Raw genomic sequence first — 54,259 nt, 5'->3', positions numbered from 1 at the left:
CCAGAGAGAAACAATTTCTCCTTCTCTTTATCTGCTTAGATAACCGTTATCACACCGAGTATATCTCGAGCCCTGAAGGCACTCTGCAAAATGCGTAATTCTGCCAATCTACGGAGGTGGCCAAGAGAAAGTAGAAGGGCATTTGATAGGAGCCAACTTTCCTGCGGCAGCCTGGCCACCCAGTCCTTATCAGCACTGCTTATAAAGAACTGTATCTGCTGCGGGTTAATAGCCGTGGGCAGGGGCTTTCACTGGTCTAGGAAGTAATCTCGTTGACCTTCAGCAGAGCAGAAGGTATAAAAACCAAAGGAGTTCCCTTGGGCAACTGTTTGGGCACCCCTTGTGTTTCTCAGCTTCTGAGGAGGACGTGTTTGGGGGAAATTCGGTGACAAAATGGCAACTTTAAATGAAAAGAAGACCTGCAGCGAACGGATGGAGAATTTCCGTCGTTTTGTCTGGAATCCCGAAACGAAGCTGTTCATGGGAAGGACCTTGATTAACTGGGGTACGTTCCCACGCACAGGGGTCTCCTCTTCCTTCGGTACCCTTAGAAACCTTGCAGGGGGAGGGAGCGTTGTCCTGATGAATGGGATATAATGTGCTGATGGATAGATTTTTTTCCTAATCGTTGCAAACATCAGTTCTCGTATATGCTTGGGCTGGCTGGTGCTAACGCCATGGCAGCAGCTTCTTCTCCAGACCTAGCTGGGGAACTGTGAGAAAATGTTTTTTGTCCAGTTCTCTGGAAATGCATTTTGTTATTCTGAATTTCCCTTCTAAATTGTTGTCTGTTTAGCAAATCTCCTCTGCTATCATAGTGGGCTAATGCATATTTCAGCTGAGTCTCCCTCTCCACAGCCAAACTTGTGTCCGCAACAATGATGTGTTTTATGAGCTATGTTTTGAGAAGTGCAGCTCTGAACACTTCAAAGAGGGTCCCTGCTCTTCCCACAGACCCTAAGGGTAGCTGCAAGCTCCCAGAAGGTTTTTATTATTTTTTTTTTTTTTTCTGGTGGGAAACTTGTGAGTGCAGCTTATGGGCCATTCTTGAAAACAAAAATCAGACCAAAAGGTGAACCTTTCCCATTTGTGTCTACATTGTGCTCACAGATACAGAAACAGAGCATTATTTTAAATTTCATGCTGTAATGAAATGGCAAGGCGCTGCGTTTTGCAGAAGGTGGTTTGGGATGTCAGAGGCAATACAGGTCTCAAATCAACACACCTGAAATACTGCACTCCCTGATCCAAACAGCACAAGCAGCAGCTTGTCTTTGTTGATGAAATACGTCGGCTTTTTCGCTTAGTCTGTGCGTTATAAGGAGCTGAATGCTCTACAGGGAGAATTTCACCTCCTTTTTCCCCCAGTGTGGATCAGCCTCTACTACCTGGCCTTCTACGTGGTGATGACCGGGCTGTTTGCGCTCTCCATATACTCCTTAATGAGAACGGTGAACCCGTACGAGCCGGATTATCAAGACCAGCTGAAGTCCCCAGGTACAGCTGCTGCCCAAACCATCCCTGCAAAACTTAGCCTCATCCTGAAAACACTTTACCAACTTAAAGCCCCAAGCACTGGGAGGGTCTGGGGGTGTCCTGAGAGATAGGGAGGCCGGGCACGAAGGCTGTTGTCAATTTAAGCAAACTAACGGGTGCCCGGCACCTCTGCTGCTTTGCCTTCCCTTACGAAGGTGTGACGTTACGCCCGGACGTGTATGGGGACAGAGGACTACAGATCTACTACAACACATCGGAAAACAAAACCTGGGAGCGACTGGTGACGACCCTTCAAACCTTTCTGACAGGTAAAAGAAGTGGTGAGGTTTCCTGCCTCACGTTGAAGAAACGTGCTGTCACATCTCCCTTATCACACCCCAGTGCCTGTATCTCCCTCACCAGATCCCTTCTCCCTGTAGAAGCTGCAGCCTGATTTTGGGCTGTGTAACTTCTTCAGGGAGGAATGTTTCTTTCTTCTTTCACGAATCTAGCCTATACCCCTGCTGCTCAGCATCTGAACATCAACTGCACAGGTGACAAGTACTTCATCCAGGACACCTTTGATGGGCCAAATAACACAAAGCTGTCCTGCAAATTTACATCAGATATGCTTCAGAACTGCTCTGGCATCGCAGATCCTACTTTTGGATTTCCAGAAGGCAAACCCTGCTTTATTATAAAAATGAACAGGGTAAGTACAGCCTCGGACTGCAGAGAAGAAACAATTGAGAGTCACCAGGTCTCATGATTCTCCGCTGGGGAGCTGCTCTATAGCCTGCTGCCCCAGTGGTTCTCTCCTGCAATACACAGATCCCGTGGCTTCAGTTACAGAGTGAAGATGGAGCCGTAAATAAAGTGATTTCAGAGATGTGCTTCTTGCACACCTTATTTCTCCAACCTGCAAGGAAAATCTTTTTCCCCAAGGAAAGTTTTTGCTTGCTGCATGCCAGCCAGGGCAGGAGAAATACATGTTTGCAGTGCTCAAGGGACTTTACTTCCTTTTGCTCATGCTGCCACAGGGCACGACCCTACTACTGACAGGATCAAATGGACTTGAGTTTCTGCTCAAGCCAAGGCTTCCTAGCAAGAGAGATAATGACAGGCACAGCTTCTTTGTAATTTTCACCCAACTACCTGCTTTAAGGGACACCCGACTGCCTGGATTTCGGAAAGAGCAACCCTTGCATGCAGGGGATGAGCTGGACTTGCCAGGAGGTGCAGCACTACGCAACCTGGGTGTGTTAAAGCACTGACCAGCCCGGGATGCACTGTCCTGACTCCTAAATATCAACCCAGGAAGTTTTTTCCACGCCGGGTACCTCAAATGAGCTGATCAGTTTGTCAGTGCCTTGTGCAGAAACACATTAAGCAGCACCTGAAGCTCAGTTAACCATTTGTTCACTTTTCCCTCTCGAAACAAATTCCAAGATGACCAAATGTGTGCTTTCTGTTCCAGATTATCAAATTTTACCCCGGCAACGGCACTGCGCCAAGAGTGGACTGCACATACGTGGTAAGTGCGTAAGGCCTGGGCTCAAAGGTTTCGAGCACTGCAGGTCTGAGGGCAAGCTGTGACAGAAAGGTCACACCTCTGGAAATCGGGTCATTCTGGCAAAGCGCAGCAGGAATGTTCTTAGTGCTGGGCAATTTCTGGCACCAGCAGGCATCCTAAGAACAGAAAAAAAGAGAAAAAAAAAAAGAAAATACAAAGAAAAAAAGAGAAAAAAAATGTTCTTTTAAACCACCTAAAATTGTTTTTCCATGCTGCAGGAAAACACAGAAACGTTTGCTATTTGGTTTCCTCTCCCAGTAGTGAAGCTTATGAATCAGAGCAACTCCTGCAGGCTTTCTGCAAATTTCAGCAGATCCTAATTCATTGAGTTCCCACCTGCTACAAAAGACCACTTGGCTGTTTCTCTTGGCAATAGTAACAGCAGGAGATTTCCACTTTTATTTGAAAAATAAAATTGGCACTAAACAGACTGCTGAACTCGCGCTTTAATACACACTCTGCAGCGTTTAACAGCAATAAAACATTTGCACAGGGCTGGCCAACAAATCCCCTCTCTTGCTTTCACAGGGTGATGAGTCTCGCCCGCTGGAGGTGGACTACTACCCAGCGAACGGCACCTTCAACCTGCACTACTTCCCTTACTACGGAAAAAAGGCACAGGTGGGTGCTCATTTACGTCAGCTTGGGTTTTCTTCATCTGTGAATCAGATGAAATGCCCGTCTGATCGTTTCTGTGATCTTACGTGAACTGGAGAGAAGGTTCATTTCGAGAGTTTATTTTGAAACCAATAACATAAAATTGAAGTACCCATTGTTGTGTTTTTTTGTGTTTTTTTTTTTTTTTCTCCTAGCCTACTTACAGCAATCCTCTGGTAGCTGTGAAATTTCTCAACCTTACAAGGAACGTAGAACTCAAAATAGTGTGCAAAATCATTGGAGCTGGGATTACCTTTGATAACGTTCATGACCCCTACGAAGGAAAAGTGGAATTTAAATTGAAAATAGAAGACTAAGCAGCAGCAGCAGAGACACTTCGGAAAGACATCTGTAAAGAGTGACTTACCTGTTACTGCATTCACTCGTATTTATTTTCTATGATTTCCAGATAAATTGACTCAAATTGCAGTGAAAATGGACATTTTCTACTGAAAGGCAACCCATGTAACTAAAAATCAAGATACCACTTTCCGTGTGCGAAGGAGATAGGGATCACCCCGCATGTACATAGCTTGCTTGTGCCTCCGTGCAAATACTTGTGCAAAACAAGTTTCCTCTAAACCCAGCAGGTGTGTCCTCAAAGAAAATAAGCACAGGATCAAAACACCATTTTCATTTACGTTTCAAACCGTAATAAATAATTGATGTAAATACTAAATATTGTAGAAATAATTAGGACAGCTAGAAAAAAAGTTTGAAATAGCACAATGTAATACAATTCTCAATCTGTCTTGTACAAGATGTTTAAATTATAAAGGGGTAAGTAGCAAAATTATCTGTATCCCCATACATTTTTATTTTTTTGTACTAGTCAGCTAAGCCAGATTTTTTTTTAGTTGACAAATCAATGTCAACAAAGCAAAAGAAGTAAACTTGAAACCGGCCTCCAGGCTACAGCTTCTATTGTACCTACCACTTGTCATTTTTGTCCAACAATAAAAACGCTCGGTAAGACTGCAACACCCGGTTACGTCCAGGAGAACTGTGTTCATTTAGCTGTTAGGGGCTGTTGGTTTTGTTTGCTTCCCCTCTCCAACCCTCCCAGTAAAATAGCTTTATAGGGCTTGCTGGGTTACCTGGAATAATCTGGAAAAATGAAAATGTTAAAATTAAATCTTTAAATGAATCTAAAACTTTAGAGGTCTAGCCCTAACAAACAATACAAAGACACAGGGCTGCTGTGTCTGTAGAGTGTATTTAACTTAGATGAAGCCCAGGTTGCTTCAGCCGAAGAACAAACATTACACAGAAAAGAAATCCGACAGAAGAAATCCTTCATTGCCTGGGCACGTTAGAAAGATGGGAAAGGTAAAACCTCACCATTACAACAGTGACATTCTGACACCCAGCTCGCAGAAAGAATCCGGTTGAAGGGGAGTATTTGAACTTCAAAACTAGAAGGGTATTTGAGCCTATTCTTAAAAAAAAAAAAAAAAAAAAAAAAAAGCATTCTGCATTTCAGAAACAATAAGAAAATGCATCCTCATATAGGATTTTTTTCCCCTGTCCTTCTATATTTCAATTTTTACCAGGTCTTTGCCTCTCTTTTAAGAAACTGAATGAAAACCAATTTTGTATCCTTGCTGGAACACAGGTCTCCTCCTCCTGCACATCTTTCCAAAATAATACAGAGAACCATGAAGCAATAAAATATTTTTGATAACCAAAATAGTAATTCGTGCTCAAAAGTAATTCGAGGTTGTCTGCAAGCAGAATGTTTAAATATTATTGTAAATATATCACAGAGAACTGTCCCCCTGCTGTCTCTAACATGGGCAGGTTCTCTGCTTGACCGTATTTGATTCAGCTTCTACAACCTGCACGCTGGAATCAGGCGATGCAGTATTAGAAGCTCACATTTTAGTGCACTACAGCACAGCACAGGAAGAGGCTGAACAGATTTCCCACCTACCAGTATCTGTACAGCCACAGCTTCAGAATTACAACCTACAACCTTACAGAAAGGCCTTTGATGGGACAAACGTAAGGAGAAGACAAGCCTGTCCCCGTGTTGAACTGAAGGTGATGCATTCTGCAGTCAGAAACTCTGTACGCAGGTCCTCCAGGTCCAGTTCTTTAAGAACAATGATTTTCACCCTGAAGTTGGATTTAACTTACAGTCGTCTGAGAGGATTCTTTCTTTACTGGAATTACAGGAAATAACAACGCAGAGCAAGGTTTGTTGCCAGTGTAGTCGAAGTGGACATCTGTGAATTGATCTGGGTATAATTAATATGAGGCTTGCCTAGAACCCAAATCTAAGCATACTTAAACAGCAGAACCGAGAGCATGCAGGTATTTTGTAATACTGCAATAGCACAGCCCAGCAGAATGCGCAAGCATTTCATGTAGCGAGCAATGTAGCCATCAAAGCAGCAAAGAAAAACTTGTACAGTTGTGCTTTGGAGACATCCAAGCGACAGAATTGATGAGACCAAAATGAGGACAGGAAGGAAAAAGGGCCGGACGTCCTGCCCCGGGCACAGGAGGGTGACCAGCAAAACCAGAAGCATGTTGAGGAACAGGGAGGAGCTGAAACCCTGCTTTCTGCAGGTGGGGTAAGCACCAGCAGGGAACGGGGAAAGATGCAGACAGACAGACTGTCCACCTGGTTCTGGGTGCTCTGGGGAAGGAGCTCCCTGATCACCTTAAGGACTAGAGAGAACTCAGCACCAGCTGTACAGTAGCAGCTACTGCACAGCCACAGCTAACACAGCGTCCAGTTGTCATATGCTGAAAGCTTTATGGAAGTAGCAGTTATGATTAATTATAAGCAAGAACTAGCCATTAGCACAATGTGTATTGCTATTGAATGAATTCAGTCGTTTTGAAGTTTAAAACTAGCCCCATTTATCAGTCTTTTAAGCACTCCCACTGCAAGTCTCTAATTCCTTGAAATATATACATGTGCACACAGAAGTACATATATATATGTAATATACCTGCATTCAGCTACAGCATTAGAGATACTTGATTATTGATACTTTTAACCAATACAAATGGGGAAAAAAAAAGCTGTCAGGCTATACAACTCTTTCTTTGATTAGACACTGAAGCAGTGGATTTCAGAACTAAATACATATTTTAAAAATATATATAAACTCCTGAGTTTAACTGGATGTTGATCAACGAGAGACCCTAGGAGCAAAGGCAGTTAGTTTGTGCTCATGGCACAGAGAGAGGGGCAGGCAGTGGTGACAGAGAGGATGGCTGTCAGTGATGGGCTGCCAGTTGCAGCTGTGCAACAGAGATGGGATCCGCTGGGGGAAAAGACATAGGGAAGATAGCACCATTGGCATAAACACCAGTCTCTGTTCTTTATTCTCTACCACACAGAAAGGTTTGGGTTGGAAGGGACCTTAAAACCCATCCAGTTCCAACCCCCTGGCATGGGCAGGGACACCTCCCACCAGCCCAGGCTGCCCAAAGCCCCATCCAAGCCTGGCCTTGAGCACTTGCAGGGATGGGGCACACCTGACAAGGGATTTCTGGGCATTCTGTCTTTATCACAGCAAATACGTAATCAACAATCTTGATTTTCTCTGGCTAATGTTTTGCTCATTGGTGTTGGCACACTTTCTCCAACCTGTAGCAAGAGGCAGGCATGGCCAGGTGAGCACCACGGTAATGCCAGGTGAGCTACTGGTTAAAAAAAAAAAAAAAAAAGCTGTTAGAAGTAGGAAAAGCCTGTGCATATCTATTGCCCTCCTCCAGCTTCACCTGCATTTCTGCTTGGAAGCCTCATCCTAAGGCAGGTGGTCTTCACTTCCACCTGCTCAGCTAACTACCTTTCTTATCATAGGAGCTTGGTAACTTCTGATGGTTTCTGAAGATCAGCCAAGCTTCCATTCATCTTTTGCTGAGTCTTCAGTATGCAGGCAAGCCAGATGAGCCATTTGTAGGACTGCTCACGAGACTGGTATATGTGATTTTCTAGCTTCTTTTTTTTCTAACACTCCTTTTTTTTTTTTTCCTAACACTCTCAATATGGTAACTCAGGCTGGAAGGGACTAGAGCACTCCCGATGTGCAATCCCTACTCAGCTGTAAGGTCAGAGTCTAGCTTGCTTCATGCTTCTATCCTGTCCCACCTTTGAAAACCCTAAGGGTGGGAGTCAGCACTCTCTCCAGGCAACTTTACTTACTCACCCAGCATCCCTGTACAGTACTGCCTTCCTCTTTTCATGTAAATCTTGAATCATGCCTCGGAGTCTTAGAATATAAGGAAAAACTGGAATAATCCTCTTGGACTGTCAAAAGGTGCTTGACAACTATCGCTGGGCTCTGCAGATAAAAATCGCCATTCACTGCCAAAAAGAATTTGAAGCAGCTGACCCACCTGCTACAAGAACATGGCTTCTAGCATCAGCACTGCAAGGAATGACACATCTTTAGTTAGAAGCAAAACATTCAATTAGCCTTCCCCTAAAAAGAATTTTCCAGGCCTGGAAAATTAAGTAATTTTCTTGGTTCTCTTATATTACTATAGGGTTTGATACAATTACGAAGTGTTCACTGCGTTATCAACTGATCTGTAGCAAGCACCAACATCCTTTTTACCACAGAACATGTGTCAGGGCATAATCCCTCAGAGAGAAAAAACATAATATTCCTCATATTTAGCCCAGGGTTTAAGCACATGGAGGAGCCCCTACCACAGACCCTAACTTGTTACTCTGATTTGTCTTTGCAGCAGCTCCCTTTGCGGAAGCATTTAAGCCTGACTCTGGCAGTGGCCTGAGAGAGCAACGTTTCAGTAACCTGTGCTTTGAAGTGAGAGCAGAGAGTGATGTACCAGAAAGGTATATGGAAAATATATGAAGAGAACACGGGAATGTACAACAGAAAGCGAGGACAGAGGAATATGGGATGAAAAGTTAAGACAGCAAGCGTGGGGTTTTAAATAGAACAGCTGGATTAGAGTATGGCCTGACATTCTGAGGAGCAACGGGATTGAAGTAAGGAGACATGAAAGAAGAGAGTACACAGTGTATGATAGTGCTCTTTGCATCGTAAGATATCAAGACCTACAAGGACAAATTGCTAAACTACAGCAAAAAGGCAGGAGGCCCTATGTAGTGCAGAAGCAGTATCCTGAGACAGTTAATTCTAGGTCTTGTGGCGAGAGGAAGTGAAATGTTCTAAAATTACCCTAAAATTAGAAAAACCACAGAGCTTGTTAAAAATGCCCATGCGCGTTTTATTAATAAAAACTAACAGTGCCAAGGTTAAACAAGTCAAACAATTATAGTCTCTTTATATTCCATAAAATATTACAGAAAAGTTTATTTGTGTTTCAATAAAAAGACTACTGTCTTAGAATAGGCAGCTGACAGTATTTGTGCAGTTAATTGTTTGTGAATAGATTTAAAAAGACTACCACCTGCCCTGAAATTCCTTTTATAAAAATGAACTATTAAAAATGATTGACAAATTTTGAGTTAAAAAACTTAAAACATTCTCTATATTTAATTTCAACTTTATAATAGATTACAGGAAGATGCTTATGAAACAAATACAAACATTTGTTTCAGTACATGTCTTTATATGATAGACTTATAAGTATGTAAACAACTATATAATAAAAAGTTTCCAAAGTCTGCCTGTAAGAAATCAGGCAAATTTTACCATAAGCAATAAATCATTCCAAACCTTCAAGACATTTTATATAGCTGCACCAACTGGCAGTAAACATTTGCCAAAAACTCTGTAATTCATGTCCCAACATACAGTGACAAGTATATAAACTTGATGGAATCATAATGTTAGATATAATTTAAGGGAAAATAAGTTCACAACAACATTTCTGGAATTTAACATGTAAAAAAGTAGGACGTATCTTTCTTGTTTGGTTCTTTGGACACTGCATGGTTAACAAAAAAAACACTACTACATTAGCTCACTATCCCTCAAAAAGTGGTATAATCAAAATACACTCCAAATAAATTGCCATTCAGTGTATTCATTTTCCACAGAAGGATAGCATTTTATTTCTCAATGATGTGTCTACAATTTCTTTAGCAAACTTAGCAAGAACATTTGGGGCAAAATCCATTTTCCTTCAAGTAAAAAAAAAATAAAAACAAAAATAAACCAAAACCCCCTAAAACGAGTAAATAAAGGCTCTGCATTAACACACTGGTATCAAAAACACACATCCACACCACATTTAAAAATATCCTACATAAAACAATCCTTGTTTGCTTATCAGAGGTGCAATTTCTAAACTCAGAACTGCTTACCAACATTTTTCTTGAGGGACGGGGCAAAGTAATTTGAGACTTCTCTCCCTAGAACAATTTATTCCTGAAGCTTGCTGAATTTTAACAAAAAATAGTCTACAAGCAAAGGGCATCAGTCGTCATCATCGTTTTCATTAAAATCATCGTCGTCGTCATCGTCATCCCCTACGTAAGAAACTGGTGTTTCAACTCTGGAGCCACTGTACTGAGATCCATTGGAACTCGTAGCCAACATCCCATCTCCACCATTGGAAAAGTCACTGGAAAAAGAAAAAACAGTTGGCATTGCTTAACGATTCTTCCCAGTTTGCTGTGCTTTTAACCATTATCACTGATCTGCTCCATTCCTGTAACAGATCTGCCACTTCTACTTTGTAAATTGTCTTTAACATAGGTCTAAGTTGCTTCTCAAAAGCTCTAACAGTAATTTAGTAACATTTGATTCTAACAGTTGAAGTAATTTTGAAATGTTTCTTACTATGTTTGTTATATTAAACTCCATGGAACAATGAAATCCTTTCACAAGTGCTTTACAAGCATGTTTTTCAGATTTCATTCAAGGTATATTTACTTTTAAGAGTAAGCAGCTATCTAAGGCCCAAAACATTTTTATGTAGCGCCAGACAGTTGCATCACAAGTGAATCGTGTCATCCAGAAGCACTAATCTTGATTTGGAAAGTAAAGAATTCATAGTTTCTCCTCGTTAATTCCTTGTTGTTATATGGCCAACTACCATGCTGTATTATTAAACTGGGTATTTTTATCCTCACTGTGCTTTTCTAGTTTTAAGAAAAACTCTTTAGCATCTTCAATTTTTATCCCCTGTAAGAGTACTATAAGTTTGCCTCTTAGAATAGCAAGTACATTTAGAACATTCACCTTCTTAAATACATTATTTTTCCCCCCATAATACACACACATTGTAGATATGGTCTGATATTTCTTGGTCCTAGAGAAATTAACTGTATTCAGAAGAATTTTATTTCTAATAGTCAGTACGTTTCTGCCTCCATCATTAGTTGCTATTTTGCTAGTCTTTTTATTACCAAGTTTCACATTCTTAGTTAAGATCAGTGAAAAATCCTTTTACTGAAAATCACTGAAATGGCATTTCTAACTTGACAGATACTCATATTTTTTTCAAAAACACATTTTAGTGGTTTTTAATCCAGTTAACACGTATCATCAGCCATGCAGTCTTCTTGTGTTGAACTAACTCAAAGGTTTGGACATCTATCTTTACACAAATTCAAAGTACTTTCAGTAAAATTATATTCCTGTTCTTTAATCTTGAATAAATTAATCCTGTGCTTTGTTTTGAATTATTTGATTTGAAATTGGTGGCAAACTAGCTAACAGTAATTAACCAAGCACATCCCACCTCCTCTCTTTCCACTACTGGCAGAATAACAAGCACCCCAGTTTTTGAAGTACTTCTCTGAAGAAGACAGTACCTTCTCTCTTCTGCTTTTCTAAACATATTTTGTCACAATTCTCACTGAGCTTCATTTCCCTAACATAGAACAGGCTGTGTTGGGCTATGCTCCCCTCACGTTCTTTTGGGCAGCTGTATAAGCTGCCCTCCCCATTGCTGGTAGTCCTGTGCATCCCTTAGCTTAACTGTTTCCATTTTTTCCCAACTTTCCAGAACACAAAGAAAACAATAAGATCATACACAAAATGTTGCATTTTTTTCCCAAATATGTTTAAATGGCTAATACAATTACACTTTCAAAGTACGCTAGATACTGTATCTTTATAGAAGGGCCTTCTTCCAACTTTGAGGGAAGACAAACAGGTGAGAAAAAGCTGCCAGAAGATCACACCTTCAGAGAAACAGAATAAACCCTTATACTGATGGGATATTTTTAGATAAAGATTTAAGAGTTTTGCCTTTTAATACAAATGCCTTAAGGAATATCCCCCAAACTAGGCCTTCCTTAAGAAGTTCAATACAGCAATTTCCCAAATAATTGATGAGGCAGAGACATTGACAATGGCTCTGACACTTAAGTCAGTGTTATAGAAAAAGCCTACATAATCTAGAATTTACTCTTTTCTTCTCATGGCACATGCTCACACAAAGTTAAACAAAGCCACGGGCTTATTGTTCCACCAGCATCTGATGCTGTTTAAAGTCCAAAGACCAGGATTCCGTTTTACACTAGACACCAATGACCAAGGGAGAATCTTGACCAGATAGTGTCTTTAGACAAGTATCTGTTTTCTTGTCACAAATCAGAACTAAACAAAAAACACCTTCAAGATTAACAGCAGCCTGATCGATTTGTTTTCCAATACCTTGAGGAAGATTTCTTTAATGACACTGGGAAGAAGCACCTCTAGTCAAGTTAAAGCCGTGTCTGAGAATAAACTCAAACACATATCCACACCACATTTAATCAAAATACAACCAATTTCACAAAGCATTTCATCTGAAATTAATTTTATTTCATGCTTACTGGTTTTCAAAACGAATTGATAATTCCAACTCACCTGGCTGAAAATCTTGTGCCATTTGATGCAGAACCTGATGAAGATGTGACATATACACTGCTGATTGATCCCTGAGCCATTTCTGTAAAAACAAACAAGTATTATTGCAACAATATTTCAACTCTTCCTATTCAGTGAAAATGCTTAATCTTTTTAGAGCCCAGAAAATAAGTCTTACAACCAAGCAACATATTAATGCTCTACACCCAAAATTTCGTAATTAAAATAAGTGACTGCAAAATTTCAAAATAAATTATACATTTTATGTTGAAGTGAGCAACACAAAAAGTCTTCAGTGTCCTTATATAGTAAAAATAATAAAACATCGTAAAATGAAGCCATGACCACGTTTTCATTTAATACCTTTTCCCTTTTCAGACAAATCAACTATAAGTAATATCTTCATAAAAAAAATTACACACTGAAAAGATCTACTGGCATGGGACAATGCAGAATGCAGTTCTCTGAACAGCAACAGCCTCTTCTCTAAGAATCTCTGTGTTATTTGTTCCCTAACATACACTAAAAAGCACACATTTGAAAACTTATAAATCTACACTACAAACCAGTAGAGATTATTTAAGATCAGTTAATTTCATGGTTTTTCCTTGATTTCCACGTTAAGAAGGAAAACAAATGAACTTTTGGAGTAACTAACCTGTCACATATGGTTCCAAAGCTTTGGGAACCAAACTCCTTGCAATTTTTAGGTCCTCTGCTGAACAGCTTCCAGATTCTAGCCCACAGGCCATCCCCATTCGTTTTAGTACTTCTATATCATCATGAATTTCGAAAGTATTGTCAAAATTAAATAGATACTCAAACCTGTAGGGGAAAAACATCTCGGTTAACTTCATCTTTCCAATCACTTAAACTTAACTAAAATTAAACCTAAAATGCATGTGTAATCTTAACAGATACAGGTATTAAAAGTTTTAGTTAAATACTTAAACTATTTTGCACATTTGATCAATAGTTCTCTAATCCCATTCCTCTCTTTTTGCTGGCAAAAGCCATCTAGTGTCATCTTTTTTTTCTGTTTTAACCTTTTCTTGTAAGCTAATAGTGCTAGCAGAAATGACTGCTACTTTCAGCTTTTACTTAGCAGATGAAAAGCCTATGTTTTTGAACCAAAACCAGAGAACAGCAGTTCTAAAAGCAAAATCCATTTTCAAGTCTGCTGGCTATATTTCATCATGTTAATGGCAAGTTTACACTACCTGGTAAAGTATTACCTAAAAATTCAGCAGAGCTGACTTAGTACACTTTCAAAATCTTTAGACAGTTCATACATTTTAGGTCGCTGTATCTAAGCACAATTATTCCTTTTAATAAAAAGCTTTATGAAGCTCTGTTTCTATTCAAGGTTATGCTTAACTCATCCAAACTGCAAGTTCTCAATCTACAAAAGGTACAAGTATGTTTATTCATACTTCACTTTTAACAATTGTAGATGAACTCTAACATAGATTTAAAACTCAAAGGTGTACCAAAAGCTAGAAAGAAAAACTTCATTTACTCACTTGTCATTTGAAATACTGCAGTCAATCACTGTTTTCTTGCTGGTGTTCACAATGATGAATGGCAAATGGATGACAGAATTGGAAGGTGGCGGCCGATTTGCCTGTTGTTCTGCCTGACGATTTCGCTGAACGAGGTTCTTGAAGGCAATTTGCTACAAAAAGCAACAGTGATATGGGAGTGAATTAAACCTTCAACATTTGGTTAACCTACAAATCCCTCAATGAATACCAGCAACGGTTGAAACATGTAAATGCAGAAATGAACAGAGAAAGTTCATCACATTCCTGAATTTTAAGATGTAACAAGAAACAAAAACTGGAGTATTAAAAATGCAAAATGATAAAAATTAATTGAGGAAAAAAACATATCTAAGAACTACAACAGGACAGATCCTTGAGCAGATTATTGACAGAGAGAAGAGATGACAGTGACTGGAAAAAGCAGGACTCATACAGCATCTTACTTCCACTCTGTTTAGTATTTCCTGCTAGCTACCGTACTCTACAATAATAGTTGTATGATTAATACTGTATTTTTGCTGAAATGGTATGCTAAAAAAAGGCTAAAGTTTGGGATGTGAACATCTGACATTAGGTTTCTGAATCATTTAACTAAGATCAGTGACTTTACTCATTTCTTATCAAAAATTTTTCAGAATGTAAAGTTCATGTTTTAAAGATTTGCAAACTTAAGAACTAAAATCACTCAACTATTAAAACTCAAGTTATATTAAAATCTTACAGAAAGTCACCAAATGAAGCACTTTTATGGTTGTGGAATCAAATGACGTGAACAGGAATTAAAAACAAAATCCAAAGCAAACAGAGGCTGATAGATATCGGAGTTGTAGAGATTGCTGTTCCACAGCTGTCTTTTCTTTCTGCAAGCTCTTCCTGAGATTCTCACCCTTACTGTATATGTGATGGAATTACTGAAGGATACTCTGGTAAGCCACCAGCACAGTGACTTAGGGGATAAACTGCTGCTTCTTACAATCTACTAGGTGAAATCTGGAAAGGAGTTCAGTTACAATTCAGCAAGTGTTCCAGAACAACTAAGCCACCTATACAGCAGGGGCAGCTGAGTTCAAGAAAGGCAAGACACAGGCTTCTTAGATGTCTCCCATCCCTCACTGGGATAAAACAGGAATACACGTGTAAGTTACCTTGCCCTAGAGACAAGAGTACCTTGACTGTACCTGTAGAATGAGTTCTTGTAGTTGAGACTGTTTTTGCTTTATTCTTTCAAGTCTTCTCTGTTTCTCCACCTTAAGACAGAAAGAAGATGGTTAGCTTGTTGGTTTAAAACAGCATTTTCTCCCCTTAAATTGCTTAAATACCAGAGAACTGAAGGCATGAAGTATGTCAGTCATTAAGGTTCTGCTGATGATTCAGAGATCCACCAAGTCTCACATCAGTACTACTGATGGAAACTGTAATAAAATCAGACTTAACACATCGAGGAATAAAGTAGAATATATCAGTGAGTGTAAAAATTCCTTTGCAAACACAAGTTACGCCTCAAAGAGTTATCCAGATTCTCTGAAGGAGGCAAAGAGCACGTGGACCAGGTGGATCCACTTGATACCCTCTACTGTTATTGGAGGTACTGGAGAAGAGATATTAAAGAAATGAAGCTGTTATAGAATCAAAGGTTATGTCCCCACAGAATTAAACACATACCAGATAATAATAGAGAAGACAGGGAACAATACAGTACCAAATAAACAGCTTTCTCAGTGGAGGAAGTCACCAACAGATTCTCATAAAGATTTCTTTTACAGACTATTACTCAAATTATAAAGAATCAGAATAAGGGGATGAACAGCAAGGTGACAGAATTTGCTGTCAATGTTGGGCTATCTGGCATAGTAAAAAGAAGAGCGCTCATCACAAAGTACATAGGAAGTGCCTTTGTAGCACTGTGTGATTAAACCATCAAAATTAATGCTGGTAAATATAATGTGGTATATGTGAGAAACCATAATCCTATTCATGCAAATTTTAGAAAAAGTGACGAGCTCTGAATTACGAATTGCCACTCAGTAAAGTGATCTTCAACTACAATATCTACAAAAATATCAGCTCAGTACATAGCCAGAAATTTTAATTACTTGACAAGGAACAGAGAACATAACACAAGTTATCACTACATCAGCGTACGAACCCTGAAGTTTTGTATCTTAGATTCTGTAGGTCTTGGGTTCCTATTTCAAAAAGGCCACATAAAAGAACAACCATGATAATTGATAGTATGGAATAGATTCCATACCAGGAAATAATGAATAAGTTAAGACTTTTTAGGAAGGAGAACAAAATAAGGTGGGACGGTGAGGAAGATAACTATAAACCAGGAGTAACATGGAGAAAATGAATGACTGGGTCACTATCACTTCCAATCAAAAAAAAAACAAATAGACACCAGAGGATATCAACTAAATAGAGTACGCTTTAAAAACAAACAAAAAGGTATTTCATAAGAAACTCCTAATGCAGCTGAAAATCTCACTGCCATAAAAGATTCAATGTTAAAGGCAAACTTTGTTCAAAATTGAAGACTATTAAATAGAAGGATATATAGACACATCTATCTCAGGTTGTGCCTGAGCCACCAGTTAAAGGAGAAGGCATCATTAATTGCTTTCTCTAATTGTATACTCCTTCCTAGCTTACTGCTATTGTCCAGCAACACACTAGTATAGACAGACCACTCATCTGAAGACAAATCTTTGTTCCTATGTCCTTAAAATATGCACTTAAGAACAAAATGAATGGAGTTAAACAATTCACATGCAGAATGCAGTTGTGCCCGCTTTTGATGAAAAATTACAAGCATATGCTGTCGAAAAAACTGCAAAGGCATGATGTTAATGAAAAAAAGACTAAGTGCTTTTAATTTAGCATTAGAAATAACTGCCTCCTTCCAAAAAAATAGAGGCTTACCACAAATGACCTGAGATATTTTCCTATCACATACACATAAACTACACTTTCTATATTAATTCAAGATACAGACCTTATTAACTGACCCCCATAACCCTTTTTGCATTATTAGGATGTATTTTACCATTTCTGATACTCTTTTTTACACAGAAAATACAAGTTTAAGAAGACAATACTACATGCGTAATGTAGTATTTTGCGTAATTTGTTCCCTTATGAACTATTTTAATTTTTAAACAGTTTAAGGGTGAGGCTAAGCATTTTCAACTGGAATAGTCAAAAAAAGTTTATTATGCTTGACAATTTCACAATATTAGCCTCCCTAAGCTTGTTAAAGAAAAACAACAAAACTTATAAAAACTTTCCAGATACTGTCATTAACAATTTAAATGTCGACAGACCTTGCAGAAAAATTGGAGCTAGAACATTCATGAAGTAATAATGGGGGAAGGGAAGAATCTTGCAAATTCCTTGAGCAAGCTCAACGCATTATAATTTTTGCCATTTCCAAAAATACATTACACTTGTGGCTCAATTATTCCATGGTTAACAGAACCCCTTTCTCCTCTTGTGACTTGCAATTAACAAGTTCTCACTTGGATATCAGAAATTAGCATTCTACGTATCTTAAATGCATGAAATTTCACTGAACATTTTAAGTTGCTTCTTCTGTCAGTACTAATATTATCCCACCCTTCTTTAGAACATTATCAGTCATGGCATTAAATTCAGTAGAACAAGCCATGCATCTTTTTTTTGTTGCTCCAACACTACCGGCAATGCCACACTTTATGAGACAGATTCAAAAACATCAGCTTGAAAATCCTCCCAGACAACTGATTTCCTATTCAGCACACAGAACAGACATCTTCAAACCACTTCACCCTAGTTTTTAAATGCCCTGATTGTCACTCTCTCACCCTAATAATTTTAATTTAAGTATCTTACTTAAATCAAACTCAGATTGATTAGGTCTGTTATATTTTCTTCACCTAGACAGCAATTACATTGGCAACTGAAAAAACAGTTATAACTATCAAACAAAAATGTTCACAGAATTAGGCCTTTTTAGATAGGTTCCAAACTATTTTTCTCAACTTGTCTGCTTCTGTGCTGCCTTTAAGTTCTACAGAGGGGAACTTCACACTAAGAACAAATAAAAAAACCTCATTCTCTTCTGATAAAGTAAACTGACCTCTGTAAACCTCAGTAAGTTTATTATCCTGCAAGCGTAGGACTCAGGATACTTATAAATGAAAAGGAAAAATTCTGCCAGAACTTAGGAATACCTCTGAGTATTAAACATTTTGCTTCTCTCCCAAGGCTTGTACTAAAAAATTTTGACATGTTTATGTAAAACAACTATCAGAAACAAAAATGACCTACAGCAACAAAGAAGGAACGCTGTGTGCATATACTGATTGATAAGTAACACTGCAGATGTATTATTTGTGTGGCATTGGGAGAAAACAATTTGCCTCAGCTTTGACCACCACTACTGCAGTGGAAACGTACACTAGTTATTCACTTTGGTTAACTTCCAATCGGAACCACTTCACATATATTTTAAGTGTTGTGTGGCAGAGTTGCTCCTGACATAGAAGAACTACTTCAAAAAACTATTCAAGCAGTCTGGTTAGATGTGTGTTCTGTAAATACACGTGTGTGTGTGTGGGGAAGTATCAAAAGAGATCCAACTATTCTATCTTGCTATCTCAGAAGATCACATGCAAGATAAAAACATATTCAAGTAAACTTTTATGCAAACACGAAGCCATTGTGAATTTCCTATATAAATACCTCTAAATTCTGACATTCCTGAGCCGAGTTAGTAGGTAGACCAATCCATTTGATTTCCTTCTTCTCCTTAGAGATAATGTTCATGGCCATAAGGACATTTAAGGCATCATAGACACGTCGTCTAATATTCTTCTGGTCATAAGCCTGCTGTAGACATAGTGCATTAATCAAAAACATACCTGTGACAAAAATATTTGAAAATAAAATGTATTACAGTAAATGGGTAAACTTGGGTAGTATCTGAACTGTTTCATTTAGCAGGAGGAAAAGAAATGCAAATCTAAAGAAATTTATCTTCCCCCATTCAGTTCACATATACTCGTCCCCCCCATTTACTTACTGATTCATTTGGTGAAATGTGATTATCAGTGGTACTGAACTCTGCAACCAACTCGTCTGCCACCTCATTATACGAAGTGGTTCCTTTTCTTTGTACCTTCTCACAAACCTTCATAGAGAAATGACGTAAACCTTTGCCATTCTTCTCTCCTTTTTTGTTCCGCTTCCTAAATATACACATAATATGTAATTTAAGAAGATTTGAACTTTGGAATACTTAACATTGCTTTTGCAAATACAGGCACGCTACAGTAAAAAGCAAGTCTTCCCTTTCGTTACACTCCTCACCCCTTTCCAACATATTTTTTTCCTGATATTCTTCTCCCCTCTCCCCTGATAAAACTTACAGTAACAATTCTACCATCTTTATGCTGAGACACAATACAGATTTATCTTTTTGGCAACTCTGCTAGCTCCAGTAGCAGATACATTAACGACAGGGACGTTACTTAAAGAAGTCAGTAAGGAAAACCTTACAATCTTCAAGACGGGGGAAAGGCTAAAATGAGAAGTGAATTAGAACAGGTAATTTATTTTTCTCTCTCTTTTTTTTTTTTTTTTTTTTTTTTTTTAAGATAGCCCATCTAGTCTTGCAACAAAAGCCTATGTTGGTTGAATATTGTTCCAAGTCTGATACTGACTGAACAGATACACTTGTTGAACTCACTTTACCGGTTGAGCACCTCTCCTATGAAGAGACGCTCAGAGAGTTGGGGTTGTTCAGCCTGGAGAAGAGAAGGCTCCAGGGAGACCTTAGAGCAGCCTTCCAGTATCTAACGGGGGCTACAGGAAAGCTGGGGAGGGACTCTTTGTCAGGGAGTGTAGTGAGAGGACCAGGAGGCTTTAAACTAAAAGAGGGTACGTCTAGATTAACCATTAAGAAGAAAATCTTTACCATGAGGGTGGTGAGGCCCTGGCACAGGCTGCCCAGAGAAGCTGTGGCTGCCCCATCCCTAGAGGTGCTCAAGGCCAGGTTGGATGGGGCTGTGGGCAACCTGGGCTGGTGGGAGGTGTCCCTGCCTATGGCGGGGGGTTGGAACCAAATGGACTTTAGGGTCCCTTCCAACCCAACCCACTCTATGATTCTATGAAGCTGTTACAAAAGCTTCAAAGTTACTATAGATGAAGTGTAATGATTTTTTCTGCATGTCTTTCACATAAAAAGTTCTGTGTAACTTTTAGAGAAATCTAAGTATCAACAGAATTAGTATCAAAAATAGAACCTCTCATTTTCTCAAATGCATCATAATTCCAAAGTAGAAAATCTATGTGTAACAGGACACTGACGATAATTTGTCTTAAAACAACTACAGTTAATGAGAGACCCTTAAAATCAAACTTGCACAACAAAAGACATAACACCACGTTCATTGTATCTACAATTTATCTGCAGTAAAGACTTCATTCTGATTTAGAACAATTCTTCAGGATATACTTTTTCCATCTGAAGTATACTGTCTTGTCTTGGAAATAACCCAGCAAAATAGAAATGCCAAATTAAAACGTGAATCAAATCAGGTGAATTCTTGTGTCCTTTTAGGAGCTGAATTCTCTAAATCCAAGTAACATGAGAAAATCTGTCAGTGTTTACAGAAAATATTCTACTTGCTTGTATGACAAATGAGCAGATATTCATTCCTGTATGACTATGCCTATTTTTAATATAGTATACTTCAATGTTGAAGTGCTCTTAGTTGAAAGGTAAGTAACCTGTCCTTCTCACACAAACCACCTGAAGATTACCATGCACTATCACAGTGAACATTCAGAACAAAAATTTCAAGCAATTTATTAATCCTTTGCAACTTTTATTTAGCTCACCCAGCAGACCACGGCGAAGAATCTGCAGTCTGGTTCTGTGATACAAAATGTGTATTAGGTGTATGTGGGCTTCCTACCAGGATAGTATTTGGCGCTGAAGGTCTCTGAGGTGTACTGATAACCTACAGCAAAGATAAAATCATTTGGAAAGTAAGCATAGGTATTCCAAGGTATTCAGATGCTGCAATATTCAAGTGATGTATTATCCAAGCATGAATAATACTTTGTTTCTACCCACTTCTATTAGATGTTTTCAACTTATACACATTAGCATAAAAATCTTCGGACTACATGTTACACAGTTAGAGCACTCCCTAAGTAATAATCATTTATGTTTCACCCTTCCTAAGCAAGCTTTTCATGCTTTCTCACTTACTGCAGATTTTGGTTTTAGACAAGAGCATTCCATTTTCCTTTAGCTACAGCCTGCCTCACCAGTAAAATCTAAAGTTTACTCCCCAAGCTAGTTTCAAAAATTTAGCCTTTGCAAGAATAAAGTAGAAAAACTTCAAAGTTGAAACAAAACCATCCAGTTAAAATGTTTCCAATCCTTACAGAAAGCCAACCACTCTCCCCTACTATTCATAACCAAAACTGCTCATTGTTGAAAACAGAATGAGGGTGGGGGATACAGAACAGGCACTGGGTGTATGTGAACCAGTTCACTTTCTCCCTGGGAGGAAAAAAAAAATAAATAAATAAAAACACCATCAATTTTGCTACTGGCAGTTCTCTGCCAACTACAGACCAAAAACTTTAGCTGTTTTAACCTCCTGTTTTAGGCCATTTCTGACAATGTTTTTAAGAAGAGTTGGAATGAACATCTCCAGGCATATTTGAGATGTCTGATCCCACTGCTTTGTTTTTTGCCCTTAGATGACCACAATTCCTGAAGCCACCCCCCAGCAATTCTGTCCACAACCTTTTCACTTTCACTGATCTCATGAAAAAAAAAAGTGTCTGGTTCACCAACATCTCAGAATGCCATGAGGACAGCCAGTGTGCTGCTCAGGTAACACAGACAACAGAGAAGAGAGGAAAGCTCTCAGCCAGTTTTTATTCTTGAGGATACAGTTAGAGAGAACTGGTAGAAATGACAACATTTTTCTTGCAGAGGCTAAAATTAGAGGGTCCCACCCTACTCCCTTGCTTCCCATTTCCACAAACAAGCCCACCATCACCTTGGTGCCTAACACATAACACAGTGCATAAAGATGGGAAGCCAAACCCATACAGAGGGAGGGAGGGGAGCTATAAAACTCGGAGAAAAACAAACCATTTGGCAACAGCAAACACTGGAAATCTACTGTGCTCAGTAGTGTCGTTAAACATTCAGCAGTACAAAGAAGTAAATGGATGGAGATAAACCCACACTCATTTCTAGAATGGAAAAGTGAAGTCTGTTTAGTAAATTCAAAACCCGCTCAGCATTCCCAATCTAACTCATAGAAGTCTGCAAACTAGCCAGAATCATATGCTTTCAGGTTATACATTTAAAAAGTTCAACTTTTACGCAGAGTATTTAAGCTTATATGTTATGCAAATGATACATATCTCAGAGAGAAACTTAGAAATACAAGATCTTTCCTTAAAAAATTCTAATAATTTCTCTCATGTGTTGAAAAGTCTTCATATAGCAAACAACCACACGTTAAAACTCTATACTGTTTTTCTGTAGAATGGAAATAAACCTTACAGATAAAAAGGAACTTCAACATGGCAGGGATGTTTGTTTTTTAATAGCCATTTTAAATCTAATTACTCTTGCAGTTATAAACAGGTGATTTTCATGTTTTTCTGAAAGATGCATCCCTACAACCTCTTAAAGAGGAGGACTGCCACATAGGATTTTGGATTAAAAATGTACAAATTCTAAGCCTATCATCTACCAGTAACTGCATTACATTGTTTCCAAACACATCCAATTTCTTTCAGTATTTGAAGGACACAAATGGCGGAGATACTCCAGGACTTCAGAGATAACCGGTGAGCCTCTCTACTTTGTAAGCAAGTGAAGGAAAACTCCTTAACAAAGCAGCTGCCTATACCAAACATCTTATCAAATCTGAAGCAGCAAGTATTGATATTACAGAACACCCTACAGCCTAGAGTTTCAGATTCTGCTAAAGAACTACTTGGTGCTATTGGCTCCTTAAAAGGAACATTGATGTCCCTAACTTTCACAAATGAGCTCATAAACAGGAAAGACTGAATGAAAAAAATACTGAGTTAGGCAGTACTGAGTCACTAGGAACATCCTAAAACAAAAGCTTATGGGTGCAATTATAAAAGACAGTTTTTTAAGGAAAATAGGGAGAGGAGAGGCAAAGAATGCAGAAGTGAAAAAAGAAATGTCTGCTGTTCTCTAAAGTTTCCTGATTTACAGGGAGAACGAGATTGCAATCCAGCTTCTTAAGAACCACTAAGATCAAGACCATGGAAAAGAACAGCAAACAGCAAGAGTCTACACAAACCACTTCACTGTACTAAACACTGTCCCCACGTACATTTTCCTGCTAAGAAGAAATCAGACTGCCTGAACAAAGAACACAGGCTCAGGAAATTAAGTACTTAAGCATTAAAAAACTGGTTTTGCCAGTCAAGGGTTAGAAAGTTGAACAGGGTCACAAGCCAACTCAGTAACTCTGATCCTCAAGAACATTTGGCTTATTGACAGAAAATTCTTGCTGTCCTTCTAAATCATAAAGCCAGAAGAAATTTATCCAGGGTTTCTCTCTCTTTTTATATATACATAAAATAAAAAACTCCACCTCTTCTTTCGTGACATATAACCAAGCATTTAATTTTGTATTGGTAATAACAGCCCATACAAATATGCTGTGATACGGGACCTTATTTCATCAAGATTTATTTTTGTCTTATTCTGAATATTTGAGCAAAGCGATAAAGAACTTATTACTGAGAATGTGAATTTCACATAGCTATCATACTACCAAAGACTATTATATTAAGACTGGTTCTTTCAGAATCAAAATTTTTAATAATCTTACCATGCAAAATTAGTCATTATAATACAGATGAGCATTTGTCAATTTAAATATGTGATTTGTATGTGTAAATATACACACACAGATATCAAAACAGATTTGCATGCATTTATTTACTCATTGTTCAAAGTTTAAGAAGGCATCAGATAATTTGTCATTTAATTATTAAACCGTGGCTCTGGTACTTTGAGAAAAGTTTTTTTGGTTTGTTTTTGTTTTTTTGTTTTTTTTTTTTAAGTTACCTTTCACTTTCAACATTAAAATCTACTATGTACACAGCCTAGCAATAAAACCTGGAAGAGATAACCCACATGTCATTACAATCTATGATCTATACAAAAACCATCTTCCTCTTACTGCTGGTTAGTGAAATTAATGCCTAGCAACTCTATTTCCTTGTTTGGAGTATTTATTTACAAACTGTCTCCTACTAAAGAGGCAGCATCAGTTAAACTCATTTTAATGCACTCTAGCTTTCAAGTAATTGCTGGAGGGAGTTAGTTCACCACCACCACTGGTAGTTCAGCACAAATGATCTGCAATTATACTGATACTTCGCTACTCAAGTATCTTCAGTCTGTCTCAGATGGGCCTCCTCACATTATGTGAAGCTCAAGGAGTTGAACATAGTTCATGTTGCACTGCTGCAATTCAATTAAGAACACTGGTGGATGTAGAGGTTTGGTTTGGTTGTCGTGTCAACCTCCCCACCTCCAGGCTCTCTTCGAATTGACAGCCGTACCAGAGCAGCTATCTGAGCATGGTCACAGTTTCAAAGTATAGTCAATAAGCAATTATACAGATAGAGCAATTATACAGATAGACTGCTTATTACAGAGAGAGTGGACTTTCCACAACATCTGTGCAGTTAAAGTGGAACAGTTATAGGCAACCACAGTTATAAAACAGTCCCTAGAGCTCAGAGTTGGTCAAGGGAGATGGAAAACCGCTCTTGTATTACCAAATGTAAGAAATTAAATTCTAGATGTTTATACCTTGCAGTAGCTTTCCAGAAGATGAACTGAGACCAACTCTCAGTTGATCTTAATTTTGACCAATATAGAAATGACTTCTCACAACCCATGTATTATCTACTGCATTATTAGGTTCTGAGTCCTCTAATTTCACATACCTCACACTCAGAGCAGAAGCAAGCACTGAAGCAGAAGGATATCTAAAATCATCATTAGCATTAAAAAATGTAGTACCGCTTTCAATTTTGTTCCATCTGACTTCAATCTCAGTAAAAACGTGCTAATGGAATTAAATTTACATGTCTCTATGACAGAATCTGGAAGAGCCACTGATTAGAAGTGGCAACATTAATGAATGATAAGGCCACCTGAATATTCAGGTATGTTGATTTGACAGTCATCTTTGCATTTCTTTCTGCACATTTGTTCTAATGTAGTAAGTCCATTAAAATTAGAAACATTTAGACAATCTGCACATGACAAGTGATGCCAAATATCAATCTACAACTCAGATTTACAGTATGTGTAATCAATAAGAAAAAACAATGCAAAGTCTCCTTACCACTTGTTGTGTAATGTTGACATTAGACTGTCCAAATGTTTTTGGCAGGAGCTGCTTTCCGAGTGTATTTACTGTAGAGGGATGTACAGCCAATAGAGAAACAACTCCTAAAAACAAATACAAGTACAAATCTTCAGGTCAGCCACATTGTATTATTTTAGCAACTGCAGTTTCAGAGATATTACCAATGCATATTAACAGAAACTAGCTCTGAGCTCCACAGAGAGACAACATAAACGTAGCATTTATGCATCTGAAGAAAAAAAAAAATGTTTAGAACAAGATTCTTAGTATGTTGTCTTAAACTTCCTCCTGTGTGACCTTACAGCTCAGCAATCTAGTCTGAGCATGTTTAAACTCCTCATACTCCAATTTTTCTCCCAAAGAGAGCTAACTGGTATCTGATAGAAGGATTACCCTCCTTGTCTACACCCTTTCTTTTGCAGCTATTGAAACCTTTTCCCACACTGCCCCAAAACCAAGCCCAATTCCCCAGCATACAACATAGCCTTCTGAGGCATGCTGGTCTGTAAGAGGTTATATTTGGTTAGCACAAGCTTTTCCAAGAGAGTATTCCCAACCAACTTTTAGGTACCCTCTTCCAGCTGCAGGGAATTAAAGAACTGAAGCACACAAGAAACCAGTACTTGAGCAAAACACATGCAACACAGTAGACCAACCCTGCAGGGAAAGCTGCTCTCTTCCTGTTCACAAGCCATCCATAGTCCCTGTTGATGGTTAAGCCTTAAGCCACATAAAACAACAGTTGAACTACAAAAATTCTACGCCAGGTGTCTGTAGTGACTTAATGCGCCATACCAGTCTTTACATAAATAAGCAACAAGGACTGAAAAAGAATCATGGGGCAAATAAGGTGAGAAGTTTGACAGCTCTTTCCCTGTCAGAAGGGCATGGCACAACTCCCATTCCTCTTTTTTCCTTTTATCCAACGCAGAGACAATAATTATTGCAATAGCTGCATCAGGAGGAACCCTGACCAGTCCTTGATGCCCTCCATCCCTCTTACGCATGCAGGTAGTCAACAAAAAGTTGGAGACAATCCCTCCTCTCCAGAAGGCCTGCGTTTCCAAGCTGCAATTACTGTACCGTGACAAACTGACAGCTTCACTCAAGAGTTATTTTCAGCCCCACAAAAACATAGGATGCTGTAGCCCATCATTCTTTCCAACTTATGAATGCTCCTTCAGAGTCACACAAGGAAGGCTGCTACGCCTTCTTGTTCCTTCAAGTACAGCCATCAGTATCATTGTTTTTCATTTCAGCCTTCCTCTTTGCAGGATGCAGTAAAAAGCAGTATAAACTATTTGGACTAGTACTGCTTGTGCATCTTTGCTCAGCTACTCAGTGTGCCTTTTTTTTTTTTTTTTAAGGCTTCTAATTGCTTGAAAAACAGGAAAGCAAACTGAAGATTCCCCTTCCCGTATAAGAGCTGCAACTGGTTCCCCAAGTTATGCCCCCTTATCTATTTGATCTCTCATGTTACAGTGCCTTTTCCTTACCTTTGATGGTTCTTGTTGCCTGTACACTTTCTAGGTCTCCCACCCTTTGAGATTTTTGAATGGGACAGACACATTATTCACGACAAATGAATGATATATGTTATACAATAACATTTTTATTTTTTCTATTTTACTCCCTATTCCTTCCCAAATAATTCTGAAAATTTGATTTGTTTGTTCCCCAGCAGACACTGATTTCATGTTTTCATAATATAGCCTACAAGGACTTAATAACTCTCCTGAGTGTCAAGAGCTCACTAGGGGTCCTCATTTTATCTGGTTTAGTTTTCATCAATTATTAATCCATAAGAGGACCGTCCCATTCTCTGACACCTTAGTTTCTTTAACAGGCCAATTAAGGACCTTGATAATGTCTTTTTGCTGTTGCTTTCAAGAAATCCAAGGACATCACACTGATTAGATATCCCTTATCCATACATTTGTTGATTCTTTCAAAGCTTGACTTTGAGAAGACATAACTTCCTAACTTCCCTTTTCCCCTCCTTCTAGAGGGAGACATGTTAACTCCTGCCCAGTATCACATTTACCCACGCCTACTAATTCTCTTCGTTGTTATGCTCTCAACTGATCTCCCAAACAGAACCCCAACTTCCTCATCTGCATTTCAAGCCCGCCAAGAATCAGTGCCAGGTACGTCCCTTTCTATCCTGGTAGGATATTACTCGCACATAAAAGGATTATTCCAAGCCACAGTGCCAGAAGTACTTTTGCTAGGTCCTTATACTTCAGTGAGACAACTTCACAAAGAGCAGTCTTGCCATTAGATGCTCCCTAAGCATCTTCATCATCTGTCAATTTTACAGACACACAGACTTCACTCTTCTGATGTGTTCAAAACCAAAGCAATTCTTTATGCTATCATGTTGTTTCTGCTTATGCAGTCAGCAGAGACAAATGCACCTGTAACAGTCCAGTACAACTCCATGCTACAGCAGAGGTGAGGAATCAAGTGGTTAGCTCTGCAGAAATGGACCCAAGGGGGTCCTGGTGGACAGGACCTCTGTGCTAAGGCTTAACAGCACACTGGGCTGCATTTAGAAGAGATCACCAGGGGCAAAAGAAGTGATTATTCTCTTCTGTGCCTGCACTCTAAGCTGTATCTGGATTACTCTGTTCAACTTTGGGGCCACAGTGCAAGAGGATTCACAAAGAGGAAAGAGTCCAGCAAAAAGCTGCCAACACTGTTAGGGTACTGGAGCTTATGACGTGCAAGGAGAAGCTGAGGGAGCTTGGTGTGTTCAGCCCGTAGGACACATTAAGGCAGGACAAGAGGTCTGTCTGTGGCATCTGATCACTGCCTTCAAACAGCAAATGGGGAGCTGCAGAGATGACAGCAGAAGGAAGAGAGGCAAGTCTCAAGTTGCTGCACACAGCAAATTCCAGTTAAATACTGGGGGAAAAAAAAAAAAAAAAACACAATGAAAATGGCAATGCACAGGAACAGGTTGCCTAGGAAGTTCCCTGGAGATACATAAAAATTTCAAGTACTCAAGGCTCTGTGCTTTGAAGTTGCCCCTGTTTTGATCCAAGGCTAGATTGGATGGCCTCCAGCCTCCTTACATTATTCAAATAATTCTAGGAATACAAAAAGTTATCTTGCAACTACATCATCTGCATGAAAGGAACGGTATACGTTATGCTTCTTTAAAGTTTTTAATTACATTAACATTTTCTGTGGCACTGTGCCAGCATTAATCCATGCCCCTGAACCAACCAAGGTAGGGCTGTCTGTACGCACAAGCTGATTGGCAAGGAAATGCAAACGTAACTGGAAGAACAGCAACACACCTCTGTTCCAAGAGAAGTCAAAGTCCGCCCATAAAAAACAGCATATTAAAGACTGCTCAATTAAAGGAAAAATATTTTTAAAAAATGATTTTTTTCAATTTGTCTCTGCTTCATGCATCCTACTTCCTCATTTACCTGACTTGCAAAAGTTGTTCTAGCATCCAACTGCATTTTTTCCCAAAGGCTCATAATGCTCTGATTTCAGTGTGTGTGGAGTGAAAATTGTTTTTAAGTATACAAGCAGAAATAACGTTATTAACTTAGCTTTGCAAGTGACTGACAGCTCAGTTTCTCAAAGGAATTTTACTAACCATTTGTTAATTACTGTTACTCTTACAGCAATCACTGCCATCCAGATAATCTTGTACTTTATTGCCAAGATACAGTGTACACTGCAGCATGTAAAAATTAAAACCGCAAGTTTGCAAACAGTTTCCTGGCACTAACTCTTCTTCCTTTTCAAAACAAATGTATTAATGCAGCTAGTTCCTCACATTTTTTTCTAAAGTTTTTTTTTCCTTGCATTTTCTTCTAAAGAAATTAAGACTTCAAAAAACATGGTAAAAGGCCAGCTAAAGCACAGAAAAAAAATAAATATATACATACACCGAAGGACAAAACTACTAACTGAATGCTCAGCCTCCCAAGCATTGGTAAGCTCTTAGCAGCTTACCAATCAATAAACCACAATGCAAGCAGAACTTCTTTACTGTAAAGCTCCAGAATGTCTCCAAACAGAAGATAGAGAGAGATGGGATCAAGGAGCAATGTCATATAAAACTTGAACAGCAAAAGCAGCAGCACACTATTTTTAAGAAAAAAATATTTACCTGGAAGTCTTTGTAGACAGTTAAGTGTCTTCTGCATACAGAAAATGTGTTAAATAGTCTGCTTTGGTTACTGATTTCAATCAGGGTTGAACTCTTGAATTCTTTCATATGCCCTTACCAGCATATGAGAACAAACCCAAGAATTTCACCACGAATAAAGAATCTCCTGCAGAATTTTAGCAGAGTGGTGATACGTATAATTATAAACTCTTGAAAGAATTTGGGATGTCACAGAAAAAGAGACAGTACATCTGAGATAACACAGTGCCCTCTGCAGACAAGGCAATAGATCCCCCTGAGCACTGACTGCTCCAGTTCATGTAACAGTAGTGACTCCGAATTTGGTGTTTTGTGTCAAAGTGTTTGGGCTGAAGCACCCCTCACCTCAACAGAAATCCCACTCATTCTAGGCACCGTGCCATTTGCTGATGCAATCAGTCTTTACGTCTTCTTTACTTGAGAAAGAGCGCGCAACAGGACTGATGCAACAACAGAAATCAACTGAAAAAACACGCCAGTTTCCTGATAATGCGGTCTCTAACAAAGTCTTGTCAGTAGAAGCAATACTGTATGTGGCGGAACCGGATTAAAAAAGGTAATTCTGAAAGCACTTTCTGCTATCACAGCCCAAAAAAAAGAAGGTATGGAGTAAGAAGAGAGTGGTTTGTCTGCATTCAAAGTAATTCCTACCATTTCCTGCAACAGCCTCAAACTCTGTTCAGCAGACCAGTTTGTAAGTAAATACTCTACATGATTGAAGGTTAGGAGTTGAGCAAAGAGTTATTTTAAGAAAGGTCCAAAGCAAATTAACCTTGCAGATGACATTTTGCAGTACAACTGCTTTTAACTGCTCTTACAAACTCCACAAGCTCTTGTTTTAACCCTCTTTAATAAAACTGATGGTTTTAACAGAGCAGTTGAATCTAGCTTAAGGACATCTGTGCAACTTGAAGGCAACAGTATTTTTAAACCAGTCTCAATACAAGTCACACACGACTTACGCTTTTGAAAAGACAACACTACTATCAATAACCTGATAAAACTCACAATTAAGAGAATAGGAGTTGAAGAGAGCAAAAAAGACCAGTGAGACTTTCCATGAGCCTGATGATTTCAGTAAGCGCCACTGACGCTAGATTCCATTGTGACTGCCACTTCTGAGAAGACCGAGTGTCATCTGGAACGTTCCTTATGTTTGGAATCAAAAATAAATAGGAATAGAATTCATACATAGCCAGAGTACCACTACTGCTTAAGATCCAAATGATTGATCAGGGATTACATGAAAGCTATGAGAATTATTTGGAAAAATGGTGTAGAAACAGTTTGGGCATCTTCTGTTTGCAGATTTTATTTATTTATTTATTAGTTAGAAAAGAGACATTAGGAGAAATAAATGAAGTTCTACATCAACATCCCTAACAAAATTCTTTACTGTCACCATGTGGTAAAGCAAATACCAAGCTAATTCCAGCTTCAAACCTGTCCACCAAACCATCAGCTTAGAACAAACAAAAAAAAAAAAAAAACAACTTAAAAAGCCAACTAGTAATGAACTGCACAGTCCGCTCAGAATATGCGCAAAGAGTGCACTTAGAAGATCTGGGAAAGACGACAGAGGTTACAACTAGACCCTGGGAGCCGATTCCTCATCCTCCACTCCTGGGAAGCTGTAGTTTGTAACTTCTCTCTCGCAAACACCATAGACACATTATGACTAATTACCGATTTTTTTGAAAATTAGCATTGAACCACTTCTGAGCCTTTCAACCTCCCGTAAGCTTTGACAACACACACAGATGGCTGTCTCCAGTTGTGTGCCAAGCCAAGTAAGAATATTTTTGCTTATTGAGCAAATTGCACCATCATGTTGAGACAACATGCTTACACGGCAGCCTCGGATACTTTTACAAAGACATCCATCTCCCCCGATGTAATACCACAGTATTCCTGAGTGCTTAAGTAATTTCTTACATCGACTTAGACTTTTAGCTAATTCTTGCCATCCTTAGATATGACTAATAATACTTCTCATACTACAAACCAGTCTTTCTTTCCAAGTCTGTTCAGATATAGTCTACTCTTAGACTTTATGACTCTTTCTAGACTTTTTGAAACATCTTTCCTATTGGCAGCAACAGTTTTATTTCCCAACTTTGACTTTAGACGATCACAATCGTTTGGAATCGTCTGGGCTGCTGTAATGCCCCAGCTTTTCATAACCAGTGTTCAGGCATATGTTTGCTGAAGGGTGAATCACAGGCTCTGAAATAGCTGTCTGCTTTCATTCCAGAGGAACGACTCCAAACATTGTCAAAAACCAGGGAGCGTTTGATCTCTCTATACAGATACAATAATATAACATTGTGAAAGCTTCTAGTCATTTAAATATAAAAGCACAAGACAATGTTCAAGGCAGTGTTGAAATAGAGTTTAAATACACCTCAAAAATTTACATATTTGACAACTTCAATTTTTTTCAATTACCAAATCTGAAATGAAAACAAAACTCAAGTTCTTTATGCCTATATAATGTGAAAGCTTATTTTAAGGCATAGGAGACAAAAGGAAGACATCTTTACAAGTATCTTCTGGTTGCATACCAATAATGCCACCTACTGGCATGATAGATGATCCAAGTTTTCTTTTTGATTAATTCTGAAGTTAACCTATGAGCTTAATTTCAATTCAACACTAAATACCGTTGGCTCTCTTTCCCTTCCACTCAACCAGGTATTTTTTTTCCACCAAATATCCTCGCAAGTACGGGGCAGGATTAGAACTGAACAGTGTCCTATTTAAATGCCAACACTAATCTGACTGTAACAACAAGGACCAGAATGCAGTACTTTTCTTCAAAATGCAACCTCATAGAAAAACATTTTTTCTAAATCTATAAAGTTTATCGCCAAATAATTTTTTAGAATGCACAGACTCGTGAGGAAGTTTTACTGGTTCAGTTCCTATTAAAAGTTTTTTCCATTCCTCCACCACATACTGAATGAATTCTGATTATAATTATCAGTTGAAGTCAACATACGGGGTGAATTTGAGCATTTCACGTTTAAACAATTAGCTGGGTTCATATTCCAAAACAAACCCAGGAATTAATAAAAAATAGATTTTAAAAAAAATTTTAACAGTAATAATCCCAGAATGGAAATAAACTAAAATAACGAGGAAAGCACCCAAATGAGATTATCCTTGCCTTCTATCTTGCCTGCAAGAAGCAAGCAATTACAATCCAGTCACTTTGGAAACTTACTCCATGATTAAACTGCTCTTTTAATTCTGTCTTGGATAAAGGAATTTCTTCTTTTTATTATTGCCAGGAGGAGGGATAGAGCTATAAATCACACTATTTCTTCACTTGGTGTTTTAAATTTTCATAAACATTGTTTCTGATTACAAATTAATCTCAATAAACCCTTGAATTATGAACAGCTTATGCAAATCCCACTCCCAAGCACAGGGTAACAAGCGATGGAACAGGCCCTGTGTAGTGTTCTTAGCAACTGAGGCCTCAGGGAGAAAAATGCAATTGGGTACTTTGGTATGAGCCAAGGAAACTTGCATCTGGTTCCAGTGGGATTTATCATTCCTCCGCAATGTCACAAGCTGACAGCACAACAGCAGAGGGCAAGCAGCAGATATAAAACCACGTAGCTTTATCAGCTTATCAATGAAAGGACATCTGGATACACCGCTACCTTTTGCTGTGGGTCAACTCATTAGCAGACTCTAGCAAAGCTGCATTTTTAAAGCACCTGGCATTGTTCAGGATTTCCCCAAACAAACATGTTTACATCATCTCTTCTTCCCTTCCCAGACGCTCTCTGCACATTACATTGCTACTTCTCTCCTGAAGAGGGTTATAGCAAAAACCACCTTCCTGGTTACCGAGTACACCAAAACCTTGTGCCAAACCAAACACTCTACCCCAAGCCCCTGCAATTGTGCCACTTTAACCCTACCAGGCTGCAAGCTCAGCAGACCTGGCACGTAACAGAAAAGCTGCACTAAGATGCAATTTCATACTTCACGACCTCCTCTCAAAAAAACAGGACTTCCAGGAGAACATAGATCTTTCCATCAGGACCTCCCTGGAGCCAGATGTACTGGAAACCTGCATTATCAATACTTCTTCACTGACAGGCTGACAAATACTTGAATACTGAAGAAATTTATTACAAATACATTTGTATCAAGAAGAAAAACTAAATGGTACATTTTCTGAAACTTTCATGAGATCTGGGAATCAATATGGCCTCCTATCAAGTTGATGTAATTGATGTCTCACTCCACTGATACTTTTCCAAGATTCAACTTTGAGAATCTGCCTTCCAGAATAAATTCTCAGTGGAGAAGGAACAGAAGTAGAGAGAGAACCTTCAAGTGAGCAGAGCTAATGGCATCATCCTAATACAAAAGAAAAACTTGCACCTTGCTTGAGACACTTGACAGCATGCTGTTTTTAGGGGGGAGGGCTAAATGAGGTGCTGCATTCCATTAATGGAAATACATTCCATTAATATAAGTGAATTTACACCCAGCTACTTCTGAATACACAAGCTTCCAGCTCATTTCCACTGATACCTCTTACTGCGCACTAAAGATGCATTTAAAGCAAGAAAGACATCTTTGAAGCATTTTCTAGAATGGTGTTTTATCTCCATGACAATTTACTCAATCACATGCTCTATGCAAAACAGATGTTGTGAAGTAATTTTTAAACTATTTTCTCCTCATAAATGAAGTCAGATCGTGCTTTAAAAATAAAAGTTGTTAGTTAAACCAGCGCTGATGAATTAGAAGTAGTTCTGTGAGTTGTGAAAAGAAACGATACGGGTTTGTAGGAACAGGACAGAGAAGACTAGACCTAAATTCCCCTGAACTAGACTACGGGTTAATCCGAGAGGATGGGGTAATCCAACAATGCATGAAGTCAATGGACTTGTCAACACTAAGGTTTATGAGAACATCAGACAAGAAGAAGCAAAACGAGTCAGACCTAATAAATTTCTCCCTACTTAGTACAACTTACCAAAGCATGCCATCTGTCACACAGGAATAAACCAGACTTAGCAGCATTTGGAAGCAACAAAGGAAAATGGCCATCCCACCAAAACCTACCCTGAGATGAATGTGACCACAAGCATGATGTTACACAGAAAAAACTGGCACCTCCATGAAAGTATGACCAACACTTACTTCACTTGCAGTCATATATACAATTTTGGACACTTGTGTTCAGGAAGGTTGATAAAAAACACTAAAACAGGCTCAAAGACTGACCACATGGACAAAGAGCCCATCTGATGCGAAATCTAGAAAACAATGGCTAGATGGCTTGTCAAACTAAAGACTTAGGACACACAATTGTTCTTAATAAAGAGTAGGTAAACGCACTGGAGAAAACTATTAAGCTGAAAAAATAACACTGCCACCAGCAAGATGCATAAGCTGGCAAAAATATACTTAACTGGAAATCAGAAAATAATTTCAGAGTCTCACTATGGAAACAACCTTCCCATAAGAATACCGGGAAGAAAAATCTGATTTTGATATGTAGCATAATCAATTTAGAAAAGATTCTATTTAGCTGTCTAGAACTGCAGGCACTGGAACTCAGCATGCTTCTGTTTTTTTCCCCCCAGTTATACTAATTGTAACACACAGCACACACAGCCCTCCAAACATTTAGATACTCTTAGTTTTTTGAGCGTACATGTCAAATTGAAGTGTTGTAGCCTACATTTTATAAAATTGCTTAATTACATTACCCTATCATACAAGCACAGCCACTATCAGCAAGTTCAAAACAGTTCTGTTCCAAATACTATTTCAGATAGGTACTAATGGATGCCCTATCATAAAACCTGTCACAGCCCATTTTAAACTGTTACACCCCTGCATTTTTCTCCATTGCTAGTACGTACTGCCCCCAAAGGCTGTTTTAGGCCATCGTGGCCTTTATACTTATAGCTATGCTACCGAGAAGACCTCATATGGGATGACTGTAAAACCACAACTGAACTTTGTGCTTGGTTTATAGACAATTATAAACCATAACAAAACCTACAGTTTGTTTGCCGAGTACACAAGATATAACTTGAGAAAAGCTTTACAAAGCTATGCTAAGAAAGTATTTTAAAGCCAGTAATAAGCATAACAACTAAAAATCAAGAAACAGGCTTACTAAAATTGTGTTCTTACCTTTTCCAGGACTTAGGTTTTGGTCTATAAACACCTTAAGCTCTCCATTGGCTTCAATTAGTCCAGCCTATTAAAGAAAGTAACTTTTATTACATTTACAAACACTGATAGCCTTTTTTTGTTAAAGATGGAAGCAATCACACAAGAAGACTCTGCTGCCACTATTCAGTTCCTCAGAAATCTGCCACTAATTGCACTGTTTGTGGCACAGTATTTCTCAACTTTAAAAAAAAATCTGTTGATTTTTTTAAATACTTATTCTTAAAAAGCAAGCAAAAAAGCAGTTTACACCTACCTTGCTATTTTGTGCCCTAACAGCATACATGCACTGCCTTAAGAGACAGCTGAACACCCCTATTTAGAACCACTGCCATCTGTGATTACACCTTTTGCTATGTAGGAAATATTACCCTGTTAATAATGTTACAGCAAAGACAACAGAGGTGGTAAAGAGCACCTTAAGACATTTTAACTAGGAAAATGGCATTAAAAAGTAACACTTTGAGCTTTTCATTTTTTTTCTTTTTTTAAAGATCAAACTGCAGAGCTCTTAAAGGATTACATACAAGCGTATCAAGTAATCATCATCCCTTGAGAACGCTCATAGTGGAAATTTAAAAGATAATACTGGATAGAAAAAACAAAGCCACAACTCCTTGTTATCTCCAGACAAAACAGCCCTGAAAGAATAATGAACACGGGACAAACAGACTGTATCCATTTAGAAAGAACAGCAAGGAAGTCAACACTTGTACTTACCAGAGTTTAGCAAGTGGTGTTCAGAGGGTGAAAAGTCCCTAGCTGTATTTTCTACATGGCCTGTACTTGCAGGCTACTGCGCATCTTTAAGATACAGTTAAGTGGTCTGCTGTCAGCCAGCAAAGGTTTCCCCGTAAAAGCCTACCTGAAGAGTTCCGTTTGTAATTTGCCAGAAGTTCAGCAACCCAAGCGAGCCACTAGAGGATGCTGTGGTGCTGTTACTATCCAGGTGTATGGCAGCAATGAATCCTTAAGATGTAACTTTACAAAATGGGAAACTTTCTACAGTCTTCTCTCCTCAATGAAAGGAAGAAAGAGAAAGAAGACAGAGTGCTGGGGACAGGCTGGGAAGTAAGAGGAGAAATTTTGTGAAGGGAAACAAAGAGCAGTGGCCTAAAATAGCATGGCAGAGATGAGAACCTGGTGACACAGAGGAAACTTAAATGAGGAGGTAATGAAAGTGATAGGTAAAATGAAGAGCCTGTAGCATTTGTCCTCCTTTCTCATAACCTTCCCTCTCCCAAAATAATGAAATAGCCTGGTTTTAATGAAACGGCAACAACTTTCTGTTATACAAACAGCAGAGATTCAAAGGCAGCTCTGCTGCCCTATTCCCAGGCACCAGAGCTGACATCCAGCAAGCTCCGTCAAAGAAAGATGGTACTAATCCATATCACCTGCAAAGATGTCACTTGAAACACATTCTGTAGGACCAATATAGGCAACAGGACCTTCTAGAACACTGGAACTCAATGCATTGAAGACAAAGCCAAATTTTAGGGTGTTACATTATACTCCCAATTCCACCTCTGTTTCACAACCAGCGTGTTAAACCACACAGGAAGTGCAGCCTTCTTGTCATCGCATTTTTTAAGTGCAATCCTTCAGTTTCTATTCAACAGCAGAAAGAAGAGGTTTGTAGTCCTAGGACTCCTGCCATTTCTCTTGTCCATGAGAATCAAAAACATACCAATGAGAATGGAAAGACAACATAAAAATATAAGACAATATAAAAACTCATTACATTGAGTTTGTCATTAGCAGAACACCCAGAAAATGGCTGGTTTAATCTGTAATGTCTTTCGTCATAGAAGGAGATGAATTTAAAGCTTTTGAATTATTAAATCCATTCATCACTTTAATATGCGAAAGCAAACTTGCACTGAGCTTGCATGTCAGTTACAGTGATGGTCCAAAAGTTTGAGCAGTGAGCTTGTTCAGCAAATTCAAGTACTAAAAGCAAGTCACTGCTGAAATAGGTATTTCGATAATTAGCAAATTAGGTAATTGGGTAATCAATTATTCTTTGGTCCCCCGTTTTTTCCTAAACTAGAATGATCTCCAATATAACCATTTCTATTAATTCATTTTATCCTTAACCAACCAACACATTGTAGTATCAAATCATCCAATAAGCTTCATGTTTTCTTCTACATAATTAAGATATGCCATGAAAACTCCCCAAACCCACGTTCAACTCTAGAAACGCAATCTAGCATTACACAGGGTCAGGTTGGTGCCACGTACCCTGGGGATCATGCTTCTGTGTGACTGAAATTACGCAAGTCACTGACAAACTGGGAAACATTGGGGAAAAACACTGCATTTCAATCAACAATAGAATGCAATTTGGGAAAAAACAGAACAGCAATCACTGGAGAACCACCAGCAAACCCATGAAGACTACAGCAGTTACAGCTCCTCCACCTTGCACACCAGAGTCTTGCTAAAGGTTCAGTTCTGGCAGCTACATGGCTGGAAACGTTCGACTCCTAAGTGTGTGCCTAGGAAAGGCTCCAAGAGACCTGCTTGGAAAGAACACTGTCAAATCCCATAATGAATAGCACCCCCAGCTGCTATTATCCATAATGAAAGTTGATTTCATTTCTAGTGAAATCCTGCTACTCTAGGCTCAGAATGCATTTCATGATTCTGGTTATATCATTTGATTCTAAATTAGCAAAATTTATCACTATTTAAGTCTCTTCAAAGTCACTATGGACAAAGTCACACATGGACAGCTTTTGGAGATACAGAACTGAAAAGCAAAACTTCCCTCCCATACCAAGACCCAGTATCTTTGGTCTAAAATAGAACTACTAGGCAAAAATCTCTCAGTGCATAATTCACAGAAATTCCCACTATTTTTCAAGGTAGATTATTTGGGAAGATAATCCAGGGTTACTCCTCCATAATATATCTAGCACAGACCAGTGCTCTGAAGGAAGCGAGAAAATACAACTCAAGAGGGGAATGTGACCACAGCTCCCCTTAGGTACATCACAGTCACTGATTTACAACCAGCAAAAGAAGTATTTGAGTATTTGTTTTCTCCAATAAAAAAGTAACCTTCTGCCAAGTAGCATTTAAGCCTTTGCTGATGGGAAAATACACTTAGTTTTCAGGCCTTATCAAGGTACTTGTATCAAGGTATTTTGATTTTGTTTTCCACCTGATAACATTAAAGGAAGTTATGCATCTTGAAGTTGAGAATCATGAGAAGAAGAAAATGGAGACAAAAAATATGTTAACGTCAGGGCTGTTTGAAATGCTATCATGATCTTAGTATTTGATTCTGAAGGCTTTCTTAATCGTCTGTAACTTCACAATTTGAAGTTGCTTTCCTCTTCAAAGAGCCGTTGGCTGTGTATCCTTCTGTAAGCTACACAAAGAAACCTTTACTATCTGAAACAGGTAACAGGTATATTACTCTTTCTGCTTTTCACATTTCAAGAAAACGAACAATAACATAATAAAAATAGCTTCTGGTGCTCCACATAGCATTTAGCTGTAATGATTTCAGTTCCAAGCAAAAACTTTGATCTCCTCCTTTGTGGAGAACACAGGTAGAAGGTTAAAGACCACTGGGTAAATCAGTAAAGCTGCTAATTTTAACCGTGGATGCTAAGTTTGAGTAGAGACCTCAGCTACCACCTAGGATCTAGCATATCACATTGTTCAGAACCTCTAAGGAAAAGGAAACAACTGAAGAGCTAAACATATCACTAAGTTAGGTTTGGCCACCAGCAGGCGAATGGAATGGGAATTCTATTTTTGTTTTGTTTCTAAGTAAAAACTGAAAAACTGGAAGTCAGTCAATTGGGAAGTAATCTTTTTGCTGGGACTAAAGTTAACCTGAAACAAAATTTGCTAGAACTGTAGAGACTTTTGAGAGTTCAATATCTTACTAGCTAACTAATATTTGCAATCTCTGAAGTTATGCACTAGAAACTTAACACCCTTACAACAGAAACAACATTTCTTCCCCAGCTTTCCAGACTTGCAACTCTTTTTCTTTACAAAAAATTGTCATAAAATTATTCACTACACCTTTAAACTATAAAGAGAAGAGTCTCAAGCAGAACATGGACAGAAGGACAGGGAACCTATAAAAGCATGACCGGGTATAGAAGCTTGACTAAAATGAGGCTGAACAAGTAGATGTCCTATGTCTGTCAGGCTTAACCTGAGAGGAAGGTCACCCCCACCACACTGAGATAAGCAAATACAGGGAACAGAAAGCTGCTTTTGTGCCACAGAAATACCTTTTCTGTCTTGCTCCTAAGTAAGTGAGCCCAATTTGAAGCATTCTTTGTGTTTTTAAGTATGCTCTGTGAGAAAGAACTGAAACAAGAGGGGGAAAAAAGTTGAGATAAATGGAAACAAGCATTTGCCAAAAGGTATTTCTCAGAAAGCTTTAAGTTGCTAACTGCAGATTAAGACCACTAAAATGATGCACAGGACTGGGCGTGACAACAAAACATTAGAATTAGGTCAAAATACACAACATTGGTTAAAGAATAGGAGTCAGAATGGGACAGAGAAACAAGCCGAAAACATTGGCACTGGAGGGGGAAGACAGAAAATGAGCTAGAAAATCAAATGGAAATGACAGATGAGGTGCAGAGGTTAGAGAAACTGGGAGTCTCTGAAGAAGTACAGGAAACACAACTCCTGAGAACCTAAGAGAGTTTTAACAGAACCAGGAGTTTGGATCCCATGCAGAGAAAGGAACAACATGGGAACTGGGAAGGTATTTTCACCTTCCTATTGCAAATTAAGCTATGACTGAAAGGGTAAATAAGCTGGCACTCAGCGCTGCAGTAAAGACAAAACTAGGGAATGGAAAAATTGGAAAGGAAAAGTATTCCCATTAGAGCACGTTTCCTCCCAGAGCATGTCAAACTCACAAGGAGGATGCCTCTGCTGTCTGCAGGCATTTGCAAAGTCAGCTAGTAAAACCACACGCCTCTGGTGCAAACTGCACCTAGATGACCACCACAGAATGACAGGCCCTGGGATCTGACTGTCTACATGACAGGCCCCATGCCACACCATTTTACTATGTGTCGCTTTAATGACAACATAGGGGGGGAGGTCGCCTTATGTTATTATCAGGAAGCAACACACACACAGAGTGAAAAATTAGCACGGCTATGAGATGGAGAAAACTAATAATCAGCAATAATGCTGCTTAAACAACTTCACTTCTTCTCTCCCCCCTACCCACATGCAGATGTTACTCGAAACAAGATGATCATACGCTGTTTTTCCCATCAGACTCTCATCTCATTCAGGGACTGGAGCAAGTATGCTGTGGGAATGAATCATCATATAACTTCAGGAGCCTATTTTTATGGGACATTTTTCACAGAAATTAAAAGGCAATCAAGAAATACAGTAGAGCAGTGCAGGAAAGGAAAGAGGGTTCTTAAATTTAAAACATTTGAATTTCATTCGCAAATGAAGTGAGAACTATGCCTCACTGTACAAAGTAGCACAAAAGAGCTTTCAAAGTCAGGCTATGGGAGTCTGATCTGGCAAAATTCTCAGATGTGTTACTTCACTGCCTCTGAGCAGCCTTCATCAGCGACAGTTATCATACCACATCCTCAGCTCACAGCAGCACCATGAAGATAAATGTGCTCGTCAACCACTTGGCAATGACCTGTACCATTGAAACAAGCTTCCCAAAGAGTAAACTGAATTATTAGCACCTTAACCTATGCAAGCTGTAGCCAAAATGCTATACATTAAAAGACCTGGATCACACAGAAAACCATGAAGATTAATAAAAATTAAACAGGTTAGCAGCTTGGTTAAGCAGTGTCAGTCTCTGCTCTGAATACATGCCCCACTGGTACTACACACACGCTGAACCCTGACTACAGACAGAATGACACCTGAGGCAGTCTCTGTAGTGGAATATGTCAGGACCATTAGCTTTTTCTTGGCTATTTTTCTAAACAGAGTAACACCCCTAGCAAAGATTAAACGAAGAATTCATTTTGAAGAGAATCAAATAGTGGCTCAATCTAAGTAGTCACACAGATCACATATACCAAAGGAGTTGAAATTATTATACCGGATTGTTTCTTAGGGTAATGAATTGCCCAAGCGATACAATCCTTGCATGTGTTAAAGCTGGAGCCCCCAGACTAACTGCAAAGCTATAAGAAGTAATACTGAATACAGGATTCCTAAGGTGAGTATGACCAAAGCCATGGTTTGCCATTTCTACTGCAAAATGATCAAAGAAAATCCCAAGTTGTATCCTCTTGTCCACAGTACCACACACGAAGAGGTAGCAGCAGCTGCCACTTCCACAGCTAGCTCCCAGTGCTGTTCTAGATTTGACCTCAATAGACTTGTTTTCCCAACCAAATCAAAATCTTTCAGAGTAGTTTGTTCAATAGCATCTGAACACAGCAGAACTCAACAAGTCACGTTAAGCAAGACTCGTTCCAAAGCCATTTGCCTCACCAAGTTCCCTATCAGTGCATTAAAAGGCTACAGCAGCCCGCACCATTTCCTCCTAAGTCTGCGTAACCATTACTGCGATACAGGGAGGCTTAGCAACTGTAGTGTAACTAGACAAGTAGCTGGCAGGCTTTTGGGGGACACAGACCACTGTCAACCTTTAAGATCAAGTTGTTCAGTCACTGAGAAAAACTTTGAGAATGTTTAGCAGAGATTGGCCCATTTTTCCCTCCTGCTTTCAACTACCCACAATAAATCTCCATTAAGTGATATCCAAGCAAGCAAATACAAACACTAGTCCCTTGTGTAACTTCACTTTTAAAAGCTGGCATTTTTGCTCAGCTTGGGAAGATATCAGCACAGAGTGTATTTATTCAGTAATGCTACAAATAAATAAATATAGAAAGCCACTACAATTAACTACACATACAATTAATAAAGATGCTAAACACTTAAAAGCTATAGTAAAATAATTTATTTCTGCAAATAATGTAGCAAGGTGATAGGTAACTTCAGAGTTGCTATTTGCTGTTTAATAAATACAAACTAACAAGGAAAGCAAAAGACACTCTTACTGTGTAGTTACAACCCAGAAAGGAGAGTTTAAAGATCATTTTCCTTCTGTGTTCTTCAGCAAGGCCTATTTTAAAACATTCTAACAGCATTTGAAATCCTAGACTGAGGTGCCTTTTTTTAATAAGACCTGATTTCATATTACTTCATCTTCAGTTTACCAACCTCTGAACACGTCAGGACTGACTAAAGTCAAATAGAAATAAATGAAGATACTGAGAAGTCACTGAACTACAACGGTATAAAAAAAAAGGTGCACAAACCACTTGAGATCCACTAAAGGTCTGATTTATCTAAGCTGTCTCACCGCTATTCCCAGTACATAACCAAAAATAAACATAAAAGGAGAAACACATGCTGGTATTTTAAAAGGAAGCCTGCAAAATGTTTTGAAAGGTTTTCAATACTTCCTAGATATTCAGAGTGCATCATGTAAAAAAGATTCTCAATCTATTCCCTAACTCCATTAGGATCTTTTTTTAAATCTATCCCAAATGTAACCTTCTCTTACTATGAAGACTTGCTCAAATGTGTGATGGACACGCTCCACATGAAAGCAACCAAAAGCTCAACTTTTGGGGTGTTCCTGCAAATTTACTGGTAGGGAAGAAAAGACCTACGGATCTTTCCCTAGATTTAGCACACCTATTGACCTAATCAGGTAAGGCTTTAAGAAACTACAGTTTGATGTTTTCTGGTTGTTTTTGGTTTTTGATTTTTGTTTTATATATCTGTTGCTTAAATAATATTTAAATAATACCATGAAATAAATCCGTTAAGATAAAATTACATACCCAAATGTATTCTGAATACTCAATTAAAATAAGCCATCAACTGTAATCCCTGTATCTCTAGAGTTCTGAAACAGCGATGTTAGACCAGGTGCTGAACTTTGTGCCAGCAGAACTTCCTCCACTGTGTCTTTGGGACTTACACATGTGCACAGGGTTTCCTTTGCAAAGTTTGACATCTGGGCTGTTTCTGGTATTCAAAGACATCAATAAAGGCACCATTAAGCACTGAAGACAGACAGTATGCTTTATGCAAACTAGAGATTAAGAGAAAAAGCCCTTAGAAAGGGATTCAAGAAAATGATGGCAGTAAAATAAAACAAAATAAAAGAAAATCCCATTTTAGAACCAGTTACCCCAAACCATTGCTACCTATGAAACAGTACCATGTGTGAGCTTTCCAGATGAACAGCTCTCAAGAAAGATTTTTCAACCCGTGAGAAGTTCTGGAGACTACCACTGGTGTTTCACTTCAAAACGATTGTGCAGTTGAAAACTAATTTATTGTTTCATATTCTTCATTAATGTTTTTTTTAATTCTTTTTCATGACTGGGAACAGTCCATGCAATAAAGGTGAATAACAGAAACATCCTAAGCACCTGCCACTATGTACAGAGTATTTATTTATGTAATTAATGCATTTCAATACATGCAATTTTCAACTTCAGAAGGAACCCTACTCACTCCTTTTGTCTAGTCCTGTTTTTTCTCCCACCTGGCTGCAATACCATGCATTGGACAGCAGCTTTCTAACAGTTTCAGTGCCTGAAAGCGACCCCTGCTTCTTCTCTTCCATTGTGTAACGAGTCTTAAGGAAAAGAACCACAAGCTTCTCTGTATGGCTGCTTGAGGGGCCTCAACACAGTTCACTTGCAGCAGAAGTGGACAGAAAGAGAACCAGAAACAGAGTCATACCACAAGATGGATCTTCAGCTACAGTATAGAAGCTGTTAATTGAGTAGTGGTGGTGTATCAGCTAACCAATAGACACTAAAAAGTATGTATCATCTGAATTTTCAGGTGATTCTAATATATGACTGAGCACAAAAATGGTCAGCAATTAGTTCTCAATTATGCTGGGCCCCAGCAAGCTAATCCGTGAATCCTGTGAGCAGCACAAGTCAGCTGAGCACCTTGGCACGTTCGTTTGGCTCCTCCAGCTCCTGCCTGCAAGGTGCCACATCTGTAAAAGTAGTGGAAGAGTTTAGAGGAGACTCGACAAAGACTCTGAGAATGACACTGATTATCCAGAAAGAGGATGTGGCTAAGCTGGAGTTTCTGGAGATGCTCTGCACACAATGACAACCTCTGTCTCGGACCAAGAACCTTCCCATACGCTGTTGTCCAGTGCTCTCAAAGATGTACATGGTCAAATGTACACATCAAGCTGTGCCCAGCTCTACTGACCTCAGCTGAACACCAGCTGTCATTCTGCCTCTGACAAGCAGAGGAATGATCCTACTCCCATGGTGCACACGTTCTTCAGATACCGCAACCACTGTTCCCTCATCCATGCATGTTTTTTTTCCCCACTGTTTCTTTAAATTGGATAAAAAAGTCAAATCTTTCTAGTAACTAAGCTCTTCTGAACTGAATATGGTACTCCATGCCTGGTTCTGTTTGAACCCATTCTCAGCTGCACACAATGCTCACACACCCACAACCAGAAATGGCTACACTCATTGCTGTTACCAGACCCCAGTGGAAAATGAGTTTGCTCCTTCTTTTTCCTTCTACATTGATTGCTTTCTACATCTCCTACCCTTTATGTAACAGTCCTCCAAAATATAAGATTTGGCATACCCACAAGTACTTCAACCTTCACAAGCTGGTATTTATCTATTTATGTTACTGTCAATGTATCCAGCTATAAGATTAGTCTCAATTATGCTCTTAAACTCAACCTACATGCTCCTAATTAAGGTGCTTTCCCTGCCCCCCCATGGATTCCTGACCCTGGCAGAGGAAATCAAATAATTTTGCCAGAAATCAATGCTTCGTTGCTTATTTTCCTTTTATTGTACACTCTGAAGAGCATTAGAGGGATACGTTTTAAAGTAATATTTAACAGAATTTAGACTTTGGTCAAATATCTCGTAAACATTATCTTGCCAGCTTACCTGATCAGTACTTTTGTAATTACTTAATCCTTTTTAAAACCATTTTCTTGGGTTTGCCAGTATTCTCCAATCGAGCTCCCCTTTTGTTCAATTCTCCAAAGAAGCTGCCTGCCATCTTTTAATAGGTACGTAACCTTTCAAACTGCTGTCTCAAGCGGTAGCTCTTATAAAGAGGCTTCAGCAGAAAAGCTGGAAGTGAGCAACCGAAGGAAAAGAAACGCTTCTTTTCCTGTAGCAGGTGGGAGGAGGGGTTAAGTAGAGGCGCGTTATCTAGTGGAGCCCTGGCTCCACACCTTCCTCTTTGGCGGGGCCGCCTGTTTCACCAGGCGCCAGAGCAGGCACTGGACCCAGCAGCACAGAGCGAGCATGGCACACACCCCGAGCCCGCGCCCGCTGGCTGCAGCGCACCGAGGTGTGCTCGGCCACATAAAGGCCACCTGAAGACCAGACTTAGGGTATGAGCAGCACAACCCGTCCTTACCACAGTTTAGCCATTTCAGCCCTGAGGACAAAAAAAGGAAGGAAGGGGTGGGGGCATTCATCAACTGTGCCATCTTCTTCGCCACGGCATCTTACAGTCAGCGACTGCACTCGATAGGTGACACAGCAGAAGCACAGGCCGCTCATCACAGCAGTATTTCCAGGTCAAAATGTGTAAGTTTGCAGTGGAGCAGGCCTTACAGGCTTAGTATCCAGATATTTAGTGGTACTTTCTCTATCGCGATTAGTTCCACTGTTTCACGAGGGAAAGAACTGGGACTTGGGACAAAAAAAAAAAAGAATTATTCTTCTTTTCCCTTCTGAAAAGAAAACTATATATATATACCAATTAGCACCTTTATTTTCTAGCATTAAATGAAACCTAAGGCAGCCCATCATCAGACTGGGAATTTAAAATTTCCCAGCTTTCATTACACATTTTAGACTTCGTGTAATGGTGGGCATGCAATAATCCACAACAAGGTAAGCAGTTCACCTTTCTTCCCTGAGGCAGGATTATATATATGTGCAGAGGTTTTTAAGAACAGGTTAGACAATCCTTCAAGATTTCATACTCTCTACCTACCCTGTTCCGGTGCTCAAGAACACTTTAAATTTTACCTACAGTCTGACCTAATTATCACTTTTCCATATGCAGCTCATGTTCTACTCTTAGAAGACACTGATAACAGCTGTTTGTTCCTATCTATAGTATCTTCTTCCATTTCTGAAGTTTATTACCATGTACGTTATTTGTCCCTTAACCATTCTGCTTTGTAGAATAAGCTAGAACTTTCAAAACTGAGGCTTTTCCTTAAATGTCTTACTCTCATTATGCTCCCATAGACTTTCTAGGACCTTCATCTGGATTTCCAGGTGCCAGTACGTCTTCATGTAGCTGATCTCTCCTCCAAATGGCGGTATTAAACAAATGTGCTCTAATATCCCCATTACTTTGAACTGCTGCAATTTCATCTCCTGTTCCACCACTCCTCTTTCGTTTTCTTCCCGCTCATGTGGCCTTTCATTCCCTGAACCCTGCTATCTGTACCACACTTGGCCACCCTTATCTTTTACAAGCAAGCTTTGAGTGACTATGTATTTCTGGTTGCGTTTCTGCAAACTAAGATATTTTTCAGTTGCCTCTAAACAACGAAAATTCTCTACAAGATTAATTTCTTAAAACAATCACTATTGCATGGTAATTCTCACTCTGTGAAAGCTACAACACTTCACATTAGATCATACCCTGCTGTTTAAGAATGTCAGCTTGTTTACTTTTGCTTTTGTTTTTAAACTAAGAGGAGATATATTCTACTTTGCATATGGAATAGTATCTTGTCTCTTTTTCAATAGGGAAATGTGAAAGCCCAGCTGCCTTAGGTAGTAAAAATGAACTACACCTTAAATGCAGAACCTGTTTAAACAGTTTTAAAAAGAAAAAACACTGGAATGGGTAAAGACCAAGTTCAGGAGGTAGGCCACAGAACCAGAGCCACTAATCTTGAAGTGAATGGTAATGAAAGTCAATGATGAAAGTCCCCAAAGCCTGTTCTTACTGGCACTAATTAGCATTTTTGGTAGATGGAGATGAAATGGTGAACACACATGGAGACTTCCCTGCCCTGGATATATGATGTCCCAACGAGCAGTAGAAAGGCAACGCTGGCCAGCAGCGACACGTGCGTTGTGACTTTTGTCAACAAGTAACAATAGAACAGTTATCAACAACAACCCCAACACCCAAACAGAATATTCTGGGGGTGTTTTGAACCCCAAGTCATTTTAGTGTTCAACATGAATATACCTAATGCCAAGACCCAAGTGCTTTTATGGGGACAGCAAATCCTTAAGATTACTCTGAGACAACAGCTGCAGATCTGAAGCTATGCTGCTACATCTAGAGGGAAACATAGCCCTGGCTTGATGTGCAATGCACAGAGAGTAAGTTTCACATATTCACTGATGTCAACTATTATAAAGGATGACCTGTTTTGCTTCTGTTAATAAAAACAAAAGCAAAAACATGCTATTTGCTATGCTGCTCCATGTGACGTGCTATAAATATACTTACATCTTTTGCCATGTTACCAAAGACTAGAAACCAATCCTCTTAAAATCTTGATGGCTGCAGGACACGGAGACAATGATGCTATTTTCTAGAAAGCAAGAAAAGCCAACATCAGCTCTAAAAAAACAGGAGGAGGGAAAAGTTTGTTCCCCGTTTAAATCAGCACCTACCCCCAGACACGCTGTGCTTTGGGAAGAAAGAAGCGTTTTTGAGGAGGGGAAAGTTTTGTGCCAGCACCAGCCGGCCCCCCAAGCCCCCCGGGCCGATCTGACACGTGGGGCGCGCCGCCTCTGGGAGTCGCCCTGGCGGGGCGCCCTTCCCCCGGCCGAGCCCAGCGGGGGCAGCGCTCCCTCGGCCGCCTCCTCCCCACCCCCGTTGGCGGCAGCAAGCAGGCCTCGGAGGGGGGAGTCGAGGACGAGGACGTCTCCCCCGGGGGGGCCTTCAGCACCTCCCCCCTTCCTCCTTTTCTTCCTCCTCCTCCTCGCAGCGGGCGGCAGAGGCTGGCAGCGCCTCGGGCAGCCCCCCCCTCGCTCCCTCCTTCCCTCCTCCCCCTCCGCGCCCCCCGCCCAGGGCCTCACCACCCGTGCTTAGCCCTGCGCCTCCCTCCTCCTCCTCCTCCTCCTTATGGCAGCCGGGGGCCGCCCGCATCGCTTGGGGGGCACCGAGAGCGAGGACGAGAGACGTGGGGGGGGCACGACAGCCTAGGAGGACACCCCCCCGGCTCTCCCCATCCTCCCTTCACCCACCTGAGCGGCCGAAGGCGGAGAGCGCCGGCTCCATCCCCCAGCCAGGGAGCCGGAGCGGCACGGGCAGCACCACCACGACCACTAGCAGCACCAGGAGGAGCAGGAGCAGCAGTGCCAGCAGGAGCAGCAGGAGCAGCAGCACCCCAGCACCCGCCGCGCTGCAGCGGACGCTCCCCACTGCACATGTGCGGCGGCGGCGGCGCGCGCGGGCCCCGGCGGGAGGGGAGGGGAGGGAGGGGAGGGAGGGGGCAGGGGCGGAGGGAGCCGGCACCAACGCTCCCTGACGAGACCCGGGGGGGGGGGGGGTTGGCGGCACCGCACCAACGGTCGCAACCGCCCCAACGGCCGCCGCGGGGACCCCACCGCGGGTCTCCCCCTCGCTCCCTTCCCCTCAGGGCTTTTTGGGGTGAGGGGGGGAGTTGAGGGGGTCCCGGTGAGGGCTGCGAGGGCCCCGTCACGGCCCTGCCCCCCCCCGCCTCACGCAGCCGTGGGCTCGCCCGCGGCCCTCGCACACCTGCGCGGCCCCGCCGACGGTTGGAAGAGAGGAGGGAGGGAGGGGGGGGGTCGTTAATAACCCCCTCCACCCTTTTTCCTTTTTTTTTTTTTAATTTTTAAATTATTTCTATTATTTTCACCGTCATCACCCGTTAGCCCAACGGCCGCGGCGGTGACGGTTGGGAGGTGACGGTTGGCGGGGGGGGGGATTGAAACTTACACTTTTGTGCGTCCCACCGGCGTGACGCTGCGCGCTGACGTCACGGGGGTGTAGCGTGCCTTGCACGGGCACACGCCGAGCGCTCCGGGCCGCCCGCCCCGCCCGCCCTCCCTCCGCGGGCACGAGGGAGGGCAACGAGCATGCGCGCCGCTTTTCGCGCCTTTCCCCTCGGCGCCCCGCCTCCCCGCGCGGGAAGCGCTGCGGGCGCTGCGTGCATTGCGCTGCCTGCACTGCTTGCACTGCTGCTGCTGCTGCTGCTGCTGCTGCTGGTGGCGGCGCGCGCGGAGGGCGGGAAAAGCGGCGGCGCTCTGAGGGCTGCCCCTAATGGCGGGTGGGGGTTGGGGGGGGGTGCGAGGCTCCTCTGGTGCCTCACGCCCGGCGTCTCCACAGCCCGGCCGGGCCCTCTGTCACTGCCCTGAGCCCTCAACCACCCCCCACCACCAATGTCACCACTAAGTCATGTCCCCAAGCACCAGGCCCAACCTCTCCTTGCACACCCCCAGGGACGGTGACTCCACCACCTCCCTGGGCAACCCGTCCCAGTGCCTGGCTGCTCTTTCTGAGCAGAAATGGCTCCTCATTGCCAACCTGAGCCTCCCCTGGTGCAACCTGAGGCCATTCCCTCTGGTCCTGTCACTGGTTACCTGTGAGAAGAGGCCGACCCCAGCTCCCCACACCTTCCTCTCAGATAGCTGCAGAAAAAAATGCTTCCCAAAAGGCAGCATCTCCTCCTATTGATGCTGTCAACCCTCCAAGCCATATATATACGCACCAAGCCTGTGTACTTAAACTTTTTTACATCTTTTTTTTTTTTTTTTGGGAAACTTTGTTCCAGTATCCCCATTACCAGAGACTCCCATAGGTTCCAGGATGGCACCCTCAACAGACAGCAGGGTATGTCTGTCCCAGGGCAAAAAAGGGACTAGAAAACAAACAAACAAACAAACAAAAATGTTTTTAGAAAGGTAATATTAAGTGACTGGACACAGTTATAAGACCTTTCCTCCAACACGCTAAGTTTTACCACTGAGACTACTGTCACTTTTTGAAAACTCTCCAGTTGAAAACTTGCAGCCTCTCTAGTGCAGAGGAAAATGGACAGAATCTTTTTATAAATAGAAAGATGAGAAAATAATTCATTAACAACTGATTTGTAGGGCCTAAGAAAACAATACTAGCCTTGTAGAACAAAGGAGCAATAACAAAGGGCAGAACGCAAACCTTATACCACCGCTTTTGCAAACTGCACAGCTCTGCAAACGCAAGAATCAAGTCTTTCTTGGCCCCAGTCGGTAAAGAAACAGTGATTGAAGACCACCTTATTTAATTACTCAGATTCCTCTATTAACACTTGTGTAATATCACTGTGTGGAAAAAGTCTTCAGCATTTCTCCGCTCTCTAAGCATTCCTCTCCTCTTGGTCTCTCTAAAGCTTTTTGGAGCTTCAGGACTTCCTTTGTGTTTGTAGTGGTGAAAGACTGTTTGCAGGTTTTGGGTTTTTCTTTTTTTTTCTTTTTTTTTTTTTTCTGTGGCCTGTCTCATTTTAAGTGTGCTTGAAAAGGAGAACAGATCACAACTTCAAACAGCATCAGTTTGGTGCAACTGTGCAGCAGACAGAGAGAGAGATGAGAAAAACGTGTTTCAGATCATCTAGTCGATAATCAGACACCTGTGACACGCCAGGCTACGTGCACGTGGATGCATTTTGACCTACACGCTCTGGAACTGGCAGCCACGCCATTTTCAGATAGGGACCTGCGAGAGCTCCCTTCTTAAACAGACACCTCACACACCAGCTGATACGCCTGTCAACATTTGGCCTCATTGGGAGGCAGTATCTCCCAATTCTCAAACTTCTGCTCTATTTTAGGAAATAAAAATACAGCCTGGCATTGTAACCTTGGACGTTTTGCCATTCTCTGACCTAGGTTTTGTCCCCCAGGGCAGGATCAGCTGCCCCGAGGCCATTCAGATTGCCCAGTTTGTCCTTCAGCTCCAGCAGCAGGGTGCAGTTGTCTCTCATGGTAGCTCACTGTCCTTACGGGCAAGAAGCTTCTCTCACCTAGTGGTAATTAATTACTCAGTGGAGATGGTGGAAGACCAAAGAAGAGTACCTGCTAGGCTACTACCTGAAGCTGGTGGATGCTCTCTTCTGCCTTTCCTTTCCCTCAGGGCAGGGTGGACCACAGGTTTCCTAGCCCTGAGGACATCTTGCTGCTCTTCTTTCTCCTTTCAGGGGTACGGTTGCCTCCTTCATCAGATCAGCTTACCAGTGGATGCCTGGGACTAGCTGCTGTTTACACACAATTGCCATTTCCAGCCAAACTACTAGCACTGCTAGCATGGCTTACCTCCTGTCACTCACCAGTCCCGTTTCTTCCATGCTTTGTGTTGCCCATGTGCTGGAGCACTGCCAGGAATGCTTACCGAGCAAAAGTAGATTCCCTTCTTAGACAAAACCCAGGAGAGCTTTTGTGGTTAGATTGTTTTGGGTTCGCTCCAAGAGGCAGCAAGGCCAGGCTAGGTTTCCCACACCCTCCATCAAGCATCATCATACAGCACCGATCTCTCAAGCGAGGCACCCTCGCATGCCTCTCTGCCCACAAAGCAAAGGATGTCCAACTATACAAATAAAAGGCACTGTGAGGTTTTCTTCTCATCTTTGAGGATTACGGGAAATATGAATTCTTAAAGCTTTTTAAAAAGCTCCAGGCACCTATGACAGCATTCATTGAGCTACCCTAGGGCGATGCCAGTGTCAACTGCAAGAAGCTACCTCGTAGCTCCCACAGAAAGACTTTCCCACTGAGAAACAAGCACAGCCAGCTTTCTATGGGATGAGCCCTACATAGGGTAGTTTAGGGTCAATATATAGTGATCTAACACTGGAAACAGGGAAATGAATCACAAGGTACAATGACGGTCAACACCACCAGTTTGCAAACTGTTTTGATTCCTTCTCCCTCATAGACAACAATGAACAAAATTAGCAATTAAGGGCTAACACGAAAGAACTGCAGTCCTCAGAGAAAGACGCACAAACCAAGCAACCAGTCTCATTCACCTCCAAAACAAAAAAACAAAACAAAACAAAACAAAAAAAAAAAAAAACACCTAAAAAAAACAAACAACCAAACAAAAAACACAAGATATGCTGAACGAGTTGTTTTCTTTCCTTTCTATTCTCTCAAGCTCAGCTTCACCACGTAAATGTCCTTTCATCATTAATGAAGTTTCTGTTTCGCATCAGCTTTTTTGTGTTCAGATGATGCTGATCATTGGATAAAAGAATGAGACAGACCCTCTATCCAACAAGCTGAAATAAAAAATTCCAGACAAGACCACCTGTTCTTTAACAAATCTTCAACAAATCAGCAGACGTTCCTCTCAGGGGTTCTGGTTCTCTGCTTTATTTTTATCTCCTTGACACAGAAAGAGAGTATTCCAGATTACAAGCAGTAAATTCCTGAAAAGCTGCTGCTATATCTAACGTGTGCCAATTGCAAAGTTTTCTGCCCATTTTATATACAGGCATGACAATCGTTCAGGAATAAAGCCTTCGTTTCTATCCCAAGACTGTGTCATGGGACTACCCAATTTTGACTTGGAATTATGCATGGAGCTGTAACTTGTATTTCAGGAAACATTTACAATATCTAAACGTACCTGCAACTTTCTAGAGGACAGCCCCAACTATCTGGTTGTAAATCAACTTGTGTCTATTAAGATTAGTAATTTGGACTTGCGTTTATTATCCAGTCAGGCAATTCAAGGCTGTGTCAACAAAGTGACACAGGATATTGAGCTCAGATGAGGCTCCTATTGCTCTTCCCCCAGTCCTTAGAAAGGCTAGCCAAGTCAGGTCTGAGTCAAAAATTATTCAGTAAAGAGATGGCAGAGATGAGGCTGCCCATAGGGTACCTAGATACTTGCTCTTCATTTTGGACATGGCGCCAAAAGGACTTTTCACTTAAATCCTTTAAAAGGTAATCAGGGAAAACATGTATTTTATATGTTTCTTAAGAGACGCAAACCATCTTTTTTTCCTTCTGTCCTCACAGGAATTTTCCAGAGAAGTACAAGTAGCCACAACAGTTTATTTAGACATAAGATTTACTCATCACAGCTGCAATACTTTGTATAATAGTTCTGAGGGCTTACTGACAAAGAGACATAATGGAAACCAGACAGAGGCCTCTGTCGTGGTCAATTTTATTTTTTCCCTGAAACATAGGTAGTATGCTATGTGTGAGTTAAGCATCTTTCAAAATTAACATGGGGCATTTAGTAGAGAACCTTGTATTTCAGGGAGAAACTATAGACTAGATCAGTGGTCAGAGTAAGATTTCTCTCCCTAGTTTGTTAAGAAATAAAGTTAAAATTATTTTAGTGGGGCACCTGAAACAAAAGTTTGAGATGGTAGACTTAAACTC

General features: G+C 40.3%; 2 protein-coding genes across 4 annotated transcripts; one reads left to right on the top strand and one right to left on the bottom strand.

Annotated features, from left to right (window-relative positions):
- Positions 1 to 393: 393 nt before the first annotated feature.
- On the top strand, positions 394 to 4,023 carry ATP4B (ATPase H+/K+ transporting subunit beta; the record flags this gene model as incomplete). The annotated part of the gene is made up of 7 exons (XM_084292000.1): positions 394 to 505; positions 1,369 to 1,497; positions 1,692 to 1,805; positions 1,989 to 2,188; positions 2,954 to 3,010; positions 3,578 to 3,670; positions 3,862 to 4,023. The coding sequence occupies 7 exons, from the start codon at positions 394 to 396 to the stop codon at positions 4,021 to 4,023; spliced, it is 867 nt and encodes a 288-aa protein (XP_084148126.1).
- A 4,889-nt stretch (positions 4,024 to 8,912) lies between these two features.
- Positions 8,913 to 49,885, bottom strand: TFDP1 (transcription factor Dp-1). Of its 3 annotated transcripts, none has more exons than XM_084292602.1 (12): positions 49,827 to 49,885; positions 48,369 to 48,453; positions 35,811 to 35,877; positions 25,436 to 25,542; positions 20,892 to 21,013; positions 19,072 to 19,237; positions 18,732 to 18,878; positions 15,188 to 15,256; positions 13,989 to 14,140; positions 13,124 to 13,290; positions 12,466 to 12,547; positions 8,913 to 10,228 (listed from the first exon to the last, which is right to left on the bottom strand). In XM_084292602.1, exons 2-12 carry the CDS (start codon positions 48,378 to 48,380, stop codon positions 10,081 to 10,083), a joined length of 1,239 nt encoding a protein of 412 aa, XP_084148728.1. In that variant the 5' UTR covers positions 48,381 to 48,453; positions 49,827 to 49,885; the 3' UTR covers positions 8,913 to 10,080. The 3 variants fall into 3 exon arrangements, with proteins under 3 accessions (XP_084148728.1, XP_084148727.1, XP_084148729.1); XM_084292601.1 differs by lacking the exon at positions 49,827 to 49,885 and adding an exon at positions 49,112 to 49,306; XM_084292603.1 differs by lacking the exon at positions 49,827 to 49,885 and adding an exon at positions 49,112 to 49,306 and having other exon boundaries at positions 18,732 to 18,875.
- Positions 49,886 to 54,259: the final 4,374 nt, after the last annotated feature.

This window comes from Netta rufina (assembly GCF_964035555.1).
Source record: "Netta rufina genome assembly, chromosome: 1".
Taxonomy (NCBI): Eukaryota; Metazoa; Chordata; class Aves; order Anseriformes; family Anatidae; genus Netta; species Netta rufina.
The sequence above is the reverse complement of the archived record's forward strand: the minus strand, read 5'-3'. Positions and strand labels throughout refer to the sequence as shown.

Excerpts from the sequence above, each read along its gene's own strand:
- TFDP1 (XM_084292602.1), bottom strand. Across the intron at positions 25,543-35,810 it reads AAACCTAAGTCCTGGAAAAG|GAGTTGTTTCTCTATTGGCT; the intron begins GTAAGAACACAA and ends ATTTGTTTTTAG. Across the intron at positions 13,291-13,988 it reads TGCAGTATTTCAAATGACAA|GTTTGAGTATCTATTTAATT; the intron begins GTGAGTAAATGA and ends TTTCCCCTACAG.